The sequence below is a fragment of the Oncorhynchus nerka genome, linkage group LG21, assembly GCF_034236695.1.
Source record: "Oncorhynchus nerka isolate Pitt River linkage group LG21, Oner_Uvic_2.0, whole genome shotgun sequence".
Taxonomy (NCBI): Eukaryota; Metazoa; Chordata; class Actinopteri; order Salmoniformes; family Salmonidae; genus Oncorhynchus; species Oncorhynchus nerka.
This window is the reverse complement of record NC_088416.1, coordinates 27,502,933-27,572,150: the sequence shown is the minus strand read 5'-3', so window position 1 is coordinate 27,572,150 and position 69,218 is coordinate 27,502,933. Positions and strand designations below refer to the sequence as shown.

Genomic DNA, 69,218 nt, shown 5'->3' with positions numbered 1-69,218 from the left:
CACCGGGGAATAGGTAGGGGGTGAAGAAGCCCAGAGCTGGCCCGATTGGTACTCTTATTCTGCGCACAAACAGGACAAGCGGCAACAAACCTCCGGGTATCTTCTCCCATGGCAGGCCACCAAAATCGTCTGCGCAGTAGCGCCATAGTCCGAGCAACACCAGGGTGACAAGCTATCTTGCTGGCGTGGGACCACTGAAGGACAGCAGAACGAACCGACTCAGGCACGAACAACCGACCGGGTGGACCGTTACCGGGCCCGGGCTGTGTCCGAAGAGCCGCCATCACCTCCTCCTCAATCCTCCATGTAACGGCTCCCACGACCACGTTCTGGGGAAGAATCGTCTCAGTCTTGGCCCCACTCTCCTCCGTCTTGGAGAACATCCGGGACAGGGTGTCCGCCTTCCAGTTCTTCGACCCAGGTCGGAACGTCAGGGAAAAATTGAAGCGTCCAAAAAACAAAGCCCACCGGGCCTGACGGGAGTTGAGACGTTTAGCCGATTGCACGTAAGCCAGATTCTTGTGGTCAGTCCAGACCACAAACGGTTGCTCCGCTCCCTCCAACCAGTGACGCCACTCCTCCAAGGCAAGCTTCACAGCGAGAAGCTCCCGGTTACCCACATCGTAGTTTCTTTCAGCTGGAGAAAGACGACAAGAGTAGAAGGCGCAGGGATGGAGTTTACTGTCAGTGGAGCTACGCTGGGACAGGATGGCGCCCACCCCCACATCAGACGCATCCACCTCCACAACGAACTGACGGGAAGTGTCAGGTTGAGAGAGAATCGGGGCGTTGGTGAATCGGCTCTTCAAATCTAGAAATGCTCGGTCTGCCTCAGGAGACCAACAGAACTTTCTGGTGCAAGACGTCAGTACAGTTAAAGGGGCGGCCACCCGGCTGTAATCACGGATAAACCTCCGATAAAAATGTGCAAACCCCAGGAATCTCTGGAGCTGCAATCTCGTACCGGGCTGGACCCAATCCCGAACCGCCCGAACCTTCTCTTGGTCCATCTTGATCTCTCCCCTGGAGATGATGTACCCGAGGAAGGACGTCGTGTGGGCGTGAAAATCACACTTCTCAGCCTTCACGAACAGACGGTTCTCCAATAACCGCTGCAGGACCTGCTTGATATGCTGAACGTGGCTAGAAAGCTCCTTCGAGAAGATGAGGATATCATCCAGGTAAACAAACACAAAAATACCAATCATATCTCTCAGAACGTCATTCGCCATACTTTGGAACACAGCAGGAGCGTTGGTCAGTCCAAACGGCATCACCTGGTACTCAAAATGTCCCATCGGAGTATTGAACCCAGTCAACCACTCGTCCCCCTCTTTGATCCGAACCAAATGATAAGCATTACGTAAATCAAGCTTTGTAAAAACCGTAGCACCCTGTAAAGAATCGAAAGCCGAGCTCATCAGGGGCAGGGGATACTTGTTCTTGACCATAATATCATTCAAACCCCGATAATCAATACACGGTCGAAGAGAGCCATCCTTCTTGCTCACAAAAAAAAAATCCTGCTCCCAGAGGTGATGACGAGGGCCGAACGAGACCTGTAGCTAGAGACTCCTTGATGTAAGTCTCCAAGGCCTCACGTTCAGGTCGAGAGATACTGTATAACCGTCCCTTGGGAAAGGCAACTCCAGGAAACAGATTAATCGCACAGTCATAAGGTCGGTGGGGAGGAAGGGACAAAGCCTTCTGTTTACTGAATACTTCACCCAACTCGTGATATGTTTCTGGAACCAGGGACAAATCAGGAGGAGCAGAGTCACTGACCTGACTGGAAACGGCAGGAGAACAGGCAGTCCTAAGGCAGTTAGCATGACAATCAATGCTCCAACTAGTTACCTTACCCGTCACCCAATCAAACGAGGGATTGTGTTCCTTCAGCCAGGGGTAACCAAGAACCAGAGGAACATGGGGAGAGGACAGAATGAAGAAGGAGATAAACTCTGAATGATTCCCCGACAACAACATCTTAACCGGTTCAGTCCTCATAGTGATCCGTGCCAGACTACTGCCGTTCAGAGTGGTTGCTTCAATGGCTTCCGGCAATTGCTCCTTGGAAAGCCCCAGCTGTTCCACCAAGTCGGCATCAATAAAGCTGCCATCGGCACCTGAATCGATAAAAGCGTTCATCTCTAAGCTCTGATCTTTATTCATAAGGGTCGCAGGAAAACGGGGTCTGACAGGATCTTTGAGAGGTTGAAACTGGCTCGCTAAAATTCCTCCCAAAACTAGCGAGCCGGGCAGTTTAACGGGCGCTGTGGACAAGCGGAGATGTAATGTCCCGAGCTACCACAGTAGAGACAGCTGTTGGTCTCACGTCTACGTTGGCGCTCCTCCTTAGTTAGCCCGTGTCGCCCCACTTGCATTGGTTCAGGATCTGGTGGCAAGACCCCTCCACTAATCCCGTGTGGGGAATAACGATCAATACGTTCTGGTTCACTTCCTGAACCGAATGGTAACAGAGTTGCTGATTGATTGGATGGGCCCCACTGCTTCTCCCTCCTTCTCTCTCGGACTCTATTATCTACCCGAATAGATAAAGTGACCAAGCTGTCTAGGTCACTAGGCTCTGGATAGGATATCAGCTCGTCCTTGAGTTGCTCCGACAACCCCTGGTAAAAAGCCGCTTGTAGTGACTCCTCATTCCAACCACTCTCCACAGACAATGTCCTGAACTCGATCATAAAGTCTGCCACACTGCAAGCTCCTTGGCGAAGAGTGAACAAACGTTTAGCTGCGTCCTTACCTCGGACTGGATGGTCAAAAAGCTTTCTCATCTCTCCCGTGAACTCCTGGTATGAAGCCATGCAGGTCTCCTGTCGTTCCCAAACGGCTGAAGCCCATTCCAGAGCTCTTCCACGCAGCAGTTCAATAACAAAGGCTATCCTAGCCTTGTCAGTGGCGTAAGAATGGGGCTGCAGATCAAACACTAACCCACACTGCATAAGAAACGAACGGCATCTTCCCAAATCCCCTTCATATTTATCAGGCGTCGGTACCTTGGGTTCACGGAAGGAAACCGCACCAGACACGGCAGGTGAGATGGGTGAAACAGGTGGTGAATGAATCGCCGGCAAACTGAGCTGATCCTGGATTTGTGTCAAGCTAGCAGATAAGTTCTGGATTGAACCCGCTATCTCCTGTAGCGCCGTCTTGTGTTGTCCCAATGTCTTCCCCTGCTGGGTAATGGCATGGCAAACGAAGTCCAGGTCCGCTGGGTTCATCCTTGGCCGGATCGTTCTGTCACGTTCTTTCAAAATCGAACCCAGAAGCAGACCAGGACAAGGAGAGTAGGAAGAAGGTGAGTATTTATTTACAAGTGAATGTGAATGGGTAGATATATCCAGGTGGCGTAGCGGGCAGCGGTGGTGAGTTGATGGGAGTAAATAGGTGGATCCAATGGGGTAACGGAATCCTCCGACGACCAGGCGGGAATGGGGTAAATGATCCGGGTGAGTAACTGAAGACAGAACAAACGGAGGTAAGTTTAAGGCAAGCAATACGTAAAAGTACGTTAGTACTTTCCACAAGTCTCATAAATAGACAGGAAACTGCAGAGAGAAACTGGAAATAACAGGTCATTCTGGAATGCACAGAGATTCCGTCCTACTGCGCTAATGTCAACACTATGAAAAATTATAATAAAACTATTAATGTAAATATTGTGAAATTAAATAGATGCAATCAATTGAGCGACTGTTCCCCTGAAATAAATAATATACACAACAAAATTAAAAGACAAATGACGTATTATGTAAATGTGATGGAACTGTGAATGTTGTTTGAAATGGAAGAACACAAACACTGCATCACATTGCCTAATGCTGTTGAGTGGGTGTCAATCTGTGAGCTGGTGACCTGAGATGAATAGGCATAAAGCCTTTCAGCAAAAAATGAATATTGCTATTTAAATCTCTATCTTTGTTACATCTGCTCCTGCCACACCCTCTACTGCTCATCCTGTGTCTCCTTGACTTGCCGCCACTCCCCCAGTACTCTCTCCCTCTGTGTGTGTGTGTGTGTGTGTGTGTGTGTGTGTGTGTGTGTGTGTGTGTGTGTGTGTGTGTGTGTGGGCGGAGACAGGTGTGCTGGAGTCAGAGCAGATCCCCACCAGCTGCAACTTGTTCCATAATCAAGACCTTTACAAATACTCAGCCCTGCCACTTCCACACTGCCAGATTGTAATCTCTGCTCAGTCAGTCTACGCTGCTTGCCGTTTGTTGTGCCTGTTTTCCTTGCCTGACGCTGTTTTCCTCTCAGCTACAGTTCTGCCTGCTCTGACTCTGGTCCTTGTCTCCAGTTCCACGTCTCGTCATCCTGCTACTCTGTCCTGGATTCCCCACTCCACTACTCCCCTGGATTCCCCTCCAGACCTGCTTACCCTGTCTCAACCCCTCTCGCTCCAGCCTCAGCCTCCGCACCTGGTTTCCTGCAACCCACCCGAGCTTCCCCTGGCCTGCACACAATCTTCCCCGTTTTTCAATAAATACCTTGGTCACTTTATCCCAGTCTCCTCGTCTGAGTCTGCTCTTGGGTTCCCCTGTTCCACCCGGTGTAACTATCTTGTCATTTTCCATCAATCTTTTTAGTTCCCTGACTATAGGCATGCCTTGTGATTGGGCTACACACAATCCACAACTAAGCTATAAAAATAAATAAAAACTATTGATCCTCTTTGGATGAATGATATGCCTACTACTGGTGTTTTCTGAATTGTTTCATTTCTTTCTGAACAGACAATAATTCTATAATTTTGGCAAATGTATTTCAATTTATCAGTGGTGAAATAAATGATTAAGAGCAACGCTGAAGAGATGACAGTTGCAGGCTCGTATCAGAGCAGAGAGAGGTCACAAATCTAGTTCTATGAGAGATACAGGCCCGCTTGTCTCTCCGAGCACAGCAATGGCCACGCGTTGGTCTGTAGACCCTACAATGTTTCGCAAACCATAAACCGTGTCGGGCCCAACTCGAATCAATTCTTACTGTAGAATATCAGGCTCGTTTTCGCATTACGTTTCACATTATCGTTCTGCAACCTGGTCTCAGAGCATTTCCTATCATTCTCTATGTAAATCCGGGACGCTCCATGCTATGTTATGTTTCGTATGGTAAGTATTCATTTGTGGATGTCCATCATCCATCTCGTATGATAGGTTACAAGTTACAATTAGTTTGATATGTTACGAATTGCAATTCCAATCCAATGTTAGCTGGATGGCTAGGCAGCTAACACTAACATTGGCTAGCTCTACGGGTTAGGGCTTAAGGTTAGGGTCAAGGTTAGGAGTTAGGTTAAAGGGTTAAGGTTAGGGGAAGGGTTAAGTAACATGCTAAAAAGTAGTAAGTTGATGCAAAGTTGCTAATTAGCTAAAATTTTCTGTGATGAGATTCAACGCACAACCTTTGGGTTGCTAGACGTTCACGTTATACGCCCACCTACCATCCTTTCATTTTTGTCATAAGTAACCTACAATCTTATGTAACCGTACCAAACATAACATATCATACTAATATGAGTGTCCTGGATTTGACGTTAACTATGTTACGTCTAGTCTATGAGACCAGTCTGGGGCAGCTGACAGGTCAGGGTTGTTTTTATCTTTCTAAAACTCAGGACTAAACGCAGAGCATGTGCAGACTTGGTTGCGAGTGTGTGTTCTGAGAATAATATGTGTTTCACAAACCCTGATTCATCCTTGTGGGTGTTTAGTTTTGAAACTCCCTTTCAAAAGCTCTAAATAATGTTTGGGAAAGTACCCGCTACCCAGAGTACCCAACCCACTTAGTCATCCACTCACCAGGCCTTATTGTAATTGGCAAGATATGGGAAATGGCTTTTAAAGTCCAGTATCCCCATGAAGAATGTGTAGACACAGAGGGGCGTTTGTTGAGCTCATGTATTCTACATAATCATATTTCAGAGGTTTGCGTCAGGGATTAAATGAACAACAACCAGATTGTTTTAATGTGCTCCACAAAATGTAACCATGTTTTACTTGCTATCTTTTACACTTTTAAACAGCTTACTGAACTGTGTTAACAACCAGACTGTTGACTGTACTCAGAAGTGTGAGAAAATACAGTCTGGTCACCAAAGCTGACGTGGTCTTTAGTTTGTCAACAGGGTACAAGGTCACGCCGTCAGTGTCCTGTATCAAGGCATTACAAAGCTATCAGAAGCTGGCCTTGGAGTGGGACACACACTGACTGTACACACACACACGCGCACACACACACACACACACACACACACACACACACACACACACACACACACACACACACTCTGAGAGGCACAGAGAGCAGTGAAACAGTGAGGAGAGAGAAATGGAATGGGATAGGCCTGCAAAAGGGTGAATAGATGAATACACTGTAAGAGGGACACAAGGGACAAGGGGCCACATTCTACATTTCAGAAACAGTGTAAGAGGGTGTCAACATTTTCCTTTTCCCCAATTTCTACCTTCTTGAACACACTGTACTGTTTTCCTCTGTGTTAGTGTATTCTGGGTCATTCTCTGTTCTTTTTATGTTGCTAGCAGGGATGCACTGTTGTCACCTGTTCTGGTGTCAATGTTGCTTAAAAAAAAGGACTGAAAGTGTCATGTTAATGGAAAGTCATGTGTGGGACGAACAGCTACTGTGTTTCAAATCCTCTAGTATATTTGCATTTGTTTGACATGTCGCTCTCTGAAACATCTGAGGACACTGAGGTGCAAACGAGTCCTTTGATCCACAGGAAACTGAAATGTTGTATCCACAGGAAACTGAAACCCAACATGCAACGTGTCAACTCCCTCCAGGTCTCTCTGCTTTAATGTACAGGGGAGCTACAGGATCTCTGGTCAATCAAAACATACACAGGGCTGACAAAGGGCAGCGGGAGGGAAGCTGAGTGTTGGTTTCCACAGCTACAGTTCTGAAAAAATCTGTCCCATTTGACAACTATTTACTTTGCCTTTGACCTTGTTGCTTAGATACGCAGAGCCCCTGGGTGGAGATTAAAGTTTCCTTTTGGCTGGGGATCAATAACAACATATTTGATCTATCCATTTACATTGAATACTATTGTTCACATTGAGTGTCTGTGTATGAACGTTCTATAGCGTTTTTGGACATTGAATAGAAACTTTACACGTGGATGTAGGACATATAGCACAGACTCAGAGTGTCTTGAGAGCACTACAGCATGAGAGCACTATTGAATAGTGAGCGTGTCAGAGACATGATTGGAATTCAAATGCTTGTTTTTGCAACAAGAACACACTGTTTGTTCTTACGGGGAGTCCAGTCCTCCCCTGTATATCACTTTGTCTCTCCTCTCCCTTCACCTCCCCTTTCTCTGACAACTAGTTAGAACAGCCTCTGACCCTAACTCAAGTCTAGAACTGCTTAGAAATAGCAGCAGCTGGAATTTTGTAAATACCTCTTGTTCTGATCCCCTGGTATGACTTATCATCACCGTATCTTATAAACACAGACAAGACCTGGGCTGATGGATGATATAGGGCTAAGAAATCATCTAAAAGGCTAGAGCTTTAGCTAAATAATTCCATTGTATTAGTCCAGACTCCTACTGTAACTAGACTGAGGGACCCATTCAGACGAGTAGCAGATACGCCTTTTGATTGGATGGAGCTCTTGAGTTTCTTCCCACCTGCACTTGCCCACCTGTGGGTTGCTATAAAGCCTGTATAGTGTATAAGATAGTGAGGCATTTCTGTGTTCTCAACATCTCTATTCTAACTAAATATCAGTCTAAGTCAACAGAGATGTTATTTGTGGATGGAGCCATCCCACCACCCACTACCTCCCCCTCATCTGATGACTTATTATATCATCACCACTTCACCACTCAGTTCTGCATCCACTCTACCAGAGCACACATCACATGATCAAGATATTTAGTACTTTCCACGAGTCTCATAAATAGACAGGAAACTGCAGAGAGAAACTGGAAATAACAGGTCATTCTAGAATGCACAGAGATTCCGTACTACTGCGCTAATGTCAACACTATGAAAAATTATAATAAAATTATGAATATAAATATTGTGAAATTAAATAGATGCAATCAATTGAGCGACTGTTCCCTTGAAATAAATAATATTCACAACTAAATTAAAAGACAAATGACGTATTATGTAAATGTGATGGAATTGTTAATGTTGTTTGAAATGGAAGAACACAAACGCTGCATCACATTGCCTAATGCTGTTGAGTGGGTGTCAATCTGTGAGCTGGTGACCTGAGATGAATAGGCATAAAGCCTTTCAGCAAAAAATGAATATTGCTATTTAAATCTCTATCTTTGTTACATCTGCTCCTGCCACACCCTCTACTGCTCATCCTGTGTCTCCTTGACTTGCCGCCACTCCCCCAGTACTCTCTCCCTGTGTGTGTGTGTGTGTGTGTGTGTGTGGGCGGAGACAGGTGTTCTGGAGTCAGAGCAGATCCCCACCAGCTGCAACCTGTTCCATAATCAAGACCTTTACAAATACTCAGCCCTGCCACTTCCACACTGCCAGATTGTAATCTCTGCTCAGTCAGTCTACGCTGCTTGCCGTTTGTTGTGCCTGTTTTCCTTGCCTGACGCTGTTTTCCTCTCAGCTACAGTTCTGCCTGCTCTGACTCTGGTCCTTGTCTCCAGTTCCAAGTCTCGTCATCCTGCTACTCTGTCCTGGATTCCCCACTCCACTACTCCCCTGGATTCCCCTCCAGACCTGCTTACCCTGTCTCAACCCCTCTCGCTCCAGCCTCAGCCTCCGCACCTGGTTTCCTGCAACCCACCCGAGCTTCCCCTGGCCTGCACACAATCTTCCCCGTTTTTCAATAAATACCTTGGTCACTTTATCCCAGTCTCCTCGTCTGAGTCTGCTCTTGGGTTCCCCTGTTCCACCCGGTGTAACTATCTTGTAATTTTCCATCAATCTTTTTAGTTCCCTGACTATAGGCATGCCTTGTGATTGGGCTACACACAATCCACAACTAAGCTATAAAAATAAATAAAAACTATTGATCCTCTTTGGATGAATGATATGCCTACTACTGGTGTTTTCTGAATTGTTTCATTTCTTTCTGAACAGACAATAATTCTATAATTTTGGCAAATGTATTTCAATATATCAGGGGTGAAATAAATTATTAAGAGCAACGCTGAAGAGATGACAGTTGCAGGCTCGTATCAGAGCAGAGAGAGGTCACAAATCTAGTTCTATGAGAGATACAGGCGCGCTTCTCTCTCTGACCACAGCAATGGCCACGCGTTGGTCTGTAGACCCTACAATGTTTCGCAAACCATAAACCGTGTCGGGCCCAACTCGAATCAATTCTTACTGTAGAATATCAGGCACGTTTTCACATTACGTTTTTTAGGAGGCAGGCAACTTGAATGAACTCTGATTGCTTTTATTATAATTTTTACATTACAAACAGTGGAAATCATTTTTCATGCGAAGAGAGCTACGGCATCATGGAAAAAGGGGTTCCGGAATGAAAAAGTCCAAACGAGGTGCCGGGTACTGTTCCATGGAAATTCCCCAAGTTTATATTGTTAGGTTTCTTGCGCTTGATGGCTGAAATCGTTCGAAGGGGTCTTCCAATAAAGAGCACGTGACTTCTCACTCTTTCCCGGTCCTGTTCTTGTAATTCAATACAGAGCCAAAATATAATGTGAGACAACTGACCGCTGCGCCTGTTGAAGAGTTGGGCTGTAGTATGCATGTGGGGACTGGACACTTGGACATCAGACACTGACCTCAAGGAATACCTAATTTTTTCTACGTCTTTCTGGGAATAAAATATTAGTTTAATATCAAATGTGTGAAATAATATTTAGTCGGATTTTCCTTGGGTTTGCCGTACTTCTCCTCTGGATGGCAGGTACAGTTTGTTTTGTTATACCGGTATTGAAAGATTTACGAATTTCAAGCAGAATAGGAACATTGATAACGCTAAACTATACGAGACATTCCAGTTAAGAGGGGTAAGAACAATTCAAATCCGAAATAACTGGATCGTCTTTCATAGAGATAAACTAAGAACCAATAACACGTTTTGGAATAACCAGGAGAGGGCAATGTAGTAGCGAATAAGATCTGTATGCTGGCAGTGAAGATGATGTGACATATGACACAAAATGTTTTTTTTTTTATTGTGTCTTAATGGTTATGTCTTTGTCCAATATAAAACGTTCTAAAATGTATTTCCTATATTTCAATTACTGATTAGCAACTGCCTTCTGAAAAAGGCAACTAATTTGAACCTCTTGTTAGTTTACCATTCTGCATTCTAGGCCTAGACATAGGATATGTTTTGTTTAAAGCTACAGTATGTCTGCTTGAGAATGCAAATGAGCTGATTATGGTCTCTGTCATGTGGTCTGACCTGTAGGTGGGCTGGCACATGCCGCCTGTCCTCTTGAGCTCAACCCTCCCAGATTGGTGGTGGGATATGGAGACTCAGTCTCAGTCAACTGCAGCACATCATCCACGGACCACGAAGGGATGGGCTGGGAGGCCACATTCGGAGGTACAAGTTTAGAACAAGATGTCATTTTTGTCACCTGGACTGTGAAGAATTTGACAGACTGGACAATACAACCTAAATGCTACATCACATCAAAAGATGGAAAGCAGTGTTTGGAAACGTTCCCTGTCATTTTATACAGTAAGTTGTTTTTCTTTTGCGTCTTGTAATGAGTTTGGTCAGTGAAAACTATTATTTTGTTCTCACTACATGTAACTATTTTGTCTCTAGAGACTCCAGACAGAGTCTCCATCTCTGTTCTGAACCACTCTGGTCCCATGGTGGAGGGGACACAGTACCAGCTGCAGTGTGACATTCAGAACATCGCTCCTCTACAGAACCTGGTTGTGAAGTGGTACAAAGGGAATGAACTCTTAGATAATGTAACTTACAGTAACGTCAGTAAGAGACCAGAGGATGTGTCAGCTACTCTGATGATCAGCCCCAGTAGAGATGATGATGGAGATCAGTATAGATGTAGAGCAGAACTGGACCTGGGACGAGAGGGACCACAACCCCATCCTACAGTGACATCAGAACCTCTCAACATTACTGTGCACTGTGAGTTTATCAATACTCGATCTTACCTCTGTACCCCTGACCAGGAGGGAAGTTCTACAACTGTATACGTTTAAAACTGTCTAAAAGCACCTCCTTTTCTCCTCAGACGCTCCTGAGTTCCTTCCAGGGAATGACACAGTGGAGGTGAGTGCAGGCAGTGACGTGTCTCTGGACTGCAGTGCTGAGGGGAACCCTCCTCCTGAGCTGAGGTGGACCAACAACACTGCAGAGGGAAATGCCAATGAGACCACTGTGGGGCGCCTGCGTACTCTCAATATCTCCAGAGTAACAGCTAATGCAACTTACAACTGCACAGTCACAAATAGACTGGGCTCCATCACCAAGCAGATACATGTCTTAGTAGATGTACCTCCACAACAACACCCAACGATGTTCTCCACAGCACCTTCAACTCCAGAAACTATGACCACCCTTCCAGCAACAGCCAAGTCAAAAGGTATTTTCCAGCTCATCTCTGTGCTCACATTATTTAATTCACCCTCACTTACCTCACAAGGCAGAACAGTTTATATTTGATGTGGATTTCACATTGATGTCTTCATTCGTGTATGTTTTTACAGTAGTTACCTTTCCTCTTGAGCTCAACCCTCCCAGAGTGGTGGTGAGATATGGAGACTCAGTCTCAGTCAACTGCAGCACATCATCCACAGACCATGATGGGATGGGCTGGGAGGCCACATTCGGAGGTACAAGTGTAGAACAAGATGTCAACGTTGTCACCTGGACTGTGGATAACCTTACTGATTGGACAATAGAACCCAAATGCTACATCAATCTCAATGATGGCGAACAACCCTCAAAAGAACTTCCAGTCATTCTCTACAGTGAGTATTTTCCTCCTTGTGAATGTGAAAGGTATGTTTCTATTTAACTGTATATCAGCATTGAGGGTTTTTTACATTGTTGAACCTCGTCTACAGAGACTCCAGACAGAGTCCCCATCTCTGTTCTGAACCACTCTGGTCCCATGGTGGAGGGGACACAGTACCAGCTGCAGTGTGACATTCAGAACATCGCTCCTCTACAGAACCTGGTTGTGAAGTGGTACAAAGGGAATGAACCCTTAGATAATGTAACTTACAGTCACGTCAGTAAGAGACCAGAGGATGTGTCAGCTACTCTAATGATCAGCCCCAGTAAAGATGATAATGGAACTCAGTATAGATGTAGAGCAGAACTGGACCTGGGACCAGAGGGACCACAACCCCATCCTACAGTGACATCAGAACCTCTCAGCATTACTGTGCACTGTGAGTTGCTGAGAACTGTTCATATATACAAACCACGCTAACGTTGTATAACGTTTGATAATATCTTGTCTCGAAGCACATTCCATAATTGCCTAATGTTCTACGGTGAAGTCTCACTCCACTGTCTTTTAATGTTAGAAGAAAATAATCAAACTTACAATTGTGTTTGTTTCCTTCACTGCAGTAATTCATTCAAGAAATGTGTTGTCATATTTTCAACACCCGCCTTTTTACTCCCTCCCTCTCCCTCTCTCTAAGATAAGCCATGCATCAATGCATCTGGACTGCCAGTAAGGATACCTGTGTTCAGGGGCTATCCTGAGGAGTTAGTGTGTGAGGCTGAGGGTTACCCACAGCCCAGGATAAAGTGGGTCTATGACCCAGCGAAGCATGTCAGTGAGGCAGGAGGCAACCTGACTGTCTTTGAGGCAGGGCTCTACAACTGCACCGCCACCAACGACGTGGCGACGAGCTTCATTGTGGTAGAGGTGGTTTTAAATGGTAATGGAACCTTTATTCAACTGTATTAAACCCTTTATTAACCCACTATTTACTGATTATGAAAGTCTTGTAGGACGTTTTCTTCTTGCTGGTCTGCTTCCTCCTCCTGTCTTTCTGGTCTCCTTTCTCTCTTTGTGTCTGCTATTCTTTGGTTGACGGATTAATGTTCTCTGAACAAATTGTCTTATTAACTTTTCACTATGCAGTTTTCCTCATTGTCCTTTACCCGTTGACTAATCCAATAACTCTTAGTTACTGGTTTCTGAACTGCTCTCCTGCCACATTCTGTAGTCAGATACATGTAGTACATCTCTGTTGTGTGAGGGAGTTTGAACCAAAGCTGAAAAACATGAGGAGATGACGAGGGGACAGTATATTTTCGTACACATATTAGATCAGGCATCAAACAAACTCCTTGGGGAGGGCACCTGGTGAGGCTAGGTAGAACATCCATCATTCATTGAAGAGTGTTGGGTAAAGTTGTTGAATATTTGGCAGTTTAGCTCAGTACTGACTGTTGCCTTGTAGAAGACTATTTCAAGGGTAAAGTTGAACAATGTCCCAACTCTTACAGTATGTTGTAGATCTACTCTGACTGGTGGGATCATGTAATATTATGTTAAGTAATACGTGCTTATTCTTTCCTGTTGGAGGAAGTAGGATAAATCAGTGTATTGATGCTTCTCTATTTGATGGTGAAAATGGTTCAGTCTGAGGTGGCGCCAGAAAGTTAACAGAGTGTGATGGATTAATGGGTGTTTGTTGTTATGTCTCTCTGGTCACAGAGGACTACCTGCCCCTCATAGCGGGCTTCGTGGCCTTCATGGTCGTGGTCATCTCGGTCATCTTCGTCGTCATCTACTCCATCTACTACAAGAACAACAAGATGGGCCGCTACAGCCTGAAGAAGGCCAAGCTCAGCAGCACGCCCAACGGCAACGTGGCGCAGAACGGCGGCCGGGACACTCCGCTCCCGATGACTAAACTGTCTCAGCCAAACATCTACTTCTAGGAGAACCAAGTTTTATTGGGATGGGCCACTGAATGAAGAGCCCTCTTTCCCTGCTGAGAGACTAAGTGACTAAGTGAGAGACCAAGTGGTTGAGGTGGTTGAGGGGCTGGACACAACTCATTCAGCTGTCAGATGCAGGTCTGGATTGTGATAGTTGGGAGTGTCTCCTGACTCTCCTCCAACCTCCCTATGCTTCATATGCACTCCCTTTCCTCTTTAGCACTAAGATTTGAAGTACAGATCAGTCCCTCTAATTTCCCCTTCTACTGAAGAACCTGATGAGGTAGAATAACCTCTGTTTTTAGTGTGAGCTATATGATCTATTCTACACATTCAAAGTGTAGCTGATCTTTTCTCTGAAGGACAAAAAGAGGCAGCAAATGGACAAGGTGAAAGCTTTTTGGAAATTGGCTTAATTGAAATATATGTTTTATATGACTGGTTTTGGAAAAACTGGTTTGTGTTGCATAAGCACCAACAAGGGAATTGTTATGTCATTTTGAATGTCTTTTTTTAGTTTGGTCTGATGACAATGTAATTTCTGTCACATTAAGCAATTGCTTGAAGAGCAGCACATGGTTGAAATTGTGAGAATGTCTCCTTTGCCTGGATGTGATGTCTTGCTTTGTGACAAGAAGCTTGGAGTGTAAACCTGCAGTACAATGGAGGCTGCTGAGGGGAAGACTGCTCATAATAATGGCTGGAACGGAGTGAATGGAATGGCATCAAACACAAGGAAACCATGTTTGATGTATTTGATACCATTCCACTAATTCCACTCCAGTCATTACCACGAGCCCGTCCTCCCCAATTAAGGTGCTACCAACCTCCTGTGCTACAGTATATGCACACAACCTCTTTAGGTTGTGAGCACAATGATCACTGAAACCAATTAATGTAGCCTACATGTGAAAAGTATTATTTCCCCAGAGTACGAATTATATCGTGACATGAAGGGGGTCTCCATTTTTTTTACGCAACTTCCTACATTTTTGGGGGGGGAACTAATAGTAAAGATGTATTGTAATGGTAGACATTATTACCTTTTAATGTGGCATGAACACAAACAGTCATGATGCGTTCATCTGATTCTCAAAGAAATCACTTCAAAAATGAAGCTACCTGTGCACTTTTGTCCACAAAATAATTCCAGCTTCCAACAGTGCAACCATCATTTCATGAAGGGAAAGAGACATCTGTTACAAAACACCAAAAAGTATGATGACATTGGGCGATTGTCAGGAAGCCTACACTCTTGTAGCCTGAATTCATTGATGCGTCTTGCTGACAAATTGACAGAAAAAATATATAAAAATCTGGACACCTGAAAAGGGGCTGAAATACGGGACGCAACTACAGCTGTCTGTTCCAAGCTCATGTGAGGGCCCAGTTGAAACATTGTTGCAAAGCTCAAAACAGACATCAGAGAGGCAGACAGGCGGAGAATGAATGCGATTGAAAGAACAGTGGGGAACTCATTTAGGGGAGCTCATGTCTCATTTGGGGGTCAGAGCAACTCTGTTACTACTCTACACTGTTCCACTGCATCTGGAGTGTTCAGTGTTTTAACTGCATCACTGTAATGCCTGACTGCATGTGAGTTCTGAATGTGTGGAGATACAGGCTGGTGGTGGTGGTGTATCACCGTCCAAACTGCAGCAACTACGTGATGCCATCGCGTCAGCATGGACCAACATCCCTGTGGAACGTTTTTGACTTGTAGAATCCATGTCCCGAATAATTCAGGCTGTTCTGGACGCAAAGGGGGTCTGACCCGGAACTAGATGGGTGTGCCTAATAAACTGGCCCGGGAGTGTATATAACTACAATGTAAATGCATACGTTTTAGGCTACTTCGTGTAAACTCAAAGCCTTTTGTGTATGTAATATAAAATATAGAACTGTATATTTATTAAAGTCTGTTAAAATGAGTGCCTCAACATTTAAGGGCCCATAGAGTACCTGACGAATAGATTGAAAGGGGGGGGGGGCTTATAGGGAAGGAGAAAACATATTGTACAAAGGGATGGTCAGTATCGAATTTCTATCAATATTGGTCCTCTGGTTGTTAGGAGAGAAAGTATCTCCCCTGATCCCCTTTCGCCACTGTGTGTAGTCTACACAAACTTCTGTGGAGATCTTTTGTTTCACAGTCCTCTCATGTCAATACTACTGTATTAAGAAACCTTTTGTATAATATTGCTTTGAGTTATCATTAAAATATTTAGTTTTTTATTATGATAATTATTGTTGTATTCAGTGGCGACCCGTCATTTGAGACCCATATTTTTAGCAAAACAATGATATATATATATATATATATACTAACAACTTGGGGGAGTGCTTGCCTGTTTTGCATGTTATTTTGGCATTTATACATGTCAAAATATATATATATATGATTGGGTTAATAAAGCTGAATACAAACATGGTCTCTTTCTTTGTTTTCTTGAGTAAGGCAGCTCCAAAATGCAGGTGTTTCATCACAGCTCAATGCTTTTTGTGGTGGTGGGGCGGGTCAGCAGAAAATAAGAACAATTCGCTGTGATTGGCTCAGTGTTCTGTCACTCATGGGGACCTTATGCAATCGCCAAGCTTCAGTCATTAGTAAGGGTAGACATCCAACATTTCAGGCCTTTGGGTCCTGCCATAGAGTTATATTAGAAGTGCCCTTCCAAGAAGGCTCAAGGTCATTGGCCACAAAAATGATGTCAAATCACATGTACAGTAGCTTTGATTGGACTGATCATGTCAACATTATACTTTCCCAATCTTAGCTAGTAGTCATCATCATGAATCAAGTCTACTGGCAAATACTTTTTAATCCTTGTCATATGAAGAGAAATAATGAAGAGAAAATAAAGATAAAACGTATCGGTGCTCATCGGCCATTCGACAAACATTACACAACAATTTGGACTGCTGTTGGGACTCTTTATGTAGGCCCTAACAGTTTATGGGCACCTTTTGTCACCGTTATAGTGTAATTCATGTGTTGTGTTGTGTAGTGTAGTGGCTTTGCTGGCATGCATCCCACTTTTTTTTTTTTGCCCCACCAAGATGTACATGCTAAAATCGTCACTGATTGTATTGTGAAAATGACTGAAAAAACAATTGAGGAAAATGTGTTAAGATTGCTCTTAAGATTGCTCTAAAAATCTAACACAAACATCAAAATGTCCTTGTCAGGAAGTAAATTATATATTTCAAAATATTCTTTAACTGTTACATTTGTAGCCACAAAATGTAATTTAGGCCCCTATGGCTTTGCCTAATACATGCTGACCAGACCGGACACTTCGCAAGCAGGAGCGTTGCAAAATAAATGTAGAAATCCATGTTATTCAATTATTGCACCCACACTGCTCACATGCCAACGAGCCTCTGAGTTGCCAAGGGCTAAAATAGAACTCCTTTCTATTTCTGACACAGATCGCGCTGCAAGTCCTGCCTCTCCCATCTCCTCATTGGTTTATAGAAGCAGGTACCCACGTGCCATCTCCTCATTGGTTATACCCACGTGGGTGATTGAAAAACTAAAAGTTTTGTCGGTTGTCGTGGTAATACTATAAAAGTGTAGATGGATCACCATATAAATTCAAAAGATGAAAAAGCCTGGAAGGAGGAGAGATGACTAGAAACGATTTGATTGGCCGTTTTATGTGTGGATTAATTGTCGGAGTAGAGGACCTTGTGCATTTCAGGTAAACTAACAACTCATGTTTATATCCCAGGACAAATTAGCTAGTAACAGCAAGCTAGTTAAATAGGACAAATTAGCTAGCAAGGTAACTAGCTAAATTGCCATACATGTTTAATGCTTTTCGACCTGTCCCCAAATGAATGTCATTGGTTCAGAGTTTGTTTTGATATGTTAACCTGCGTGTAGTGATCGCGTTTGGTGTAGGGGGACAAAATACATTTATGCACGAAGGCGGTTTGGGTTCCGTGAGAGACCTGAACACGCACTAATTTGTTCATTTCAAAGAATCTATCTCATGAGATTTGTTGTGTGATTTTCATAACTTTATTTTTATTGTACGTTGCTCATATGAGGAATCTACAGGATTTCAAAACAGCGGGTCATCATTCTGATCTTGCACAACATTTCCTTTGCGACGCGCGCTTTGGGAACTACGTCATCGATTAAGCAACGGAAGACCATTCATTTTCTATGAAGGAAGAGAAGTGTGCGGGGCGAGGGAGCGTGAACAGGGTGGGACCAAAATTGTGGAAAGTCCGTATATCCATAATCTTTGGGAAGTGTGACTATTGAACTTTTGTCGCTTACGCGACATCTCGTTGCTATTGATCAATCGAAGCTCACCATGGTTTCCAGACCCTACTGGATTGGCTGTTGATACTTAGCAGTATATGGCTTGCTAGCACCAACATGAGGGCGGTGATTCAGGGTTGCCATGTTCGCGATTTTCGGACAATTGAGCAACTTTGAAAACGATGTCGCGGATGAAAACGTATCCTAATTCACTATGACCTGCTGCTGACAGTTTCTGAGTGATGATGGGGAGGGCCAGATGGGTTGTGTGTGTGTGTGTGTGTTGAGATGCTTATTTACAAAGACGGCTTTGGAACAGCAGGTTAACTGCCTTGTTCAGAACAAAATATTTATACCTTGTTAACTTGAGGATTCAATCTAGCAACCTTTTGGTTACTGGCCCTGCTGGCCCAAATACAACCCTTACTTTAACTATTTGCACAACACTCTATATAGAAATAATATGACATGTGAAATGTCTTTTATTTTGGAACTTCTCTGTGTGTAATGTTTATGTTAATTTGTATTGTTTATTTCACTTTTGTTTATTATTTACTTCCCTTGCTTTGGCAATGTCAACATATGTTTCCCATGCCAGTGTAACCGATGTGAAATGGCCAGCTCGTTAGCATGGTGCGCGCGAATAGCGTTTCAATCGGTTTTGCGTTTCAAATTGAATTTTTAGCAGTTGTAGGTAGGCTATTTGGATTGTCATTATGGAGTTCTATTTCCAAACCTTTTTATATAAAACATTAACACGCTAGAACTGATGCGCATCAAGAAATAACGGCACAAAACTTTAGGTGGTCTAGTGCGCATTAGATAAATTCACTAGGTGGTTTAAACTGCATTCTAATGTCGACTTTGCTTATTTAAAACCATAGTAAGCGAAGTGTTTTACACATGCTCAGTGGAAATTTTAAATTGAAGTTATGGAACTCCCTCGCATGCTTCTGTTAAGGGAAAAAGACCACAATGAAACTGACATTAAAAGTGGAAATTATATCCTACATTTGCATCTGTTGGCCATCATGTAGCCTATTAATTTCTATGTCTATGGCGGCTACTGTAGCCTAGCATTTGATACAATGACTATATTACTGGAGTCATTGCAAATCGATTTGTGCAAGTGTAACTGATGTGAAACGGCTAGCTAGTTAGCGGTGGTGACGTCACTTGCTCTGAGACCTTGAAGTAGTAGTTCCCCTTGCTCTACCTACTTGTTAACAAAATTAAGGAAGTTTCCTTTAAAATTATTCATAAATACTATCCTGCCAACCACTATATGAAGAAGTTTAAGGAAAACATCAACTCAAATTGCTCCTTTTGTAATGACCACCCAGAAACAGTTGTGCATCTTTTTTGGCATTGTATGCATGTAAGAAAACTGTGGCAAGACATCAGTAGGTTTATAATTGAACACATTTATGAAGATTTTACACTATTGTGGAGAGATGTACTGTTTGGATTCTTTACATACAATAGAAATAAGCGGAATCATTTTTATGTAATTAATTTCATTATTCTTTTGGCCAAATTTCATATACACAAATGTAAATTTACAAACAGAAAACCACATTTTCGTATCCTACAAAAAGAAATTGAACTGTATTTTAAGACGGTTAAATGCTCTACTAACAAAAAAGCTGTTAGAATTGTAAGTATATGCATGTCCCTTAAGGTCCTTGTGTAATTGTAATGTGAAATTGTACCCCCTAGCTCGATTGTCCATTGTTTGTAATCTATGTATGCTTGTGTTCCCTCATGTGCTTTATGTATTGATTTGTTGTTAATAAAAAAAATATTTAAAAAATTTAAAAAAATAGTTCCCCTTGCTCTGCAAGGCCCGCGGCTTTTGTGGAGCGATGGGTAACGATGCTTCGTGGGTGACTTGTTGATGTGTGCAGAGGGTCCCTAGCTGGCGCCCGGGTATGGGCGAGGGGACGGTCTAAAGTTATACTGTTACACAACTTAATAAATAGCCTATACCTTCAGTTTATTGTTGTAGCCTTGTGTTATTATGTAATTATTAATGGCCATGTTTAGTTAACAGTTCTAGTGCGATTGCCGATCAGCTGTAATTAGAATGCATTCGATTGAAGGTAACAGTCAGTCAGATTAGGCTACAGGTAAAACTAAACAAAACACTGAATGACAAGCATGGGCCTATTCAGTTCATATCCATATTATTAATATTTGATTCAGTGATTAAAATTACGACCCCATTCTTACTAGCCTGTTCCAACAGGGCAACAGAAACACTTCTTACCTCAAAATCGCCTCGCTACTCATGTTGAATAAATGAGTCTGTCAATTTGAACAAAGCAAACTGCTAAATCGTTCATTTGACATCTTGCCTACATCTTGCCTAGGTTACTTAATAAGGCCATCTCAATTTCGATGTAGTCCAATCACTGGCTATAGGCTACCTGCATCTAGTTAACCAAACCATGGCAGAGTTTTACAGTCATGAACCCAGATTTTAGTCAGTAGGCCTAGCCTATGCCTATTGAAATGACAAGTCAATCTCGCAAATAGGCCATTTATAACTGTTTATAGTCTTAACATCTTGCACATAATGAAGTCACAAATGCCAGAAAATTGCCCAACATTCATTTTTTAAGTGTGTGGTTTGAGCCTTGAATGCTGATTGACTGAAAGCTGTGGTATATCAGACCATATACCACAGTTATGACACATGACTTTTTACTGTTCTAATTATGTTGGTAACCAATTTATAATATCAATAAGGCACCTCTGCGGGTTTGTGGTATCCAGGCACTCTGCGTTGTAGCCTTTAGCCATATATGGTACCACACCTCCCCAGGCCTTATTGCTTAATCATAGTAGTCAAACAAGTTAAATCAACATCCAATGATAAAAACATATCTGGCGAGTTTAATGAGTGCTAATTATAATTTCTCTTGCACCATATTTAAATTAATTTTAGTCAAGTTAGCTCGCAATAATTATTGTTTTGATAGAAAACCGAATTTAGCTCCATACATCATCACAAGTTACGTTGATATTCATTCTTAATTCGCTCGATGACGTTATGGAAAAGGGTTATATTGATTAAATGTCCCAGCTCCTCTCAGACATTGGGGGAGGGTTTAAAAAAATGCGATTGAGCTAGAAATGTATTCTGACATGGCAACCCATGGATGGATAGAGGACGTGTACTCGTGTGGGAAAGCGTTTGTGTGCTCTGCTGCTTTTAGTTTCGATTACCATAGTTATACGTTTTCAAGGTGACGGTCAACATTGAGCTATATTTGCTGGATAAAATAAATATGGTGAAAGGACTTTATGGATTTCTGACACTCTGTGTGTTGGTGTTTACAGGTAGGGTCTACAGATCAATGTTACTACTTTTTTTGTTAAACTACAGATGTTTGCTGTTACCGTATGAATTTCCCATTTATGTTTAAACAACTCAATTACTATTTAATTGTATTTTCAGGGTATGATGATTAACTTCCTGGAAGTCATAGTAAACTTGTTTTTGACTATTTGAAGTCCAATCTCTCCCACTGAATCAATATGTCTCTGATCAAGAAAGAGCTCTATTGGTGGGTGTGGTCGATTCATTTGGAAGAAAAGCAATTGTTTTTCTCTCTCGAATTTGGTCCCTTAGAACAGTTTCCCAAACTGTGGGGCGGTCCCCTTAAGGTGCAATTTCGAAATTGGGTAGTGTGTCATCAGTTCCTCTTGTCATGTCAGTCATTGTATACCTTAGAGATATTTATAACTTGTCAGAAATGTCCAGATCAACTAGCCCAGGTGTACTCAACTACTATTTGAGAAGGTCCGGTCACACACAATTCCTAGGAGGTCAAATTCCGGGTTGGTATAATCTTTATCTGCGTAGCAACAAACCTCCACCTCGCAAGTCGCGACCCATATGACTTCAAATTGTTCACAATCCTTTTGTTGACAGAAAGAACATTTAGCATGATTTAAGCTAATTTCCCCAAAATGCTCCATATTTTGCTATGGGCGGGGATATTTTTTTTGTGGTTTTAAAGCAAATTTCCGGCAATTATACAAATGTAGCATTGTCTTAAATGTGTTCATATGATACCTGAGTGAGTCAACAAAATCAATGGGGGCCTCCTGGGGGTCGAGGCACACATTATGGCCATGATAACTACAAGATTTAGATAGCTGGTTAGCCTAACATACCTACCTAGCTAACATGGGTTAGTTGATCAACTGCATTTCTGACAGATTAGAAATAGCTCTCTAATGTCTGTCAGTGAATGACACAACAAGAGGAAAACTTCCCATACACTACCAAATGTAAAACATTGCACCTTGTGCATTCTAGTTACAGCTCTCAACCACATTAATACATTGAAAGCATGAGTTACATTTTTTAAATTTTCGGGACACATGCAGCAAACATTTAAAAAATAAATTTAAAAAATGACCCATAGATTTTGTTGTAATGTTTGAGTCACTTAGATACACATTAGACATGGCAAAATGTATAGAATAAAAATGCTACATTTTCTCAGTGCTTCATGAAAAAAATTGTAGAATTGCAGAAAATAAGCTTTAAACCTGCATGATTTTCTCTTCGCCAACCAGAGGGGTGTGAACAGTTTTTGTCATGAAAAGTGCTTTTGCCCATAGAAATAGACGCGGCTCGTGCGCAGGGTGGCACGTATTGTTCCCCAATGCTGGAAGGGGGGTATGAGTGCAGAAGTTTGGGAATCCCTGCCTTAGAGCACTATCAATATTAAAACAAGTTTCATTCATTTACTCCCTTGTTCCTGACTTGACTGAGTGACATTGCTTCTGCTAGTTGTTAAAAAACAATGGGCAACTTTCTCACCCTCTGATAGTGAAATGTATGGCCACAGTCAAACCAGTTGTCTTGGCCAGCAGAGTTTGTGATACGAACCAGCAAAAATACTAGCAAAGATATATTTATTGACAGACAATGTATTGTGATGTCAGTGTTACTTTATGGTTGTATGTAATCATTGCCATGTTGTTCACATGTCATGTGCTCTGACCGGTAGGTGGGCCTACACATGCCTCCTTTCCTCTTGAGCTCAACCCTCCCAGAGTGGTGGTGCGATATGGAGACTCAGTCTCAGTCAACTGCAACACATCATCCACAGACCACGAGGGGATGGGCTGGGAGGCCACATTCGGAGGTACAAGTTTAGAACAAGATGTCAACGTTGTCACCTGGACTGTGGATAACCTTACTGATTGGACAATAGATCCCAAATGCTACATCAATCTCAATGATGGCCAACAACCCTCAAAAGTACTTCCAGTCATTCTCTACAGTGAGTATTTTCCTCCTTGTGAATGTGAAAGGTATGTTTCTATTTAACTGTATATCAGCATTGAGGGTTTTTTACATTGTTGACCTCCTCTACAGAGACTCCAGACAGCGTCTCCATCTCTGTTCTGAACCACTCTGGTCCCATGGTGGCGGGGACACAGTACCAGCTGCAGTGTGACATTCAGAACATCGCTCCTCTACAGAACCTGGTTGTGAAGTGGTACAAAGGGAATGAACCCTTAGATAATGTAACTTACAGTAACGTCAGTAAGACACCAGTGGATGTGTCAGCTACTCTGATGATCAGCCCCAGAAGAAATGATGATCGAGATCAGTATAGATGTAGAGCAGAACTGGACCTGGGACCAGAGGGACCACAACCCCATCCTACAGTGACATCAGAACCTCTCAGCATTACTGTGCACTGTGAGTTCCCTCTAGTCTTATTTTCAATCATTCCATTCATGTTTACAGCTGATCATTTAGTTTGATCTGATACCCTACTGTGATATTTAACGGAGTCTTCCAATAATCTGTTATCTTCTCATGGTTTCACCCTCCCCAAACTCTGAATCTTGTGGGAACAGTCCATGTTGATTGGTTATATGTTTATCTTATTTCTCCTTCATTCTTCAGACCCCCCAACCTTTTCCAAACCTGAAGCTGAGACCCTGGACATCAGAGTGGGGGAGGAAATCACCTTAAACTGCACGGCTACTGGAAGGCCCACTCCTCTGTACAGGTGGCAGTCTTCAGATTTCCAAGAAGCTCTTTTCACCCCCCCGTCCGTGGTCCCAGGAACCTACATTTGCACTGCCTACAATCAGATAGGCAAGATCAGCAAGACATTCAATGTGAATCACAAACCTAAAGGTAGGATCATGTTTATAATTAGTACCTAGTCTTATCTTTTTCACAAATTCTTCTATTCTCACCTACTACCCCTCCCTCTTCCCCTCTCGTTCCCCCTTCACTCACTTACTAGGTGCATTTGTGTTACCCTTTACCAGAATGAGACTGTGTCCATTGGTAAGGGTACATCATTAGATGACCGCAAGTACTTTGTTACTTTGCAATTATTACATTGTAACTTCACTGTACATATGAAACTAGCTACCATGGAAATATGTTTTTCAGGACACTTCATGTAAAGTGGGATCCAATTTTCCTGTAACATGAATATGTGTTACTTTCTTAATATTTCCCAAATAGACTGCTCTGAGAAATGTCTCCTTTGACAGTATATTTAAATGTCTAATATTGCTCTTGTTTCTCCAGGCAGTCGTGGAACCACTGCAGGGATAGTGGTGGTCATGCCGGCTTTCTTTGCTCTAGTGTCTGTCTGTGTGGTGCATCACAAACAAATAAATAAACCCTTATTAACCACACCCTCTTCCCACAGGGGACAGAACAACGTTCTGGGTCATCATAGGATCGGGCCTGGGCCTGGCCATGGTGGTCGTGATTGTCTATATCGTTGTCAAATACAGAGCAGGTCCCAACTCTATCATCTGACCAGGCCAGAGGAAGAGCAATTCTATCGCCAGTGTGACCAGCAGGACTTCCTCAATAGACACTGTATGAATAAGAATGGTTGTTTATTGAATTACTATGATGGAACGCTTCAATCCTGCATGGCTTATAACTCCAAAGAGTGCTTTCTATTAGCCTTCTCCAACCAATAGCTTTGTGCCATTTGGACGTGGTGATGCGTTGTTTTGAATGTGTCTTCGGCTGTGTCTGTGTGAGCATGTTGCGCGACACTACAAATCATTCATTCACATGCATGTGTGTCCTGTTTTATTATTTATTTTATAATCAAGCATACCTGAATGTAGTCTCTTCTCACAGCCACTGTGTCTCTGTCACGCAGGTAAAGCGGCTGTGTAAACAGGCTAGCCAGATCGCTGTAGTCCGATGACAGCACCAAGTGACCTTATGTGACTGTACAGTGAGAAATGAGCCATGCAATGCATCACTTCCTGTCTAATGCCTTTTTTCTTGTTGCTCTAAAATGTTGGTACCAGAGCCTTTTAACCGATTTAAGTTTGCTGGTCCAAGAGCCACAGGAAGCTTCTCTTCACTATTGCTAATTTTGTTCTCTGCCCACACTCTTCCGCTATCGCTCTTTTACCGTCACAGCACCCTTGATTCTCAGTAATGTCAGTATGTTTGATGGCTTTAATTGTTTGTCTTTCACTTTCTCAACCTATATCTGCAGACCATAGGGAAGCGAACATGAATCCCATGGACGCAGTTTCAGGGCTGTGAGGAGAGAAAGGCCACTGATGTGTTTTATCTATCTCAGGTATTTTAATAGTCTACACAGTCATATCTCACCATAGGTGGCTCACGTGGTCCTTTACGATGTTGCTATACTGTGTGTTAGTAGAAACAATACTCTGTTTTGACGAGTGGAGTGGCACAGTCCTTCAATCCTTGTCTTTTTGTTGTTGAATCACAATCAGAGGTTTGTTTATTTTTTGTATAACAATTTTAAAACAAATTCATGCTAGATATTTCAAGGTATGGTTAACAGTGTTAAGTGCAAAGTATGTTCTGTTCACGTTGTACAGGGCTGGAATAGCATTGGTACAGTTGGAAATGGTGCTTGTACAGAACTATTTGAGTTGCACGATGTAAACTAGCTTTTTACATGTGATGTTTGTTGTGTCGCTAACTAACTATGTGTATATTGTCCATTTGATTTCAGCACTGAATGTTGTTATATGCCGTCTTTAACAGTCGCTAACACTCATTCTCTACTTTATTTAGACATTTTTGTCAGCTTGCTTATGTTTATATGACCCGTGATATGTGTGTGTTTCCATCTGACTGCCCTTCCGTTCAGACATTTAGTTATCTATTCGGAATGTCAGTACTTGTTAGGCTCAGCATTGTCAGAGATTCAGTTTCAGGAAGTGTTCTACTGCAACCTATTTAGGTTAGAATGATGCTGTCTTTCATTTCCATTTCAATAGTGCTGCAAAATTGGTGGACAGTTTTGCATCGACAATGCAGGAGATGTTTACCAATGCCTACACAGCATTCACTGTCAAACATCAACCAGCTATGCTCATTGAGTTAAAGTTTTGAAAGAATCAGTCTTTCACTGTGACATGTTCCTCTACTGTATTTTGTATGCCAATTGGGAACCTTTCTCTCATACATCACTGTAACACTGACACCTCCATACTAATCACTACAAACTAAGGTCCATGTAAAGCGACTCATGGAAGTCCATCTGTTATCCTGCCTACAGTGGCTCATATAAATACTTCCTTTTTCAGAATTGAGTGTGTGTCCTTTTTGTGTCTCTCGGGTTCTGCTTCATCCTGGTGAAGGGGACTTCTGCCCTGCCAAGAAACACTTTGTGTGTGCAGCCTGACTGTTGCTATAACAACCTGGCTGCAGTGTAGACTTAAGGGCAATTTGCCAGCACATTTAGTCCTAGAGCAAAAACATGTTATATTATACACAAAAGATCATTTTCAGAAACAAGTGTACCATAGTGTACTTCCACAACAAACAAGGGCACAGCATAGAAACACAAAACAGAGTCGACATACTGTAGACACAGAATTGGCAGCTGAGCCTTCTATAAATATACCCAATAAGCATCCAATTACTGAGCAATGTTTCTGGCAGCCTGGTCACGGCCGGTGCTGTTGTGCAGTGGTGGTACATTCTGATCACAGTGTGAGGCCTACACACTACATACCGGACAACAAGTCCAACAATCCAACCTGCTGAGTCTTGACAAAGCATGGGGTCTCCAAGCAGTGTGCGCATGGGAATCAAACATGCCCTGCAGAAAAGAGAGTAGAACTGCAATGTGAGTTCTCTCAAACCATCTATGTATATGAATCCGCAGTCACACGGGAACTGTTTGAGGCAAGTTACCACAGGTCATTGGGGTTTCATTTCAGATTAAAGAACTGAAAATTGTCACCGTTAGCACCCTTCTGAAGTCCTAGAACTCTGTATGGGTATTTTCTAAAAAGAGAAGAGTTGTCATCTGAACAGCTCGGGGTTGTGCTGCTGTAACAATACACGATAGCGAACAAAAATACAAAAGATCTAGGCTGAGATTCTAGGAGTAGGAACACATTTTGAGCTGAAATATATCATGTCTGATATTTTAACTCTGAACATTAAATACAGATTCTAACTAAACCACAAATAAATGATTAAAGGAAGAATTTCCCCTGTGGGATGTAGGCCTAATGAGTTACCATTGAGGAGGTCTGGCCTTGATGCCTGTCAAACTTCCTTAGCCCCCTCTTCTCCCCCTCGGGGCCCTGCAGTCAGACACAGACTACGGTATGAGAGCCCTCGTTTGGTGAGGGAGGGCTTTTGTTAGTAATCACAGTTCACTTTGGAGTTGCCAAGCAGGACCAAGTCGGAATTCCACTCGCCTTTCAACTCCGATCATAGTGGACCTCATCAAAGTCTGCAAAAAGATGGAAAACTACTTTCTAAAATGGATCCTAACCTTTTGCATGTTCTGCACCGGTAAGATGTTGCAAGAGACAACATTTTATTATTCATAAGATTTGCTTATTCTCTGTGGAGTCGAGGGTTATGGGACATTGCAGTAGAGGCCCCCTTTCTATCGACGAGTTTGTAGTTTGAAGATGTTTTTTGGCAATAGAATTGGTCATAAATGGTTTTAAAGCACTTTGGCGAAATACTATTATATAATATTGCATATATGAGTGTGAATTATTTTCCTGTGCTTTGTCCACTGAAATTAAATTTGCAACCCAGAGATGATGGCAAAGTGAAACCTGCATCCCACCAGTCTTATATCCACAGTGATACAAACCGATCATAAACACCTGCTAAAGTCACACAATCAAATCACTGCAAGCAACATTTTCCTGGTATCTGTAAATGTGATTTTATTCAACAAATATGAATGTTTCGGATATGCCAGCAATAATATAACTTTCAAACCAGATTATGTGATGATCACGATGATAATGAAAAAGATTGTGAAAATGATGATGCTGATGAAGACAATGTAACGATGATGATGATGATATTGTCCATGTCTCAGTGTCAGGTGAAGGATGCTCTCTGGAGCTGAAACCCTCCAGGGTGGTGGTGGGGTTTGGGGAGGCTGTGTCTGTCAGCTGTGAGGCCTCTCGCCCGGTGCGTGTCCTAGGCTGGGAGTCAGCCATCGGGGCAGCACACACCCAACAGGACCGTGCTGTCCAATGGAAGGTGGACAGTCTGATCGACTGGATCGAGGAGCCTATCTGCTACGGAGTCTTCTTCACTGCACCCAGACAGTGTGAGGAGAAACTCAACCTCATCCTTTACAGTGAGTCAACCTGGCCTACATAAAGCTGGCTTTTTTAAAGTCTTAGCTCAATTTAAGGCAGAGCATGGCTGCAGTACATGCATCAGGCCATACTTCATAATGATGAATTCTATTTGTGGCGACTACTACTACATGTACGTGTTGTGCTTGACACACTAACCAGCTGATCTTTCACAGAGACTCCAGACAGTGTCACTATCAGCTCAGCGAACCACACTGGTCCCATGTTGGAGGGGAAAGAGTACCAGCTGCTCTGTGATGTCCAGAACATCGCCCCCGTTCAATACCTCACCCTGAGGTGGTACAGAGGGCAGACTGAAGTTTACAACCACTCTTTCTCTGATCTGACCCCTGCCTCCCCTGTCCAAGTATCCTCCATCCTCCTGATCACCCCAACCAAAGCTGATAACGGAGCCCAGTACAAGTGTGTGGCTCAGCTGGACTTGGGACCAGAGGGACCACAACCGCCTCCTTCAGTGACATCAGAGCCTCTCAACGTCTCTGTGCACTGTGAGTCTATTGACTCAACCCAACCATTAATAGTTTCATGAGAAACAATGAAATCCAATTGTGTTTGTGTATTCATTTATATGCAATATCCATCCCTTTCCCTTATACTTATTTTCTCAGACCCCCCATCCTTCCTCAGTCCTGAGGCTGAGACCCTGGACATCGGTGTGGGGGATGAAATCACGTTAAACTGCACGGCTACAGGAAGCCCCAGTCCTGTGTACAGCTGGCAGTCTTCAGATCCCAAAGAGAAGATGGAGGACCAACCTGTTTTTACCTCTTCCTCCTTGCTTCCAGGGACCTACACCTGCATTTCCTCTAATAAGATTGGCAAGAAGAGTAAGCAGTTCATCATCAAGACTAGGTCTTAAGGTAGGAGGACACAGTGAAGGGGGCATTGTTAAATGCAAACATTTAGAGGATAGAACTACCATTCTCTACCATCATACTTGCTATAGAAGCCATAGATCTTATTTGGTATGTAATCTGAGGAGTCAGAAGGTAAAAAAGGGCCACGTTGGAAGTATGTGACTTTTCCCACAGTGGAGTGTTGGCTTTACAAAACAAAAGTCCAAGTTTGGGGGATTAGCAGAGGGAAGATATTGTCTGTCTCTAATATCAATTGCACGGTTTTGTTACAGGTGTGAGAGCGTCATCATTGTCAGCCAGACCATCGCACAGAAAAAAAGGAATCGCCTTACATTGTTAAAGACTTTTGTCATGTAATAGTTTATAGTAGCATATTATTGTGTTATGATTTATTCTTGTTGTTATTGCAACATAAAGTATACTTTGACGTGTTTAAATATATATGTAGGGTATACAGTTCACTTTCAGTGTGGAGAACCCTAGAACGCGAGGCAGTGTGAATAATTCTATCCATTAATTAGCTATCCATTAACTTTATTGTTGTTTGTTCTTTCTCTCTTTATTATGTGTCATAAAAACACTAATAAAATTACAATTACAATATTTGTTGTTTTATTATCAATGATGGTAGGCTATTATTATTATTATTATTAAATCTACTAAATAATATATATATATATTTTTTATTATAAAAATATTATGCTCCACCCACATGCCTTTGACTTGACGTTCTTCAATGACGAGTTTACGTAGGTACGTCTAAACGGAAACTTCCAGGGTTTCTTCCTTAGCTAGCTAATGCTACATTGTGCACTATTGTTGTTTAGCAATAGTAAATATATTATCTACCGATATCATTTCTAACAAAGTTTTAAGTTAGCTAATTTAAAATCGATTATTTTCACTTTTAACGTGCTCTTGCCACAAGCAAATTGTAGCCTGCTAGCTAGGTAGCTAGAATGACAAGTAGGATAGACTACAGCGTGTGGGACCACATTGAGGTTTCAGATGATGAAGATGACACTCATCCAAACATCGATACACCCAGCCTTTTCAAATGGAGACATGAGGTAACGTTATGTCGATTAGAGTGATGAATTTGATAGCTACTTGGTCTCTGTAAGTTAGCTAATTATCACATTATTAGCTAGCTTTCTAGATTTGCAGATGCTGTAGCTAGCTACGTTATGTAAACAGCCTGCTTTCGCAGATAAATGCAATGGAAAGATAAACATAACATTTGGCGTTATGTGTTGTATATCTAGTTATCCTCGATGAGATCCCTTTGTCCTGACCCCTCTCCCCACCATCACCTAGGCGCGTGTGGAACGAATGGACCAGTTCATAAAGGCTGGTGAGGACCTGGAGAAGGGGCTAACTGAATCTAAGCGCAAGTTGACTGAAGCACAGAAGAAGACCAAGAATCTGTCCAGTTCAGTCACGGACGATGCCAAAGCCGAGCTGAGCAAGGCACAGGCTGAGGAGAAGAGGCTGAAGAAGGAGGAGCGGGACTGGGAGAAGAAACTGGAGGACCACCGGCGGGAAGAGAAGAAGATGCCATGGAGCGTAGACACACTCTGCAAGGAGGGCTTCAGCAAGGTGGGTTTAGTGTGTGGAACCACTGATGCACCCTGGCTGATGGTGATGGTTATTTGCTGATGCCACTTGTCTTGCCCCACTCCGATCTCTCTCTTTCTCTCTCTCTCTCTCTCTCTCTTTCTCTCTCTCTCTCTCTCTCTCTCTCTCTCTCTCTCTCTCTCTCTCTCGCTCTCTCTCTCTCTCCTTCTGTCTCTCCTAGAGTGTTATGAACGTTAAGCCAGATGTGAAGGAGGACACCGAGGAGCAGAAAGAGCAGAAACACAAGACCTTTGTGGAGAAGTATGAGAAAGAGATCAAACACTTTGGTGAGCGTCATTATCCCATTCTTTGTTGTCCCCATTCTTTGTGGGTAGTTGTCATGGCCATGGTATCTGTCTCTGGTGTCAGGTATGATGAAACGCTGGGACGACAGCCAGAAGTACCTATCAGACAACCCTCACCTGGTGTGTGAGGAGACGGCCAACTACCTAGTCATCATGTGCATTGACCTGGAGGTGGAGGAGGTGAGTGCAGAACCGTAATACAACAAACCTCACCTCTAATAACCCATGAGGGATTTCATCCACTATACATTATTCCAGAGGACACTCATCAGGGTCATATTCAGTAGGGCACAGGGTAGCAAAATGTTTTGAAACAGAAAACGATAGTGTTTCTTGTTGAACAAGTCCAGGTAGACCCTTCCTGTTTCAGTCCATCTTCTTACATTTGGTGCATAATGAACACAATCCTGGTGTAGAGAAGGTTATGAAGTAGGTTAGTAAGTGATCGTCAGATCCTCTTTATTTGCCCAAACATGCCTCAGTACGAAGTACACATGCAGTTTCCTTTTCTTGATACAGATGAGCATAGACAAGGGTTAATGTCAGTGTCCTGTTGATGTTTTCCTCCTGTAGAAGAAAGCGCTGATGGAGCAGGTGGCCCACCAGACTATAGTGATGCAGTTCGTCCTGGAGCTGGCTAAGAGCCTTAAGGTGGATCCCCGCGGTTGCTTCCGTCAGTTCTTTGCCAAGATAAAGGTTTGTTTGTGTGTAAAGGTAATACATTTCCCACTTGCACTCAATAGCAAAGCATATAGACAGTTATATTTCCCTCTCTCAGACTGCAGATCAGCAGTATCAGGATGCCTTCAATGATGAGCTGGAGTCCTTTAAGGGGAGGGTGCGCGGCAGAGCCAAGATTCGCATCGAGAGGGCCATGAAGGAGTACGAAGAGGAGGAGAGACAGAAACGCCTGGGGCCCGGAGGACTAGATCCTGCTGAGGTGTATGAGTCCCTACCTGAGGTACAGGACATCTACTGCTGCACCTCCTCCTTCATTTAGCACCGTCCTTCCATCATAATCATCATCCCTATCTCTGTTTTTGGTTTTGCAAGTTAACAAACCCAAAGATTGGAAAGCCGCCGCAGTCATCCCCCTCTTCAAAGGGGGAGACACTCTAGACCCAAACTGCTACAGACCTATATCTATCCTACCCTGCCTTTCTAAGGTCTTTGAAAGCCAAGTTAACAAACAGGTCACCGACCATTTCGAATCCTACCTTACCTTCTCAGCTGTGCAATCTGGTTTCCGAGCTAGTCATGGGTGCACCTCAGCCACGCTCGGGTCCTAAACGATATCATAACCGCCATCGATAAGAGACAATACTGTGCAGCTGTACTCATCGACCTGGCCAAGGCTTTCAACTCTGTCAATCACCACATTCTTATCGGCATACTCAACAGTCTTGGTTTCTCAAATGACTGCCTCGCCTGGTTCACCAACTACTTCTCAGATAGAGTTCAGTGTGTCAAGTCGGAGGGCCTGTTACCGGACCTCTGGCAGTCTCTATGGGGGTGCCACAGGGTTCAATCCTCAGGCCGACTCTTTTCTCTGTATACATCAATGATGTTGCTCTTGCTGCTTGTGATTCTCTGATCCACCTCTACGCAGACGACACCATTCTGTATACTTCTGGCCCTTCTTTGGACACTGTGTTAACTAACCTCCAAACGAGTTTCAATGCTATACAACTCTCCTTCCGTGGCCTCCAAACTGCTCTTAAATGCAAGTAAAACTAAATGTATGCTCATCAACCGATCGCTGCGCACACCTGCCCGCCCTTCCAGCATCACTACTCTGGACGGTTCTGACTTAGAATATGTGGACAACTACAAATACCCAGGTGTCTGGTTAGACTGTAAACTCTCCTTCCAGACTCACATCAAACATCTCCAATCCAAAGTTACATCTAGAATTGGCTTCCTATTTCGCAACAAAGCATCCTTCACTCATGCTGCCAGACATACCCTCGTAAAACAAAACGGACTATCCTACCGATCCTTGACTTCAGCAAATTGCATGCAGTCTATCACACTGCCATCCGTTTTGTCACCAAAACCCCATATACTAACCACGGTGACCTCTATGCCCTCGTTGGCTGGCCCTTCATAGTCGTCGCCAAACCCACTGGCTCCAGGTCATCTATAAGTCTTTGCTAGGTAAAGCCCGTCTTATCTCAGCTCACATGTCATCATAGCAGCACCCACCCGTAGCACACGCTCCAGCAGGTGTATTTCACTGGTCACCCCCAAAGCCAATTCCTCCTTTGACTTCCTCCTTTCCTTCCAGTTCTCTGCTGCCAATGACTGGAACGAACTTCTAAAATCACTGAAGCTGGAGACTCATATTTCCTCATTATCATCCTCCTCATCCTCATCTTCTTTTTTTTTTTTTTTTGCCTTTACCTCCCTTATCTCCCCTCATTTGCTCACATCGTATATAGACTTGTTTATACTGTATTATTGACTGTATGTTTGTTTTACTCCATGTGTAACTCTGTGTCGTTGTATGTGTCGAACTGCTTTGCATTATCTTGGCCAGGTCGCAATTGTAAATGAGAACTTGTTCTCAACTTGCCTACCTGGTTAAATAAAGGTGAAATAACTAAATAAAAAATAAAAATTAACTTTAAGCACCAGCTGTCAGAGCAGCTCACAGATCACTGCACCTGTACATAGCCCATCTGTAAATAGCCCAATACCTCATCCCCATACTGTTATTTATTTTATTTTGCTCCTTTGCACCCCAGTATCTCTACTTGCACACTCATCTTCTGCACATCTATCATTCCAGTGTTTAATTGCTATATTGTAATTATTTAGCCTCTATGGCCTATTTATTGCCTTTACCTCCCTTATCCTACCTCATTTTCACTCACTGTACATATACTTTTTCTGTTGTATTATTGACTATGTTTGTTTATTCCATGTGTAACTCTGTGTTGTTGTATGTGTCGCACTGCTTTGCTTTATCTTGGCCAGGTTGCAGTTGTAAATGAGAACTTGTTCTCAACTAACCTACCTGGTTAAATAAAGGTGAAATTTAAAAAATAGATTTTGTCCTTTTTGTAGGAGATGCAGAAATGTTTTGACGAGAAGGACATTGCCATGTTGCAGACTGTCATCACGAAGCTGGACCCAACGGTAGGTTACAAAACCAAATCCATTCCTGTGTTTCTTTTGTTGTATTGTCTTCCACGTGCTCAGGGCAAGCATACCGACAACATACATTGTTCTACAAATGTAAAGGCACACTGAATAGTGACACAAAACCTCCTGAAGTTGTTACAAACTGGTGCTCTGAATGTCATTGTTCCCACCCGTCAGGAGGCTAAGGTCCACATGAAGAGATGCATCGACTCTGGCCTCTGGGTCCCTAACTCACGGGCAGACGAGGGAGACGACAAGGAGGAAGACGCTAATTATGAAGAGCTGAATAAGGAGATGGGCGAACAGAAGATAGAATGATTGACATGAATTGATTTTACGATGATGATATTTTCATCTATGTAGTCGTCACTTCTATTGCTATTCCCAATGTTTTTTTCATGAGTTTCTCCTTAACGCTTTGGAACAGTGTAACCTCTCTGTGGTGATGTCCACTCTTTGTGGACAACAGTATCACACCAATATCACTTGCTGAATGCTTTTCTTTTTTTAAACATAATTCTTGCTTGGGCCTTTTATTAGTGAAGCTGTATTCTTAAACATGTGTGTGCCTGTACATAGTCTCTTTGGGTGTGTGTGTCAGCCAGCCAGCTAATCTGTTGTTTACCTTGTATTTGTGTGCTTTCAGTTGCTGGGGAACTACTGGTTCTACATGTATAGGGATAGGCATGGCAGGATTTTAGTTCTTGATGTGATAGAATTATACATAGTGATGTAACGTGGGATAGCCTAGTAACTGAGGTTGAAATTGAATCATATCAACATGTGACATTTTGAATCCAGTGTACTGGCCCCTTGTGACCTTTTTGCTCATTGTTTTCTCTCCTTAATTTGACCAGCAGGTGTCACCTCACATCAACTTTTAAGTTGATGGGATAATCACTTTTGAGTATTATTTGCTATTAAAAATATCACTGATGTGGTTTACATGAGTCAGGATAGGGTGTTATTAAATTGAGATTTATTAGAAACATTGTAAGATAGTTTCACCTGTCTTTCATTGCATTATAATGCTTAGTGCAACAAACATATGGTCCAGACACACCAAGACAGTCGTGAAGAGGGCACGACAACACCTTTTTCTCCTCAGGAGACTGTAACGGTTTGGCATGGGTCCCCAAATCCTCAAAAAGTTCTACAGCTGCACCATCAAGAGCATCCTGACTGGTTGCATCACAGCCTCGTATGGCAACTGCTCGGTATCTGACCGTAAGGCGCTACAGAGGGTAGTGCGTACAGCCCAATACATCACTGGGGCCAAGCTTCCTGCCGTCCAGGACCTTTATACCAGGCGGTGTCAGAGGAAGGCCCAAAAAATTGTCAAAGACTCTGTCACCCAAGTCATACTGGAGCGCCAAGTCTAGGTCCAAAAGGCTCCTGAGCAGCTTCTATCCCCAAGCTATAAGACTTCTGAACAATTAATCAAATGGCCACCCGGACTATTTACATTGACCCCGCTTTTGTTTTGAGACTGCTGCTACTTGCTGTTTATCATCTTTGCATAGTCACTTTCCCCTACCTACATGTACAAATTACCTCGACTAACCTGTACCCCCGCACATTTATTCAGTACCCTTGCCTCCTGTATATAGCCTCGTTATTGTTATGTTTATTCTACTGTGTTACTTCTTTATTTTTACTATTTGATTTAGTAAATATGTTCTTGAACTGCACTGTTGGTTAAGGGCTTGTAAGTAAGCATTTCACGATAAGGTCTACATCTACCCTACCATTCAAAAGTTTGGGGTCACTTAGAAATGGCCTTGTTTTTTTAAAAGAAAATCACGTTTTTTGTTCATTAAAATTACATCAAATTGATCAGAAATACAGTGTAGACATTGTTAATGTTGTAAATTACTATTGTATCTGGAAACAGCAGATTTTTTAAATGGAATATCTAAACTCAGCAAAAAAAGAAACATCCTCTCACTGTCAACTGCGTTTATTTTCAGCAAACTTAACATGTGCAAATATTTGTATGAACATAAGATTCAACAACTGAGACATAAACTGAACAAGTTCCACAGACATGTGACTAACATAAATGGAATAATGTGTCCCTGAACAAAGGGGGGGTTAAAATCAAAGTAACAGTCAGTTTCTGGTGTGGCCACCAGCTGCATTAAGTACTACAGTGCATCTCCTCATGAACTGCACCAGATTTGCCAGTTCTTGCTGTGAGATGTTGCCCCACTCTTCCACCAAGGCACCTGAAAGTTCCCAGACATTTCTAGGGGGAATGGCCCTAGCCCTCATCCTCCGATCCAACAGGTCCCAGACGTGCTCAATGGGATTGAGACCTGGGCTCTTCGCTGGCTATGGCAGAACACTGACATTCCTGTCTTGTGTCGTAGATAATTGTTACAGAAATATAATACTGTCTATAGAAATATAATACTGTCAGAAGAACTTTTGAATTCAATGTAGACTTCAATACAAGTTATTAAAGCCGTGCTGGTCCGCGGGAAAGCCGCCGCTTCTTAACACTGGCTTTGCTTTTATACATACATAGTATTGGGGTACATCACATATGTAAATACAGTTACTCCCCCTTAGTATCTGCTTTTGGATACAACGATGGCAGAACTCTTCCCATGTTCTAAAAATAATGTATGTACTGCATGCCTATGTTTTACGTGTTAGTCATCAGTTATCTTGCCTACATCTTTCTTCCTGTACCCTGCTGACCACAGCACGTTCAGCTGTCATGAATGCACGTATGGTCTTGGTTAATGTATTCCTATAAAAATAGAGTATGGTCTGGGTGTCATATGGCCTGGATATCATCTTCTCTTAATGTGCATGTCCTTGCTACTCCAGCCTAGCAGCCAAACCTATCTACATGCAATGCTGAGCTTACTTCAATGGTTTGCTCCAACACTTGCAGGAAATCACGCACATAACGAGTAGTATGGCTGGTGGAATTGTCATGCTAGAGGGTCATGTCAGGATGAGCCTGCAGGAAGGGTACCACATGAGGGAGGAGGATGTCTTCCCTGTAACGCACAGCGTTGAGATTGCCTGCAATTAGAGCGAGCTAAGTCCGATGATGCTGTGACACACCGTCTCAGACCATGATGGACCCTCCACCTCCAAATCGATCCTGCTCCAGAGTACAGGCCTCGTATAACACTCATTCCTTCGACGATAAACGCAAATCCGACCATCACCTCTGGTGAGCCAAAAATGGGTTTGTGCCCATAGGTGACGTTGCCGGTGATGTCTGGTGAGGACCTGCCTTACAACAGGCCTACAAGCCCTCAGTCCAGCCTCTCTCAGCCTATTGCGGACAGTCTGAGCACTGATGGAGGGATTGCGCGTTCCTGGTGTAACTCGGGCAGTTGTTGTTGCCATCCTGTACCTGTCCCGCAGATGTGATGTTCAGATGTACCGATCCTGTGCAGGTGTTGTTTCACGTGTTCTGCCACTGCGAGGACGATCAGCTGTCCGTCCTGTCTCCATGTAGCGCTGTCTTAGGCGTCTCAAGGTACTGACATTGCAATTTATTGCCCTGGCCACATCTGCAGTCATCATCCCTCCTTGCAGCATGCCTAAGGCACGTTCATGCAGATGAGCAGGGACCCTGGGCATCTTTCTTTTGGTGTTTTTCAGAGTCAGTAGAAAGGCATATTTAGTGTCCTAAGTTTTCATAACTGTGACCTTAATTTCCTACCGTCTGTACGCTGTTAGTGTCATTAACGACCGTTCCACAGGTGCATGTTCATTAATTGTTTATGGTTCATTGAACAAGCATGGGAAACAGTGTTTACACCCTTTACAATGAATATCTGTGTAGTTATTTGGATTTTTACTAATTATCTTTGAAAGACAGGGTCCTGAAAAAGGGCCGTTTCTTTTTTTGCTGAGTTTACATAGGCGTACAGAGGCCCATTATCAGCAAACACCCCTCCTCTGTTCCAATGGCACGTTGTGTTAGCTAATCCAAGTGCATAATTTTTTAAACAGTTAATTGATCATTAGAAAACCCTTTTGCAATTATGTTAGCACAGCTGAAAACGGTTGTCCTGATTAAAGAAGCAATACAACGGGCCTTCTTTAGACTAGTTGAGTATCTGGAGCATCAGCATTTATAGGTTAGATTATAGGCTCAAAATGGCCAGAAACAAATAACTTTATTCTGGAACTGGTCAGTCTATTCTTGTTCTGAGAAATTAAGGCTATTCCATGCGAGAAATTGCCAAGAACCTGAAAATCTCGTACAACGCTGTGTACTACCCCCTTCACAGAACAGCGCAAACTGACTCTAACCAGAATAGAGTGGGAGGCCCCAGTGCACAACTGAGCAAGAGGACAAGTACATTAGAGTCTGGTTAGAGAAACAGATGCCTCACAAGTCCTCAACTGGCAGCTTCATTAAATAGTACCCGCAAAACACCAGTCTTAACGTCAACTGTGAAGACGCGACTCCGGGATGCTGGCCTTCTAGGCAGAGATGCAACGAAAAAGCCATATCTCAGACTAGCCAAAAAATATATAAGATTAAGATGGGTAAAAGAACACAGACACTGGACAGAGGAAGATTGGAAAAAGGTGATGGACAGACAAATCTAAGTTTGAGGTGTTCGGATCACAAAGAAGAACATTTGTGAGATGCAGAAAAAATGAAAAGATTCTGGAGAAGAGCTTGACATCTGTTAAGCATGGTGGTGGCAATGTGATGGTCTGGGGGTGCCACCCTGTGGATGGCGCTTAATTGGAGCCAATTTCCTCATACAACAGGACAATGACCCAAAGCACAGCTCCAAACTATGCAATAACTATTTAGGGAAGAAGCAGTCAGTTGGTATTTTGTCTATAAGGAGTGGCCAGCAGTCACCGGATCTCAACCCTATTGAGCTGTTGTGGGTGCAGTTTGGCCATATGATACTGTAGGAAGTGCCCATCAAGCCAATTCAATTTGTGGGAGATGGTTCAGGAAGCATGGGGTGAAATCTCTTCAGATTATCTCAACAAACAGATTACCTCAACTAGAATGCCAAACGTCTGCAAAGCGGTAATTGCTGCAGATGGAGAATTCTTTGATGAAAGCCGTTTGAAGGACACAATTATTATTTCAATTAAAAATAATTATTTATAACTTTGTCAACGTCTTGACTATTTTTCCTATTAATTTTGCAACTCATTTCATGTATGTTTTCATGGAAAACAAATAAATGCATAAGTGACCCCAAACTTTTGAACGGTAGTGTATTTCTTGAACTGCAATGTTGGTTAAGGGCTTGTAAGTAAGCATCTCACAATAAGGTCTACAACTGTTGTAATCGACGCAAATACGATTTGATTTGAGCTATCCCACAAGCCTACTGTAGTACAGCTGGTTCAAGGGGAGTGGCCAAAAGTGTCTTTCGGTGTTTTCGTCTTGTAGCTGACTTCTCTATCTGTGCGCTTCACGGGAATGCGTAGGAGTAGGGGAAACACGCTTTAGGAAATCATAAGAGTGGACTTCGGTTCAACCTGCATTGGATTTTCTAACTACACGTTTTAGGGACGCAACTAAATGGTAAGAAACCTGTAGTTTGACAAATGTGCAATACAATTTACAAATACCCGGGTTTATTCCAGCATTGGCGGATAAAGCATACTATATCAGTATTATAGGAAGTGGGCTTTATGCCTCTGGTTTACAATTGTTTACAGTACACAGTAGGCTATATTCCACCATCTCCATGAGCAATCAGGTCGATGACGAAGTGATTAATGTATTGGTGAGAATATATATTTGAAAATGTAGGAACATTGGATAAATTAAATCCGGATTTTCGTGTCATGTTATCGTTAAATGTTCGTCTTTACTGATATTCATGCGCAATACCCGGAAGGCCTTACTAGAAAATATTGGATCATATCGCGAGTTCTCAGAACATGGTAATAATGCTGGACAATTACATGGTAACAAATCTATTTGATCCAGATGTGATTACTTGCTACAATAAGGCTTACATTGTATTTGAGTATATTTTTGTCGTTGATATTTGTCGTTGATATTAACAAAAACCCACGTATAAAGTATAAAACGCATGTCCTTAATTAATTGTTATCTGGATTTGTTACTATGTAATTGATTACAGGGAAATACTTTTCTCTTACTTCCTCCCTGTGACAGGTGTAGTGACTCAACCTGGTCCATAATGTCTCGAAGTGGCCGCTCCAAGAGTACCAGGACAGGGTCATCCACAGGCCAGTGTGAGCCTCCTCAGGGACCAGGCGTCCATGTCTATCTGTTTTGGACCAAGGGAGGGGAGCGCTATCTGACCCACACAGAGGGTAAAGTGACAGCCGAGGAGCTTTCAATCTCTGCAGCACAGACTGTGGGTAAGAACAAGTGCCATGTATTGTTTTAATGAAACAGAAACAATATTTTGTTTGAGTATTGAGCAATAATTTAGGGCATTCAGGTTAGCTGTGGGGTGTTCTGTTGTTTGAGGACATTGGCAGCCTGGCACGTAAGGGTGTGTTTGAGTTGATGACTCCAGGCATCTGGGTTTTACAGTGCATTTGGAAAGTATTCAGACCCCTTCCCTATTTCCACATTTTGTTACGTTATAGCCTTATTCTAAAATGGATTAAATTGTTTATTTTCTTCATAAATCTACACACACTACCCCATAATGATTAAGCAAAAACAGGTTTTTAGAAATGCTTGTAAATGTATAAAAAAAACAACTGAAATATCACATTTACATAAGTATTCAGACCCTTTACTCAGTACGGTGTTGAAGCACCTTTGGCAGCAATTACAGCCTCGGTCTTCTTGGGTATGATGCTACAAGCTTGGCACACCAGTATCAGGGGAGTTTCTCCCATTCTTCTCTGTAGATCCTCTCAAGCTCTGTCAGGTTGGATGGGGAGCGTCGCTCAACAGCTATTTTCAAGTCTCTCCAGAGATGTTCAATCGGGACATTCAGAGACTTGTTCCGAAGTTACTCTTGCATTGTCTTGGCTGTGTGCTTAGTCGTTGTCCTGTTGGAAGGTGAACCTTCGCCCCAGTCTGAGGTCCTGAGTGCTCTGGAGCAGGTTTTCATCAACAATGTACTTTGCTCTGTTCATCTTTCCCTTGATCCTGACTAGTCTCCCAGTCCCTACTGCTGAAGAACATCCCTACAGCATAATGCTGCCACCACCATGCTTCACCGTAGGGAGGGTGCCAGGTTTCTTCCAAACGTGATGTTTGGCATTCAGGCCAAAGAGTTCAATCTTGGTTTCATCAGACCAGAGGATCTGGTTTCTCATTGTCTGAGAGTCTTTAGGTGTCTTTTGGCAAACTCCAAGCAGGATTTCATGTGCCTTCTACTGAGGAGTGGCTTCCATCTGGCCACTCTACCACAAAGGCCTGATTGATGGATTGCTGCAGAGAGAGTTGTCCTTCTGGAAGTTTCTCCCATCTCCACAGAGGAACTCTAGAGCTCTGTCAGAGTGACCATCGGGTTCTTGGTCACCTCCCTGACCAATGCCCTACTCCCCCGATTGCTCAGTTTGGCTGGGCAGCCAGCTCTAGGAAGACTCCTAGAGTCCTGTTTCCAAACTTCTTCCATTTAAGAATGATGGAGGCCACTGTGTTCTTGGGGACCTTCAAAGCTGCAGAAATGTTTTGGTACCCTTCCCCAGATCTGTGCCTCGACACAATCCTGTCTCAGAGCTCTATGTACAATTCCTTTGACCTCATGGCTTGGTTTTTTGCTCTGACGTGCACTGTCAACTGTGCGACCTTGTATAGGCAGGTGTGTGCATTTCCAAATCATGTCCAATCAATTGAATTTACCACAGGTGGACTCTAATCACGTTGTATAAAATTGATCAAAGATGATCCATGGAAACAGGATGCACCTGAGCTCAATTTCGAGTCTCATAACAAATGGTCTGAATTCTTATGTAAATAAGGTATTTGTTTTTTTTCTTTTTACATTTGCAAAAATGTTTAAAAAACTATTTTCACTTTGTCATTATGGGGTTTTATGTGTAGATTGATGACATTTTAAAAATGTAATCCACTTTAGAATAAGGCTGTACCGTAACAAAATGTGGAAAAAGTGAAGGGGTCTGTGTACTTTCCGAATGCACTGTATGTCATTGAAAGGGTGTATCCAAGGTGTACTTAAACTATATATCTGTCCCCCTAGGTATCACTCCACTGTGCCATGTCCTCTTTTCCCTGTATGACCCTGAATCCCACTGCTGGTACAGTCCCAACCATTTCTTCAACCCAGAAGAGCAGACAAGCCTGACACTCCATTATCGCATGAGGTTAGTGTGTGTGTGTGTGTGTTTAAAAAAGGCCACCCCGTCCCCTCCTTTCTACCTAGATTTCCATCACACTCCCTTCATTTTCCCTTGAGTCCCGTTAGTTTGGCTGTTCAGCCTACCTTAGTTAGCCCTGCCGTTCCCAACCAATCAGAGCTCTTGGAAAGGCGCAACTGGACACTGCACCCACTCAGGTCAGAGTGTTATCTTTGTCCGAAGAAAGAAGATGCAAATTTCTGAGGTCAATTTTTTATTGTGGACAGCAACAAGAATACCTGAATGTGGTGTGTGTATCAAAATAATCACAAATCATTCGGAGTAACACGAGTACTATTCCACCAAGATTCACTCCCAGTCAAGATTCATGTTGTATGACCAGAAGTGTGTGAAGAGAGAGGAAAAGGAAATTAAAACCTTGAAAAGAGAAGCATCGTCATTGTTCTGACCGGACATCCTGTGGAGGGACAGAACCCGGAGAAGCATCAGCATTCTGTGATGGATGTAGTCTATCACAGTGCCATCCGTTTTATCACCAAAGCCCCATATACTACCCACCACTGCGAACATGTATGCTCTATATGTATATGTATGCTGTATGCTCTCCTTGGCTGGCCCTCACTACATATCCATCGCCAAACCCACTGGCGCAAGGTCATCTATAAGTCTTTGCTAGGTAAAGCCCCGCCTTATCTCAGCTCACTGGTCACCATAGCAACACCCACCCGTAGCACGCACTCCAGCGGGTATATTGCACTGGTCATCCCCAAAGCCAACACTTACTTTGGCCGCCTTTCCTTCCAGTTCCCTGCTGCCAATGACTGGAACGAATTGCAAAAATCTCTGAAGCTGGAGTCTTATATCTCCCTCTCTAACTTTAAGCATCAGCTTACTGATCACTGCACCTGTACACAGCCAATCTGTAAATAGCACACCCGACTACCTCAAAATTGTTCTGACCGGACATCTTGTGGAGGGTCAGAACCCAGAGAAGCATCAGCATTGTTCTGAGTGGACATCCTGCGGAGCATCAGAACCCAGAGAAGCATCAGCATTGTTCTGAGCGGACATCCTGCGGAGCATCAGAACCCAGAGAAGCATCAGCATTGTTCTGAGCGGACATCCTGTGGAGCATCAGAACCCAGAGAAGCATCAGCATTGTTCTGAGTGGACATCCTGTGGAGCATCAGAACCCAGAGAAGCATCAGCATTGTTCTGTACCGACACCCTGTGGAAGGTCAGAACCCAAATCCCAGTCAGCATAATTGTACTAGCAGGTGAGGGTATTCACAGCTGACTGCTCAGAAGGGCGAGGGCATACCAGCCAACTGTTTTTATAGTGTGTGTAAAATCACATTTTATTTGTCACATACACATGGTTAGCAGATTTTAATGCGAGTGTAGCGAAATGCTTCTAGTTCCGACAGTGCAGTAATAACCAACGAGTAATCTAACCTAACACAATGTGTGTGTGTGTGTGTGTGTGTGTGTGTGTGTGTGTGTGTGTGTGAGAGAGATTATGCACTGTATGCTTTTATGTACAGGCATATTTATATAGGGAATTTTCTCTTTCGGTTCCCAGGTTTTACTTTCGGAATTGGCATGGGTTGAGTGAGAAGGAACCGTCAGTGTCGCGATATGCCCCACGGTCAGGGACACGGCACGAGGGCTCACCTCTACTAGAAATGACCTCCCTGGAATACCTCTTCTGCCAGGTGAGTTTCAGAAAGAGGCGTGTTTTTATCCAAAATGTGTTTGTATTCATATATTCCTGTGGAAGTGTGCATTAACATAATATTCCTGTGTCACACGGACGTTTTCATATTGTGAAAAAACTCATTTCCCTTTTGTTTCTCTTAGGCAAAGTTTGATTTTGTGAATGATGTCATGCCGATGGAGGATGCTCAAGGAAAAGAAGAGTTGAGTCGCTTTAAGAATGAGAGTCTGGGGATGGCTGTGCTGCACCTCTCTCACCAGGCCCTGTGCTCAGGCTGCACGCTACAGGAAGTGGCCAAGTCTGTCAGGTAAGCCATGAGTCAGAGGGGATGGGTGCATTGTTTAGGAAGGGCTTTGACAAGGTTTCAGACATTACTATAGTCTGAGGCTGTGTTGAAAATGGCACCTTATTCACTCACTATCAAAACTAGTGCATTATAGAGGGAAACTAGTGCCTTTACAAACGCAGCCGTAATGTTTTGATTGACTTCCATATTCCCCTTGCCATACTGTAGCTTCCTGCGCTGCATTCCGAGATCCTTCTCCAAACATATAGTGAGGGACAACTTCCTGACCAAGATCCGTATCCGGCGTGTGTTTGCTGACTTCGTGAGGACCTTCCAGGAGCACACTGTGGACTTAGGACGCCTGGGCTCCCAGGAGGTCATGTATAAATACCTGTCTACTCTGGAGCACCTAGCCCCCCGCTTCGGTACCGAGACCTTCCTCGCGGCCCAACTGGAGCTGAGGAAGGACGGGGGCGACGGGAGCGGCTCCTACCTCAACACCAGCCACGCCCACGGGGGCTCTGACCCTGAGAACTTTGGCCCTCAGGTCATGCATGAAGTCATGGTGTCTGGTACCAAGGGGATTCAGTGGAGGAAGATCACAGTGCAGAAGGTATTTCTGTCTGTCTCATTGGATGTCTATCAAGCTCTTTGACTGCTAGTTAGAACTGTGAGTTGCCTTTGTGTGTTTCTCGTAGTGTGCCTTCTGTGGGATGCTCTGTAAGTTGTGTCTATCCATTCTAGGCCCAGGCCAACAGTTACTTTGGGAACGATTACTTAGGGAATCGGAAAAGTGTGAAGCAATCGCCCCTCCAGCAAGAACCTAAATCCTCTGACACATGGACGTCTTTCTGCGACTTCCCGGAAATCTCCCACATCACCATCACTGGAGCCAACGTCAGCATCATTAAACAGGACAACTTCTCTATGGTTCGAGCACCTGCCTCTCAACTGCTTTCTGTTGGGCCCCAAACCTATCTTGAGATACACACACGTAGCTCCATGTTTTGTGCAAATCCCCCATTGACAACATTGCATGATTTATGCAAAAACCTAAGTCAAGTGTGCAGATCTCAAGTTATAAGTGTGTGTGTGAAGTTGCATCTTACTATATGATGTATGTCTGTACGGAAGCGGAGTATCTGACTGAAATGTGTGTAGGTGGTGTTGTCTGAGGATGATATGTTTATATGTGTGCAGGAGGTTCAAATGAATTCCAGCCTTGAGGCTCTGTCTTTCGTCTCCCTGCTGGACGGGTACTTCCGGCTTACTGCAGACGCACACCACTACCTGTGTCACGAGGTGGCTCCGCCCAGAGTAGTGCTCAGTGCCACCAATGGTCTCCATGGACCAATGAAGTGAGTAACACACACATACACACACACACACACACACTGCCCTGGCTCCCACTACAATTCTGACTGTCTTTTTCAGTGATGACTTTGTGCTGCAGAGACTGAGGAAGGAAGCAGTTGAAGAGGGAGCCTTTCTTGTGCGCTGGAGCGTCCTCGACTACCACCGCATCATATTAGCTGTTCTAAACAAGAGTCAGGTAAACGCGCCTCTGCACCAAGCCCTGAAGGACGAGGCACATGGAAAATGTAGAGTCTGAAAATGTGAAAAGCAATACAATGTCATTAGAAGTTATATATTTGGATGCATGTGTGTGTCTTTGCTGGCTTCCTATAGAATGGACAAGCTGCAATCCACAAGCAGTTCAGGATCCTGCATAGTGGTTCAGTGTTTTCTCTGGAAGGCTGGGACCGGGAGTTCTCCAGTGTCAAGGAGCTCACCGACAGCCTCAAGACCTTTGTGCTCAAGTCTGGCACGGACAATTTCACTGTGAAGAAATGCTGCCAACCCCGACCTGCAGGTTAGTGTGTTTTTCATAGATGTGCATTGGTGTTGTTCTGCCCCTAACATACCACAGCTCAACATATGTACAGAGATGTTATTCTCTAAGGATGTGTTGTGTGTCCATGTTTTCCTATACTGTATTTAAATGAGTGTTTGTGTGCTGCAGAACTGTCCAACCTCTTGGTGATGAGGCAGGGTGCGGACCAGTGTGTTCAGCCTGACTCTGTGGCCCTCTGTCTGACTCAGCTGAGGTTCCATCAGATCAAAGACAAGGAGATCACCCAGGTGAGAGAGATTGGCATTCTTGCTGCACCCTCGACAACTACTGTGATTATTATTATTTGACCATGCTGGTCATTTATGAACATTTGAACATCTTGGCAATGTTCTGTTATAATCTCCACCCGGCACAGCCAGAAGAGGACTGGCCACCCCTCATAGCCTGGTTCCTCTCTAGGTTTCTCTGTTTGGGGTTTTAGGCTGGGTTTCTGTACAGCACTTTGAGATATCAGCTGATGTACGAAGGGCTATATAAATACATTTGATTTGATTCTCTTCTATATATCTCTCTGTCAGCGCCCTTCTTTGTGTATGTTTCACCTGGGTTATATTCAGTAGGGCACACCTTTGCAACAGTACCTCCCAGTTTCACTAAATTCCAATACATTTCTCCCTACTGAACACTGATGCTCTTCTCTATCTTTGTCCGGTTTGTACCCAAGTACTTCTAAAATGGCTGTATGTCTGGTTGTCCCTGTGCTTAGGAGCAGCATCTGGGCCGTGGGACCAGGACCAACATCTACTCTGGCAGTCTGTTGGTGTGGGGCGGAGTCGAGGAGGAGGATGAGGAGGACAAGTGGAACAACAATCTTACTGATCGCAAAGAGATCCGAGTGGTTCTTAAGATCTTGGACCAGAGCCACAAGGACATAGCGTTGGTGAGTTAACATTAATGTATCATTATCCTCTTACAGGAATTGATTGCGTGATGAGTAACCTTACCTGTGACCTGAAGACTAGCTCGGTGTGATAATGCCTGGACTTTAGCTCTGTGCGATAACACCATCCCAGGTTCCAACCCAGTTTGCCTCAATCACACAACGGTTACCTTGTTGGTTCGAAGCTACCGTTTTCACGGTAGACTCTGTTAAATGTGAACCTTTGTTTACAATGTCCTGATAATCCTTCCTCTTTCCTGTCCTCTCGTAGGCGTTCTTTGAAACAGCCAGTCTGATGAGCCAAGTATCTCACAGTCACCTGGTCTTTGTACACGGAGTGTCTGTCAAAGGATCTGAGAGTAAGTCACCATGGCACTACTCAACCTCACACTTCCTCATTCAGCTGTGCAACTTCCTTCTTCAGCACTGACACTTCCTTCCCAGAAGGTTAATTGTATTGGTTGTTTGAATTACTAGGCAACGGGACTGGTGTACAGTACAACCACAAGCCTGACTCTCAGCCAAACTGTAGCCTTTAAATTAGACTCAATACAGTGAAGTGTCGGTCATCTCTAACAGTAAGTGGTGTGATCCTAGATAATAATCCTTGTATTTGACCTGTCTGCAGACATCATGGTGGAGGAGTTTGTGGAGTTTGGGCCTCTGGATGTGTTCCTGCGAAGGGAAAGGGCGCTGGTCACCCCTCAGTGGAAATTTACTGTAGCCAAACAGCTGGCCAGTGCCCTGAGCTACCTCGTAAGTCAGCCTGATATCCTCACATCGCAACAAACTAAGATTACTCCTCACTCATTGTATGAAACAATGACCTTTTAGGATGTTGATCTCCTGTCCTCTGTGATAGTCCCTCCGTTTCAAACTCTAAACCCTTGTGTCCATAGTTAATGTATTGCCAACCCTCATCTCCCACTATTGAGTGTCCTGAATGTACTTTATGTTGTTACCTATACCACCTGGTTACTGCAGGAGACTAAACAACTGGTACATGGTAATGTCTGTGCTAAAAACATTCTGGTGGCTCGCCGTGGTCTGGAGGAGGGCACCTTTCCCTTCGTCAAGCTGAGCGATCCAGGCATTGCCCTCAACGTGCTGTCCAGAGAAGGTTAGTTCCTACTTGAACAATAAAACAGTTAGTTCCTACCAGACCACTTCCATGTTGGGCAACACCCACTACATGATAAATAGAATCTCTCTACAGTGAGTTATTTTGTCAACCCTCAATTTTCGTCTCTGGTGGTTTTTCTTGGTCTTCATTCTTTTAGATCAGATTGAGTCACAAGAAGCCCTGTGCAAACCACGTCCTAGGAATACCTAGGATAGGATAAAGTAATCCTTCTCACCCTCCCCCCCCCTTAAAAGATTTAGATGCACTATTGTAAAGTGGCTGTTCCACTGGATGTCTTAAGGTGAATGCACCAATTTGTAAGTCGCTCTGGATAAGAGCGTCTGCTAAATGACTTAAATGTAAATGACTTAAATGTCCTGGTTGCTGTGAGGCCCACTTCCTGGTTGTCTTGCACTTGCCATCATATTGACACTTAGCAGGAAGGCTTTAGAGGTTATTTAGTTTGTGTTGTGAGACCATGTGATTCATGAACCTACTGAATGTAGTGGTATTATATAGCCTGGTCTGACTTAGACTGTCTCAATGCCCTACAGAGCGTGTCGAGCGAATCCCATGGATCGCCCCGGAGTGTGTGCCAAGCAGTGCCCCATTCGGCAGTGCTGCCGACCAGTGGAGCTTTGGAGCCACACTGCTGGAGATCTGCAACAATGGAGATTTGCCCATGAGTGGTAGCACGCTCACTGAGGTACCTACAGCCCTATTGTCACTGCCCTTCAATTCTCCTCCCTCTAATCATAACTCATTATCTGCCATCCTCTTACCATGCCTGTGATTCATACTGACCCCTGACCTCTCTCCTGCCAACAGAAAGAGCGTTTCTACGAGACGCGGAGTCGCCTCACCGAGCCCTCGTCGCAGGAACTGGCCAGCCTCATTAGCATGTGTTTGACCTACGAACCCCTGGAGAGGCCGTCCTTCCGCACTGTGCTTCGAGACCTCACTGAACTACAGATCAAGAGTATGTCCTCTCCTTTTATTCTTTGAATCAGTCTGTTTCTCTCCGTTTCCTCTACTAGCATTTAGATTGACCACATTTTCGTGATTGATTAGTGTTGCTTTAATGTTGCTCTCCTGGTTTCTGATCAGATCCTGACATATCCCCCCTGGAGTCTCTCCCGGACGCTGACCCCAACGTTTTCCTCAAACGCTACTTGAAAAAGATCCGGGACTTAGGAGAGGTGAGTTAATTTCTCCGCAGGACAACATGACTCTTATAAACCCCTCTGTGCTCTTGATCTTCTGTTGTGCTTTGTGATCTACTGGCGTTAAGTAAAACATTATTCCCTGGCCTCCCTCTAACTGAGAGAATTCTTTGTGCTCTCTCCCTTTTGTCTCCAGGGTCACTTTGGGAAGGTGATTCTCTATGTGTATGACCCAGCCAACGACGGGACAGGGGACTATGTGGCAGTGAAGGCCCTAAAGCATGAGGGAGGCAGCCATCTCCGTGAAGGCTGGATGAAGGAGATTGAGATCCTCAAGTCTCTTTACCACAGCAACATAGTCAAGTACAAGGGCTGCTGCTCTGAGCTGGGTGAGTGGCATGTGATCCAGTCCAGCTCACCTGTCTGTCATCCACCTGCTGTATATGATTGGCAGTCTCATTTTCATACAATGCTTGTTTATTACATTTCTTGCTTGGCTCCTTCCTACAGGTGACATGTTCATGTGTGGGGGTTTCCAGCATCTGTTCACATTTACATGTGTAGGGTAGCATCTGTATGTATGAGTGACTGCTGTAAATGCCTGTTTCGTTGTCTCCACAGGAGGGCAGACTGTGCAGCTGATTATGGAGTTCCTACCTCTGGGCAGCCTCAGAGAGTACCTAGCCAAACACCGCCTGGGCGTGGCTCACAGCCTCCTCTTTGCACAGCAGATCTGCCAGGTGAGACGAGCACTGCACGGGGGGGGGGGGGGGGGGCTGGTAATATAAAGATATATGTAATCTAGATTCCTTCTAGGGTTCTGTTTAGTTCTGTAGCAGGTACACTGTTTAGGTTCAAGTTGAAGATTTGCTATCCAATATTGGAGTATTGTTTTATACAACAATAGATTAAAGTACTCTATTTTCTTCTCTAACTGCTACTCTTTCACCTTGGTCTCCCTCATCTCTCCTCCTGCTCTTTTGGCTTTTTTTCCTTTTTAAGGGGATGGATTACCTGCACTCGAAGCGATACATCCACCGGGACTTGGCTGCCCGGAACGTACTGGTGGAGAATGAGCATCTGGTGAAGATCGGGGACTTTGGCCTTACCAAATACATCCCAGAGGGAGATGTTTACTACCGCGTGCGTGAGAATGGAGACAGTCCTGTGTTCTGGTGAGTCCTGGAGCCATTGAGCAATTACTTCCCTCCTGGGCTGCTAATTTAGAGTCAAGATGTGTGCATTAAAAGGTATCTTACGGTAACCTTTGACTTTATTTTACAGGTATGCAATTGAGTGTCTGAAGGAGAGCAAATTTTCCTTCTCTTCAGACATTTGGTCCTTTGGCGTGACGCTCTATGAGGTCCTGACCCACTGTGAATATCGTCAGAGCCCTCCAGTGGTACGAAACGACACCCTCTGTCTCCGTCTAAATCCGCATGATCCATTTAACCAAGGCTGCCAACCCTTTACATAATTGTGATGCAGTCTGTGTGCGGTTTGCTGAGTGTATTAATTGTGACGTGTGCGTTTTGTATGTGTTTTTTTAAAATAGAAGTTCTTTCAGATGATGGGTATAGTGAAGGGTCAGATGACTGTGATGGTGCTGATCAAGCTGCTGGAGAAACACAATAGGTTGCCCTGCCCCCGAGACTGTCCTAGCGAGGTAAAGCATACAGCTAAACACTCTCACACAGTCTTCATTATTTCTGTAAGCCAGATGCACCTAGGGAAACAAACCTGTCTTTGTTTTGAACAGGTCCGCATGTTGATGCAGCATTGTTGGGACTTTGACCCCGCGAGACGGCCATCTTTCAAATCCCTCATTGAGTCCATCGAAGCGATTCGCAAGACATACGAACGGCAACCCAATGTGCGGCTGGCCCAAATTAGCCAATGAGAACCTTACTTTTTCACAGGCCAGCTGGCCTTACTCCTGTATACCTCAGCACTTTGCTACATAAGTCTACTCTAGTCTACACCACACCCTGCACCACAGTGCCCTCTGTCTGTTCTGAAGGAGTAGACTGCTCTTTGTATTAATAAATAGGAACTCAGGTTTGTAGTCATTTTCATCCATTCATTCATATAGATGAGCCCTTAGTGATGGCACTTGTTTTATTTTGATGTGACAGATATTATTTTTTTAGGTGTGAAATTCCCTGAATGGCAGCTATAGTGCTGTCTCGGGAGGAGAACCGGGTCCATGTTCCATGACTGATCCAATTAAGTTCTACATTTTAGCCCGAGTTGGAGGATCCCATTCATATGAAATATTTACTATCCAGAAGAGAAGAGGAGCTGTCGTTCCACATGATTTGTCACTCATAATGTTCACATGATTTAATATAACACTTCATTTGAGGCATGTATATTACCAACCGTTTCTCTTTATTTCTGTATTGGTGTAAATATCAAACATTTACTGATTTTATTGTATCATATCATGTTTTTCCCTATGTTTGTATGTATTAAATGTTTGAGTGGGCGAATGTTGAAAATGAAGCATTTGTATCCGTTGACGGTGTTTAATAAATTTGACCAAAGCCCCCAAAAATCCAGGTTGTGAATTGTTAGTTAATCATTTGTAACACTTTCACCTAATGTAAATGATCAATTGTGTATTTATTTTAAAAAGGAGAGTTGAGTGCAAAGCACTTCTGTTTGCCAACTTGAGCAAACTGTCTACTCAGATGTGGTATGATAAACATGCTAAGGTCCAGTGTGCCTAGAGGCGAAAGCTAATTTGATTTTATGCCTAAATAATTTCCCTATTAGTTGAGCTTTTCCTAAATAAAATTACATTTCCTGTCAATCAGGGACATACACAGCTGAATGTAATGCAAACACCTCAACTTCTATTGAATCAGAAATTATATAGTGATTTTATCAATATGTTCATACCGGTAATTCAATTCAATGTACTGGGTCATGTGGGTTTGTTGAATTTGTAGTGGGCGTAACTGGTTTTCATTTATGACAGGCAAGCTACATCTACCCGCCCCGCTCATGACGTGACGTGGTATAAAAAAATGCATCTTCTCGTCCAATTAGAAGCCGAGTTGCGCCCATGTGTGTATTGTTTAAACTGCTCAAATCTGACGGTGTTGTCAGTTTCAGAAAACTTTCAGGCAAAGGTGATGGCGGCCGCGGTGTCCGTTAGCGCAGCTGGCAGAGAAGAAAATCCAAATGCAGGGCCCAATTTCGCTAGCCGTCCACTTCACGAAAACTATGACCCCGCTGTCGAACACGAGAATTGGGTGTCCAGGGATCCCGAACTCGAGCCCAGTGATGGGGGTGCATCATCGGACAACGAGTGTCAGCGAAGGGTCGATGAAGAGTTGACGACGCTTAGCCCTGAAGAGATTGAGAGGCGCTTGGACAGAACTCGTCGAGAGTTTTACAATCGCCGGAAAATCATAATTAAAAACCTGCCATCCGATGTTAGCAATCAGGTACGTTTCCTAAACTTTTGTTTTGTTTTCAGTAACGTTAAAAAGCTAACGCGGGTCAGTAATTTCGTCAGATCAAGCCCAGGATGCAGCTCGTTAATCTAGTAACGTTATGTAAAAGATAAATAACTACACCCGTGCCATGAAATTGACATCTACCTATATTACCAGTAATTTAACGGAGTTCGCTGACTTTTGGTGATGTCTTTCTATTCTCGTTATCTTATTTTAACGTTAGCTAGCACCGTTTCCTAGGAACTAACTGATTTGCGAACTAATCGTAGTTCCTAATTATGTCGCTAATAAACTTCTATTTGCGCTCTCAATGTATTGCTACGTGGTAGGTGATGTTTGGTGGTTATTCACGGCCTGGCTGTAATTGCCCATTCCAGCATCACGCGTGGTTGATGGACAAGTTGAAAGTGCAGAATTAAAATCCTCGTGCGGAAAGGCAATGCTAGTTGCTAACGTTAGCAAAACTGTTTGTTTTGTTTTGACCAGTAATTGTCAGGCTATGGATTGACATACATTGTATGTGACTGGTTCAAAAGTCTGTCGTTAAATTATTTTCAGGTAATGTCCCTCATTGAAACCAACTTCATGGCCCTGGAACATTTAGTAAAAAAAAAAAAAGTTGGAACATGCTTGACTCGTGGGGAACTGTGGCCTGTGCGCGTTTCATTGTTTGCCTGGGTGCATATTGGGAGTTCGAGATGGGAACGTGAGTAGCAGTGACAAAGGGTTGAAGGTGTAGAGGCAACGTAGCCGCTTTCAGAAAATGCTAGACAACATTGCGATTCGTTTGTGGAACAGGCAAAGCATTGTGGAACAACATTTCTCCTAGCACAGTGAATGGGCAACTTTTTTACACTATTACCCGATAGCTGGGGATGACTTTGCTTTTTATTGGCAAAGACACCTGCTGTAAGCAATCATCCTAAATTGTTTTGATCAATACTTCTGAGCATTTAGGTACTACAGGTCTATACTCAAATATTGTTGTGGAAAGCACTTGTTAATTGGACACTTAAACTGATAGCAACATGCTTTGACCCCCCCCCCCCCCCCCCAAAAGAATGGAAAAGCAGGTCAGTGAATAAAACTAGACTTATAGATGGAGCTACACAACAGATGGCTTTAGATTAGGGATGTTCACACATCACATTAGTTTGTCATGTTTTCAAGTGATTGTAGTGTCTAACACTTAGTTTTAAAGCAGAATTTATGCCTACAATACTACACCGTTGGTAGGGCATCTCTGGCCAAGGAGGGCGTTTAAAAATATTGGCTGTAGAGTTCTGTGGAAAACATTGTAGGGAAACACTGATTGTAGCTCACCATACTTTCTCCCTTTCAGGAGGTACATGAGCTGTTGCGCAGCTATGACTTGAAGTACTGCTTTGTGGACAAATACAAGGGAACAGGTATTTAAAAAAATACTAAAATGTAAGACTAATTGGATGCAGCAGTCTCTCTGACAGAGCTAGACAAACAGATTCCTCAACTCTCTTCCTATTTTGAGCAATGTAACCTTCCACATAGTTCTTCACAAAGTCTTAGCTCATATTCTCTCTTCTCCTCAGCTTTTGTCACACTGCTCCATGGGGAGCAGGCACAATGTGCCATCAAAGAGTTCCACCAGCACATGCTGCGGGAGCGGGAGATCTCTGTGCAGCTGCAGCCCACCGACGCGCTGCTGTGCATCGCCAACCTGCCCCACGCTTTCTCCCAGCAGCAGTTTGAGGAGCTGGTGAGACCCTTCGGCAACCTAGAGCGCTGCTTCCTGGTCCACAGCGCCTCCACTGGCCACTCCAAGGGCTACGGCTTCGTGGAGTACATGAAGAAGGACTCTGCGGCTAGGGCTAAGTCTGAGCTGCTGGGGAAGCAGCTGGGCTCCAGGATGCTGTACGTCCACTGGACTGAGGTGGGCTCCCTCACCTACCCCCTGCTGCACTCCAGGTGTCTCTGTGTGGACCGTCTGCCCCCCAGCCTGCTGACCGCCCAGGACCTCAGCAATGCCCTGGCCGACACGCACGCACCCATCTTCTGCCAGGTCAGTCACGTGAACACGCGCGCAGGAACTCCAACGACCTCTCACACAAACTTGCACTGATATTTTCAGAGGATTTAACATGTGTATCTGGCTCTAATGAATAGTATATATCTAGTAGCTTTTCTCAGTTCAATTTGTATCGGAGTGGCTCCAGTATACTCTAGTAGCAAGCAGAACATACCTGCTTGTACTTTTGGCACCTTTTTACTTTGTTAGTCATGAAAGATGTTCCAACTGTTTCCCCCTAGGTTTTTTGTTGAAGCAGTGGTGGCAGAGTTAGCGTGTACATGGCTAATGGCACGGTATTAGAGGCCCTCTTTGCCTCAAACACCATTTTGTTTTAAAGCTAACTTCTTGCAGTTCTACACATTTTGTCGTTGTGCAGAGGAAATGAGCAGTTTTAGAGATTTTCTTGCAATTATACATTTTGCCATTGCTTATACCCTTTTCTTATGCTATCTGGGTGACTCAAACGTATAACAAAATCAATGAAGTGCCAATGCAATGACATTTTTAAATGTGATTGTCCCGGACTGTTAATACTTTGTTAGTTCTTAAAGATCAGAGCTTGTCTACATGCTTTATATCTGGTTGAAACTGACTGTTTTACCATCCTGAAATATTTTTTATTACATTAATTACAATTTTTCAGTGGTGGCCATGATTTAAAAACGGTGGTGGACTGCTGCTAAGTGCATGTAGGGGAAACACCAACTGCTTTTGTTTACACTGAGTAAGTGTGTTTGAGGTAGCTGTGCTACAAGGTTCAGATGGTTGTGTTATGTAACATGGGTCGTCTATAGTGATGGCATGGTCTTGGGCAGTTCACATAAAGGAGGTCGCTATAGGTGGGAGTATTTTTGTTTGAATCTGGCGTTCGAGCCCTCACCTTTGACCTGCTTTTCCTGTGGCCACTTGTTTCTATAGCAATGAGCATTGCTGGTTTCTATGGAGATGACCATCTGACTCCCAGGTGGTGTCAGTCAGCAGACCTCTGGCCCTACAGGCCTTTCTGGAATGAGACAGGGGTGTTCTTTTGGCACCATAAGCACACAGTCATTCATATACCATAAGGGTACGGTAGTTTGAGGTCTGGCAGAACACTGTTGCGTAATAGTGCGAGTGAGGCAATTTAACTATTGGACAGGTTAACTCAGGAATATGAAGCTCTTTTTTTCATAGCTCACTTGATTTTATTGATGTATTATATTAAGTTCAGTATTGTTGTAATTGTCATTATTACAAATATATATATTTTTTAATCGGCATCCGCTTTTTTTGGGGTGTGTCCTCCAATAATCGGTATCGGCGTTGAAAAATCATAATCGGTCAACCTCTAGTCTCTACCATTGTATCAAATACTCCTTTCTACTAATTGTGGTGAGGAAATCTGTGTGGATGGTGTTTTAAAAAATGTCAAGATGTTTAATATTACTGAATTCTGTGTAAACCTAAATGGCAAATGTAGTCATTAGTTTTGGACTGATTGCATAAGGAATGCATATTTAACTTAGTTTTCCTTTATTCAGTTGGCTCAGGGCCAGGATGACAGTTTCCGGCGGTTTGCCATGTTGGAGTTCTCCTCGGCAGAGATTGCTGAGCAGGTGCAGAGAGAGGCTGACGGCAGGGCGCTAGGTGGGACCCACATCCGCGTCTCCTTCTGTGCCCCTGGACCCCCGGGAAGGAGCATGCTGGCTGCCCTCATCGCTGCCCAGACCATGGTAAAGACTTCATGGTTGCAACACCAGACCATATGTTTGAACTATTACTCCCTTATGTTACTGTGGGAAAACAACTGTTCTGAATGGTTCTCCTCTTCCCTCTCCACAGGCCCTGAACCGAGGGAAAGGTCTCCTCCCTGAGCCCACAGCCATGCAGATCCTCACAGGCCTCAGTAACCCTGCCACCCTCAAGATGCTGCTCAACCCCCTCACCCAGGGCAGGAAACAAGGTGAGTAAGATCATGCCATTTCCTGAAGGAAGACTATGTATGGTATGAGTCTCTTACCCTGGTGTTAATGCTTTAAAGCAGGTGTGTCAAACTCATTCCATGGTGGACCTAGTGTCTACTGTTTTTTTCTCTTTCAAGTAAGACCTAGACAACCAGGTGAGGTGAGTTCCTTACGAATTAGACCTTAATTCACCAATCAAGTACAAAGCAGGAGCCAAAACCCGTAGAAATTCTGTGGAATGAGTTTGACACGTGCTTTTAAGCTACAATAGTTATCTTTCTCGGCGACCTGACCAAATTCACATAGAAATGTGAGTTATAGCTCTGTCATTCTCATTGTAAGGAAGTCTAAGAAGTGGTAGGTATTTTCTGTGCGCAATTTCTATGGATTTTGTTTTTGTCTCTTTCTTTTGGTTTTGTACACCAGCTGAAAATATATTTCACATCAGTTAAGAGCACACAATGATTCTCTACACTTGCTTGTTTTGTTGTGAACTGAAATTAGGCAAACTGTTAGACTTTTAGCAACAAGGATGCATATTGCACCTTTAAATGCATGGTGAATGAATGAATAGGTTGTCTTACGGTCAAATGGTCTCTCTGCAGGTCTCCTTGGTGCTGCTCCCACCATGCCGCTGCTGGCTAACCCCGCCCTCTCTGCTGCTCTGCTCCAGCTCCTCCTCCAGAACCAGGCCCAAGTTCAACAGGTACCCTGCATACCATGCCCTGCATACTCACCACTCTCCTCTAGCTCCTCTCCCCTCTTTTGTTGGTTCATTAGTCTCTCATCCACACTTCTCCTACTTTATTCTCTCCTCTACTATCAGCAAGCCTTTTTGGGAAATCATCTTCTCTGGGCTCAGGTGCTGCACAATAAAGAGAATCGACTACTTCCCTGTGTGAGTGATCACTGAGCGTGTGTGTGTGGTAGATATAGGTTTGTCGTGAAGGGACTGCTCCCTAAACCAAAGCTGGTAAATGCTCTCCCTCGGGAAAGCGTTTCTTTCTGCTGTGTTCTTTTTGAGGTGGTTTTCTAGTAATATTAATATGCAACTGGTTTGTTTTTGAAGTGTTTTACTGTGAATTCTGACTGACATAATTCTTTAATGTGATATTTTGGTTCAGTAAATATCTGGTATGTAGACTATTTTAGCATCTTGTGGGTCACTGAAGCGTGTGTTTAACTCGTGTCTCCTACAGGCAGGACTGATGGGGGACAACCTTCTGGCTGCTATGCCTCTCCAGCAGGGAGTCCATCTGCTGGGAGACCAGCCTCAAGGTTTGGCCTTCCATTCATCACAATTCACAATTCTTTATTGGCATGTCTAAAGTCTATTTGTATTGCCTATACAACTCACTAGTGGCCGTTTCTCTAGTTTGGCTTATTTATCACATAGAGCAATGCTGAGCATATGCATGCTATGCTAGCCCTGCTGCTCTGTTACTGATTCCTTTGCAGGTTCTGTAAACATGCCATGGATTTGGGCAGTACTTATTACATCTACGTTATTTACTGTGGTGGTGTTGTATTGATTTTCAGTGTGATCTCAGGGTTCTCTACATTGCAGTGATGGGGTGTTATATTAATAAGTTTTCTCGTGTCCCCAGGCGGTGTGGTTCCATCCCTGGGCCTCCAGTCAGACCCTATGGGTCCCTTAAACCCCCACTCTATGGGTCACCCCCTGGGCAGAGAGTCCCCTACCAGCTTCTCCCAGAACCCCTCCCCCACTCTCCAGGGCATGTCCATCTCCCATCTGGGTGGTGTGATGGGGGCAGAGGGGCCTACACCACCTGGGGTATGATGATGATTGAAATGCTCTGTATACTTTTCTAATATTGTCCCTACTAGCAGGGATGCTCAAGTCATTGTGTCTCATTACATAACATCAAGTCCCCAGATTAAACATTAAAAAAAAAAATAATGTCTTCTCCAATAGGTGTCCATACTAGGACACCCTCCCAATGATGGGAATCTTCCCCAGGACCCATTCAATGTCCACAGCCTGTTCCCATCCCCAGGTGAGCTGCCCCTTCCAACTGTCTGCAGCCTGTGAAGTTTGGCTCTGATTCCTTCCCAGTATTGATCCGTAGGTTTTTTTCTCCTTTTCCATTTCTGCCGTCCTTCACTCAGGCGCCAACTGCAGGCCCCACCCTTACAGGAAGAGACCAGCGCTAGGCAACTCATCCAACCAGCGCACACAGAACATCCACTGTAACTACAGGCTGCGCTACCAGGAGTCCTACACCCCAGACTACCCCCCAATACACCAGGTAGGTCCCCCTTATCCTCTAACCTTTAATGTCCAGTCCTACTGCCTGGCCTGGCTCATCTGATGTTGTGATAGAATGCCTGCTCATTGATGTTTATTTGATATCTGAGGACACTGCTGTCTTGGTTAAGGTCATTGTGGCAACCGGTGTTTATTTTTTTACCTCCCTGGCTGCCCAGTCAGTGCATGGACTTTTTTCTAGTGTGATGGAACACAGTGGGCCTGCTTATCAGCACCACTTTCCTGTCTGGCTACAGTGTCCTCACAATGGTTTGAACCTAGGGTCCTCGCCTCGCAAACACGGGACTGCCCGCTTGACAACGTACTAGCCAGATGTGCCACCAAAAAGCTTGCAGCTGTGGAGTAAGAGTACGGTATGACCTTAACTTTGTTACACGAGCAGCAGATTTAATGGCGTCTGGCTCCTCTCTTCCCAGGATCCTCTGGGCCATCTGTATGAACAGCAGGAGGCTCTGGACACTGGAGCTCTGGCAGGGTTCGGACAGCAGGTAAGACCCTAAACCATCTCCACTATTCACATCCAGCCTTCAAGCTGTGGCACCTTTTGCCTTTTCAAGTTCCACTCCATTTTGTGGTCTTTTTTGACTTTTTAATATATACATGTATAACTCTACATGCAGCATAGAATAACATGATGAATGTCTCTGTAGTGGTTTGGTCACCCCGGCTACAGTGAGCAGGCCTCCTCCCGCTATAGTTACCCCCCCAGCCCGCCCTCGTCTTCCTACTACAGCTCTGTGGCACCTGGCCCCGGCAGCCTCCCCTCCAGCCATCTCAACAAGGTAGGGTCACACACTTTTCCTTCCCAATGTAATCAACAGATTGAATGAGGGTTGAGTGTCTGCTCAAAATATAAAAGCTGCCCTCTGTTATTTAGACTTAGCGGTGAGGTCTTGACATCTGTTGGCTAGCCTAGCACCCATGTTGGGGACAATCTAAGTTATGAAACAGTAGGGCTGAAAATGTTAAGTGAAATTATTGGCTTAATCTGTGTGTCCTTGGTCCACTCAGACGAATGTGGACAACTCATTATCTGATATGCTTGAAGCCGCACATGGTTGCATAACCACAGTAGCCATGCTGGCAGAACGATGACAAACTAAATGGCGGAGGAGTGTCTTGCAGAATCCTTTAAAGTCCCATGCGGCTGTTCGATATTGCATCTTTCTGTTTGAGTGGACTGTGTAGAAGCTGAAGGGATCAATCAGGCTTTACTGTACCTGGTTGTTCCTCTTAGTTTTGTGCACAAAGACCCCAAGCCGCCCGTCTTTACTGAAGATCAAAACGTACATTGTGCCTTTTTTAGATGAGACCAATGCATTGTGGTGCTGTTTTGATACCTGAACACTGTTTGTCTGTTCAGGCTGTGGGCATGCCTCCTGTTAGCCACTCGAACATGTACCCATCTGGTCTGGGGATGAAGGTCAGTGTGCCTCTTTGTCATTGTCGGTTGGTCTGCCATTTCCTGTTCTGTCTCCATTTTTCACCATGGCATTTACAGTGGTTATGTCTCTGCCCCCTCTAGACTCCCATTGGTGGTCACAAGCGTCTGATCCCGTCTCCAGAGCCCAGCCCAGAAGGGGCTACGTGGGACAACACTCCCAGGGCCTTGGGGGCCACTATGCTGACTCCTACCTGAAACGCAAGCGTATCTTCTAATGGAAACCAATCAACGCTTCTTGTACGAGATGCCAGTTAACAGCCAGGAGATGGCTCCACCCCCCCCCACGGAGCTCCTCCAATCAGCTTTTAGGTTTGGGCTTGGCGGTCCAGTGGTCTCGCACTTGTGTTCCTGCCAGCGACCCCCTGGAGCGCGCTGGGGTTGCAGCCTGTCGCTAATCGGGACATAACAATGCGTGCCAGTGTATGGGAGTTTTGATGTTTTTTTTTTGTAAATATATGATTTCAGTGCTTGTAAATGAAGTTTTATCCTTTTTATGTCTTATTTTTTTCTATCAGGAAATCCCTTTGTTTACACACTGGGAGTTACCTTGTACTATAAGAAAAGAATTAACATCTGATTTCAGGTCTTTTTTTTCTCTTCTGCGTATTCCCTTCATTGATTGGCTAAGCACTTTTTATTTTAATTTTTATATTTTGTATTAGTTTTTCTTCCTGTTGTGATGGTGTCAACGAACGGGTTTCTATTTTAAAAAGTTTTGCCTCCCGATATTTTTGTATATAGTTAATTAGTTTGTTTGATGGGATGTTTTAATTTTTTTGAGCGCCTTCCTCCTACAGGGATTATGTGCCGACTGTCTGGACAGGATTCAGGCCTTTACTTGGATTCACGTAGATCTGTGTAGCAGTACTGCCTTTCTGTCTTTTGGAAAAACTGTCCCCTTAGACAACTAGTCTGGAATATGCTGTTTTCAACCCTTCACTCTTCTACCCCTCCGTCTCATTTGGGAGCCTGTTCTCTACACTGAATGTTTGTTGTTGCACTTGGAGGACACGGGCAGATCACAATTCTCCAGGTTTGTTGAATTTCTACGGTTCTCACTCGTTTCCCCCCCCATTCTGTTCTCTGCAGAATCTTGTATATTCTGTGTTGACGTGAGCTCTGTCGGCTGAGTATTTGCATCTCAACCACCATGGCACCTGATTTGCTCTTGTTCGTTCGGAGGGGATGGTAGCTGTGCCTTATCCAGACTTTAATATCTACAGATTATGACAGTAAGCAGGGACATCTGTGGCCTCTGTCCACCCAGAGCCTAAACATTAATTAACTGTACTATCATTTATTAATGAGCCATGGCTAGGTTGGCTCCCCTGTGGCTGTCCCTCCCCTGTAGACCAGCAGGGGGCGCTGTTGATCCTCAGGCTATACTGAAATTAAATCAAGCTTGACAGTTTCACACTGATGGCTGACAAACTGAAACGGGTAGAATTTCCATCCAGTTTTCCAGTCCAGGAGAAGTTGACTTCCAATCTGAAGTATTAATACGATGGGAGTGTCCAATGACTCTTAACAGGTGTTTACTAGGTCTGCCTCGGAAGGTTTGCATGGAAATTAAGCTTATGATTGGTGGTCAGTGATTGAATTCTTAGTCTGTGAAGAATAATCTGGTTGACATTTTGATTGTGATCACCATTACCTCTTGACTTCTGATGGGAACTGCAATTACACTTGAGCCTTAACAGTCCCCCCCCCCTCTGTCATCTCATCTTCCCCTCTGTGGGCTTTCTGACGACATCCCTTTGTTTTTGCCGTGTACATACTTTAAAGCTTGATCATTCTGAGTCCTAAACTCTTGTTTTCTCAATCATATCTTTGGCCTCTGGTCTGTTTTAAGATTGAAACTGCTGCTCAATATTTTGTGTTTTTTAGTGACCATTACCAAGTGCAGCCACCTGTCTGGTGGTAGATTTCCCCATGTTTTGTATAGACCAACAGGTGCTGCTCGATGATATGAATTAAGATTGCTTTTGTTTTTCCTCATACATGCTGTCTGTCATCTGTACTGCCACATGTGTCTGTTTTGGCGCAAGTAAATGTTATTTAATTAAACTTTTTGTCGTCAGTTAATTTCCATGGTCAATAGGCTGGCTGTTAGACAGCACTTGTGTTACGTTTTTATGCTCAGTTAACTCAGGAAAACACTGACTTGCAAAGTTTGGTTGCCATGGATGCACCCACCACACCTGAGCTCCCCCTACCTCTCAAAAGTGAGGAACACAAGTCAAACTTGTAAATAAATGATTGTTACCCCTGTGGCTCTAGTCCCCGTTTGGGTTATGTTATAAATAACATTACCTCCATAATCCTTAACTGTCAAATGAATAAACTTAAGAGTCCTGAACTCATGCTACTGGGTTATAATACCAGTCTTAAAGCAACCCCATAATTCCAAATACCAGATGGTTGGTATGCAGACCTGCACTCATTTTTGGTTGTAGGTCTACCCTATGCACAAGGACTGCTTTTCAATATTTCATAAACCACCAATTCTGCTATTCAACTGTTTTCATTGACTACCTTGAAATCACTGTCGAGGTAAATCAATGATACAATAGATGGCTTCAGAATACAAATACAAACTGACCAAGTATGGCTTCTGTCATGACTTCTGTGTAGGATGGCTGTGAGGATAGTTATGTTCTTGTTTCTGGGTCTGTTGTGCAGTTGGGCCACAAAGCATCTCTCCGACATGCACATTACAGTCCTGGAGTTGCACAGACACTCAAAGATGTTAGTCTTCTTTACTCTGTGAACGTGGCTCTGGAAAATCACACTGGTTGACGCAGCCTGACTCCCAAGCCTCCCAAAGCCATGGCTGTGTTTGTGTCAACTCCAAAGGTTAAGATTTAAATATGACTTATCAATAAACACAAACCCAGTGAGATTTGTGGTGAGGATAAATGTCAATACGAAATGGAGAGAAATCCCAATGGAGAGACTGACACGTGGAAATGTTAACTCTTTAGCTTTGCCCAGTTCTCCCTCTGACTAGTCAGTGGGTAATAGGAGGGGGAGTTATGACTGGTGTTTAGGGTACATTGTATTGTGGACATCATGGTTGTCCAGTTGGTTGAAAATGTTTTGACATGGGGAAGTACTACTACCTGAACTTGTCCAATAAAATTGGTTTACTGCTTCCTTGTCTTACAGCAGAAAAGGCGCTGATGAGGTTAAGGGCATCAGCACTGGGATACTTGTGAAAACCGTTGGGTTAGGGGCACACCGTGGGGTTAGGGGCACACCGTTGGGTTAGGGGCACACCGTGGGGTTAGGGGCACACCGTTGGGTTAGGGGCACACCGTGGGGTTAGGGCACACTGTGGGGTTAGGGGACACCGTTTGGTTAGGGGACACCGTGGTCTTAGGGCACACCGTGGCCTTAGGGCACACCGTTTGGTTAGGGGACACCGTGGTCTTAGGGCAAACCGTTGGGTTAGGGGACACCGTGGTCTTAGGGCAAACCGTTGGGTTAGGGGACACCGTGGTCTTAGGGCAAACCGTTGGGTTAGGGGACACCGTGGTCTTAGGGCAAACCGTTGGGTTAGGGGACACCGTGGTCTTAGGGCAAACCGTTGGTTTAGGGCAAACCGTTGGGTTAGGGGACACCGTGGCCTTGGGGCACACCGTTGGGTTAGGGGACACCGTGGTCTTAGGGCAAACCGTTGGGTTAGGGGACACCGTGGCCTTAGGGCAAACCGTTGGGTTAGGGGACACCGTGGCCTTAGGGCAAACCGTTGGGTTAGGGGACACCGTGGCCTTGGGGCACACCGTTGGTTTAGGGGACACCGTGGTCTTAGGGCAAACCGTTGGGTTAGGGGACACCGTGGTCTTAGGGCAAACCGTTGGGTTAGGGGACACCGTGGCCTTAGGGCAAACCGTTGGGTTAGGGGACACCGTGGCCTTGGGGCACACCGTTGGGTTAGGGGACACCGTGGTCTTAGGGCAAACCGTTGGCAGGGGACACCGTGGCCTTGGGGCACACCGTTGGGTTAGGGGACACCGTGGTCTTAGGGCAAACCGTTGGGTTAGGGGACACCGTGGTCTTAGGGCAAACCGTTGGGTTAGGGCAAACCGTTGGGTTAGGGGACACCGTGGCCTTAGGGCAAACCGTTGGGTTAGGGGACACCGTGGCCTTAGGGCAAACCGTTGGGTTAGGGGACACCGTGGTCTTAGGGCAAACCGTTGGGTTAGGGACACCGTGGTCTTAGGGCAAACTGTTGGGTTAGGGGACACCGTGGTCTTAGGGCAAACCGTTGGGTTAGGGGGACACCGTGGCCTTGGGGCACACCGTTGGGTTAGGGACACCGTGGTCTTAGGGCAAACCGTTGGGTTAGGGGACACCGTGGTCTTAGGGCAAACCGTTGGGTTAGGGGACACCGTGGCCTTGGGGCACACCGTTGGGTTAGGGGACACCGTGGTCTTAGGGCAAACCGTTGGGTTAGGGGACACCGTGGTCTTAGGGCAAACCGTTGGGTTAGGGCACACCGTTGGGTTAGGGGACACCGTGATCTTAGGGCAAACCGTTGGGTTAGGGGACACCGTGGTCTTAGGGCAAACTGTTGGGTTAGGGGACACCGTGGTCTTAGGGCAAACCGTTGGGTTAGGGGACACCGTGGCCTTGGGGCACACCGTTGGGTTAGGGGACACCGTTGGCTTAGGGCAAACCGTTGGGTTAGGGGACACCGTGGTCTTAGGGCAAACCGTTGGGTTAGGGGACACCGTGGCCTTAGGGCAAACCGTTGGGTTAGGGGACACCGTGGCCTTAGGGCAAACCGTTGGGTTAGGGACACCGTGGTCTTAGGGCAAACCGTTGGGTTAGGGGACACCGTGGTCTTAGGGCAAACTGTTGGGTTAGGGGACACCGTGGTCTTAGGGCAAACCGTTGGGTTAGGGGACACCGTGGCCTTGGGGCACACCGTTGGGTTAGGGGACACCGTGGTCTTAGGGCAAACCGTTGGGTTAGGGGACACCGTGGTCTTAGGGCAAACCGTTGGGTTAGGGCAAACCGTGGTTAGGGGTTAGGGGACACCGTGGCCTTAGGGCAAACCGTTGGGTTAGGGGACACCGTGGCCTTAGGGCAAACCGTTGGGTTAGGGGACACCGTGGTCTTAGGGCAAACCGTTGGGTTAGGGGACACCGTGGCCTTAGGGCAAACCGTTGGGTTAGGGGACACCGTGGCCTTAGGGCAAACCGTTGGGTTAGGGGACACCGTGGCCTTGGGGCACACCGTTGGTTTAGGGGACACCGTGGTCTTAGGGCAAACCGTTGGGTTAGGGGACACCGTGGTCTTAGGGCAAACCGTTGGGTTAGGGGACACCGTGGCCTTAGGGCAAACCGTTGGGTTAGGGCAAACCGTTGGGTTAGGGGACACCGTGGTCTTAGGGCAAACCGTTGGGTTAGGGGACACTGGTCTTAGGGCAAACCGTTGGGTTAGGGCAAACCGTTGGGTTAGGGGACACCGTGGTCTTAGGGCAAACCGTTGGGTTAGGGCACACCGTTGGGTTAGGGGACACCGTGATCTTAGGGCAAACCGTTGGGTTAGGGGACACCGTGGTCTTAGGGCAAACTGTTGGGTTAGGGGACACCGTGGTCTTAGGGCAAACCGTTGGGTTAGGGGACACCGTGGCCTTGGGGCACACCGTTGGGTTAGGGGACACCGTGGTCTTAGGGCAAACCGTTGGGTTAGGGGACATCGTGGTCTTAGGGCAAACCGTTGGGTTAGGGCAAACCGTTGGGTTAGGGGACACCGTGGCCTTAGGGCAAACCGTTGGGTTAGGGGACACCGTGGCCTTAGGGCAAACCGTTGGGTTAGGGGACACCGTGGTCTTAGGGCAAACCGTTGGGTTAGGGGACACCGTGGTCTTAGGGCAAACTGTTGGGTTAGGGGACACCGTGGTCTTAGGGCAAACCGTTGGGTTAGGGGACACCGTGGCCTTGGGGCACACCGTTGGGTTAGGGGACACCGTGGTCTTAGGGCAAACCGTTGGGTTAGGGGACACCGTGGTCTTAGGGCAAACCGTTGGGTTAGGGCAAACCGTTGGGTTAGGGGACACCGTGGTCTTAGGGCAAACCGTTGGGTTAGGGGACACCGTGGCCTTAGGGCAAACCGTTGGGTTAGGGCAAACCGTTGGGTTAGGGGACACCGTGGTCTTAGGGCAAACCGTTGGGTTAGGGGACACTGGTCTTAGGGCAAACCGTTGGGTTAGGGCAAACCGTTGGGTTAGGGGACACTGTGGTCTTAGGGCAAACCGTTGGGTTAGGGGACACCGTGGCCTTAGGGCAAACCGTTGGGTTAGGGGACACCGTGGTCTTAGGGCAAACCTTTGGGTTAGGGGACACCGTGGTCTTAGGGCAAACCGTTGGGTTAGGGGACACCGTTGGCTTAGGGCAAACCTTTGGGTTAGGGGACACCGTGGTCTTAGGGCAAACCTTTGGGTTAGGGCAAACCGTTGGGTTTAGGGGACACCGTGGCCTTAGGGCACACCGTGGCCTAACGTTTTACTGATGATGCCCTTCACCCCCTCAGCTCCTCTACTGTACGAAACAAGGGGGACTGAAGAGGCCGGTCCTCTATCCTGTAATCAGGCTACAAGGTGACTTTGGTTGGCTGTTACTGTCTCCTGGTCACAACCGCTAGAAGCAGCAGTGTTATTGACTGGGGCACTGAGGTGAAACAAATTAGATGCCATGTAGAGGAAATGTTTGTGATGTTACAGTTAGGCAGCGAACGTTGGCTGAACACCATTCTCATATGGTTTAAATGGAACGTTCATATCAATTTTATGACAAAGGAAACAAATGTTACCATAGAAATGGAACGTTGCTCAGATGGTTGCGTCATTTCAGCATATTGGAAACGATAAATCTGCACACCTCCATTTTGTGTATTTGTTGATACTTTTAGTGCCCCTAATCTCTCTTGTGGTGCCTGCTGTCTGTAACCAGAGCGCTCTGGGGGAACCACCAAACGCGGCTCAGTGGACGGTGTGTCAGACACATTTAGATTTCTGCCTTCCATGTTTCCACCCACGCAGTCACCCTGCACGCAGAAGGCTGCGGAAACCTGTGATTTTCCAAAATACAGGAGGGAGGGAGATAGAAAAGGTGCAGAGGACTGCAGTTTAAATATCAGCAGCAGAGAAAACAATGTTTTCCCTGTGCTACACTTACAGACATGAAGTGTGCCTATTCTGCAGGATCAATTATGTTTATAATCAGTAGAGTGAAATCACAATTGAACACTCAATCAACCAGAGACTTTTAAGGGGTTTACAAATCACCCCATTAAAATCCTTTTCAGATACAGGAGCTGTTTTTAGCATGAATACCTTTCGAACCCCCCCCCCCTTTCCACTACATGGCTTGCATTGCTGACTGTATAAAAGCTTTGGTAGGTGATGTGAAAAATGTAAGGCTGCCTGCAATGTTTTATTAATCAGGAATCTATGTGGTGGCCAATGGGTCCAGCCCCTCTGGTTCCAAAGTTAAAATAAAAATCAATTGCTCTACCATGTACTCTCCATTTTAGTGGTGCCACATCCGTGGTGTCCAATGCCCATGTTCCATACAGAAGCAGTATCAGCATCACTGCTAATTGTGTTTGAAACAGAAGCCATGGCAGTGGATGGGGAGATGGGAGAGCGGCAGTGAGGAAATTGGAAAGCCTTGCGGAAGGGTCAGCAACTGGATCTTGCTCTCAGATATCCTCTCCAGCCCCTCAGCCTCATCAATATGGTCTTAAGAAGCTCCTAAATCTACTTATCTGGCTTTTAAAGTCATCGATGTTGCTCAGCTAGTCCCCAAAGTAAACCACAGTCTCCTCAAGGTCTCCAATTCCTAATACTTTAGATCATGGCATCTCTCTCTCTTTCCCACCTCGGCCCTGGAACAAACACACACAG

At 44.5% G+C, this 69,218-nt stretch overlaps 6 protein-coding genes across 8 annotated transcripts; all 6 read left to right on the top strand.

Annotated features, from left to right (window-relative positions):
* Window positions 1-9,672: 9,672 nt before the first annotated feature.
* LOC115104242 (vascular cell adhesion protein 1-like) lies at window positions 9,673-16,324 on the top strand. Its single transcript, XM_065006499.1, has 8 exons — window positions 9,673-9,903; window positions 10,414-10,689; window positions 10,780-11,109; window positions 11,216-11,566; window positions 11,691-11,954; window positions 12,051-12,380; window positions 12,639-12,881; window positions 13,667-16,324. The coding sequence occupies exons 1-8, from the start codon at window positions 9,840-9,842 to the stop codon at window positions 13,891-13,893; spliced, it is 2,085 nt and encodes a 694-aa protein (XP_064862571.1). The 5' UTR covers window positions 9,673-9,839; the 3' UTR covers window positions 13,894-16,324.
* Window positions 16,325-17,494: 1,170 nt separating this feature from the next.
* On the top strand, window positions 17,495-26,766 carry LOC115104244 (intercellular adhesion molecule 2-like). Of its 2 annotated transcripts, none has more exons than XM_065006500.1 (5): window positions 17,495-17,597; window positions 23,200-23,475; window positions 23,571-23,900; window positions 24,111-24,347; window positions 24,877-26,766. In XM_065006500.1, exons 2-5 carry the CDS (start codon window positions 23,313-23,315, stop codon window positions 24,987-24,989), a joined length of 843 nt encoding a protein of 280 aa, XP_064862572.1. In that variant the 5' UTR covers window positions 17,495-17,597; window positions 23,200-23,312; the 3' UTR covers window positions 24,990-26,766. The 2 variants fall into 2 exon arrangements, with proteins under 2 accessions (XP_064862572.1, XP_029481433.2); XM_029625573.2 differs by lacking the exon at window positions 17,495-17,597 and adding an exon at window positions 20,977-21,514.
* A 981-nt stretch (window positions 26,767-27,747) lies between these two features.
* Window positions 27,748-30,285, top strand: LOC115104245 (hemicentin-1-like). The gene is made up of 5 exons (XM_029625574.2): window positions 27,748-27,989; window positions 28,537-28,803; window positions 28,981-29,313; window positions 29,434-29,685; window positions 29,955-30,285. Exons 1-4 carry the CDS (start codon window positions 27,938-27,940, stop codon window positions 29,682-29,684), a joined length of 903 nt encoding a protein of 300 aa, XP_029481434.1. The 5' UTR covers window positions 27,748-27,937; the 3' UTR covers window position 29,685; window positions 29,955-30,285.
* Window positions 30,286-30,423: 138 nt separating this feature from the next.
* LOC115104243 (hsp90 co-chaperone Cdc37-like) lies at window positions 30,424-35,701 on the top strand. Its single transcript, XM_029625572.2, has 8 exons — window positions 30,424-30,752; window positions 31,000-31,281; window positions 31,481-31,586; window positions 31,669-31,784; window positions 32,178-32,300; window positions 32,383-32,565; window positions 34,674-34,745; window positions 34,929-35,701. Exons 1-8 carry the CDS (start codon window positions 30,642-30,644, stop codon window positions 35,067-35,069), a joined length of 1,134 nt encoding a protein of 377 aa, XP_029481432.1. The 5' UTR covers window positions 30,424-30,641; the 3' UTR covers window positions 35,070-35,701.
* Window positions 35,702-40,154: 4,453 nt separating this feature from the next.
* Window positions 40,155-52,670, top strand: LOC115104241 (non-receptor tyrosine-protein kinase TYK2-like). 2 transcript variants are annotated; one of them, XR_003859702.2, is made up of 25 exons: window positions 40,155-40,290; window positions 40,894-41,102; window positions 42,908-43,031; window positions 44,608-44,740; window positions 44,886-45,049; window positions 45,257-45,641; window positions 45,773-45,958; window positions 46,229-46,386; window positions 46,463-46,580; window positions 46,718-46,901; window positions 47,052-47,170; window positions 47,650-47,823; window positions 48,095-48,182; window positions 48,452-48,579; window positions 48,808-48,943; window positions 49,501-49,652; window positions 49,775-49,925; window positions 50,054-50,145; window positions 50,306-50,498; window positions 50,731-50,849; window positions 51,112-51,284; window positions 51,394-51,511; window positions 51,665-51,775; window positions 51,869-52,167; window positions 52,260-52,670. XR_003859702.2 is itself a non-coding variant. In XM_029625570.2 (24 exons), the coding sequence occupies exons 2-24, from the start codon at window positions 40,919-40,921 to the stop codon at window positions 52,007-52,009; spliced, it is 3,531 nt and encodes a 1,176-aa protein (XP_029481430.1). In that variant the 5' UTR covers window positions 40,155-40,290; window positions 40,894-40,918; the 3' UTR covers window positions 52,010-52,670. The 2 variants fall into 2 exon arrangements, 1 of the variants encoding a protein (XP_029481430.1); XM_029625570.2 differs by having other exon boundaries at window positions 51,869-52,670.
* Window positions 52,671-53,202: 532 nt separating this feature from the next.
* Window positions 53,203-63,367, top strand: LOC115104239 (ribonucleoprotein PTB-binding 1-like). The gene is given in 16 exon segments (XM_029625567.2): window positions 53,203-53,564; window positions 54,919-54,985; window positions 55,145-55,614; window positions 57,144-57,335; window positions 57,445-57,565; window positions 58,172-58,272; window positions 58,393-58,464; window positions 58,766-58,844; window positions 59,174-59,361; window positions 59,503-59,584; window positions 59,697-59,836; window positions 60,273-60,344; window positions 60,507-60,638; window positions 61,220-61,279; window positions 61,382-61,436; window positions 61,439-63,367. Coding segments are annotated over 16 exon segments (2,223 nt in total). The 5' UTR covers window positions 53,203-53,249; the 3' UTR covers window positions 61,516-63,367.
* Window positions 63,368-69,218: the final 5,851 nt, after the last annotated feature.

What these genes read in the sequence shown, in the direction of transcription:
- LOC115104245 (XM_029625574.2), top strand. Translation starts at nt 27,938, where the DNA reads ATGGAAAACTACTTTCTAAAATGGATCCTAACCTTTTGCATGTTCTGC. An exon ending in CTTTTGCATGTTCTGCACCG is followed by an intron (nt 27,990 to 28,536) that starts GTAAGATGTTGC and finishes TCCATGTCTCAG; the next exon opens with TGTCAGGTGAAGGATGCTCT. An exon ending in ACTCAACCTCATCCTTTACA is followed by an intron (nt 28,804 to 28,980) that starts GTGAGTCAACCT and finishes GATCTTTCACAG; the next exon opens with AGACTCCAGACAGTGTCACT.
- LOC115104243 (XM_029625572.2), top strand. Translation starts at nt 30,642, where the DNA reads ATGACAAGTAGGATAGACTACAGCGTGTGGGACCACATTGAGGTTTCA. An exon ending in TTTTCAAATGGAGACATGAG is followed by an intron (nt 30,753 to 30,999) that starts GTAACGTTATGT and finishes ACCATCACCTAG; the next exon opens with GCGCGTGTGGAACGAATGGA. An exon ending in TGTATGAGTCCCTACCTGAG is followed by an intron (nt 32,566 to 34,673) that starts GTACAGGACATC and finishes TCCTTTTTGTAG; the next exon opens with GAGATGCAGAAATGTTTTGA.
- LOC115104242 (XM_065006499.1), top strand. Translation starts at nt 9,840, where the DNA reads ATGTGTGAAATAATATTTAGTCGGATTTTCCTTGGGTTTGCCGTACTT. An exon ending in TCTCAACATTACTGTGCACT is followed by an intron (nt 11,110 to 11,215) that starts GTGAGTTTATCA and finishes TTTTCTCCTCAG; the next exon opens with ACGCTCCTGAGTTCCTTCCA. An exon ending in AGCAACAGCCAAGTCAAAAG is followed by an intron (nt 11,567 to 11,690) that starts GTATTTTCCAGC and finishes ATGTTTTTACAG; the next exon opens with TAGTTACCTTTCCTCTTGAG.
- LOC115104241 (XM_029625570.2), top strand. Translation starts at nt 40,919, where the DNA reads ATGTCTCGAAGTGGCCGCTCCAAGAGTACCAGGACAGGGTCATCCACA. An exon ending in ACACTCCATTATCGCATGAG is followed by an intron (nt 43,032 to 44,607) that starts GTTAGTGTGTGT and finishes TTCGGTTCCCAG; the next exon opens with GTTTTACTTTCGGAATTGGC. An exon ending in GAAGTGGCCAAGTCTGTCAG is followed by an intron (nt 45,050 to 45,256) that starts GTAAGCCATGAG and finishes GCCATACTGTAG; the next exon opens with CTTCCTGCGCTGCATTCCGA.
- LOC115104244 (XM_029625573.2), top strand. Translation starts at nt 21,463, where the DNA reads ATGGTGAAAGGACTTTATGGATTTCTGACACTCTGTGTGTTGGTGTTT. An exon ending in CTGTGTGTTGGTGTTTACAG is followed by an intron (nt 21,515 to 23,199) that starts GTAGGGTCTACA and finishes TCTGACCGGTAG; the next exon opens with GTGGGCCTACACATGCCTCC. An exon ending in ACTTCCAGTCATTCTCTACA is followed by an intron (nt 23,476 to 23,570) that starts GTGAGTATTTTC and finishes CCTCCTCTACAG; the next exon opens with AGACTCCAGACAGCGTCTCC.